Source organism: Eptesicus fuscus, chromosome 4 (genome assembly GCF_027574615.1).
Source record: "Eptesicus fuscus isolate TK198812 chromosome 4, DD_ASM_mEF_20220401, whole genome shotgun sequence".
Taxonomy (NCBI): Eukaryota; Metazoa; Chordata; class Mammalia; order Chiroptera; family Vespertilionidae; genus Eptesicus; species Eptesicus fuscus.
In genome coordinates, this window is record NC_072476.1 from 109,187,198 (window position 1) to 109,259,286 (window position 72,089).

A 72,089-nucleotide genomic window follows, 5' to 3' on the forward strand; every position below is an offset into this window, starting at 1 on the left:
GAAGATGTGGAAAACCACAGGAAAAGCACGATGCAGCCTCTGGATCATCCGTTTGATTCAAATTGGGGGAATGGAAGCATTTTTTATATAAAATACCTACTGGGGAGTAGGGAGTTCAACTTTTGTTGAGAAAAATGTTTTTTGTATTTTTTAAAAACTATCTGCGTATCTTTATTTTAAAAATCTATCTTTATTGGTGAGAGCGTTACAGATGTGATATGGAGGATAAATCTTTTAAATGAGAGAGGAAGCTCCAAGGGCATTTCTCCCACCACAGGGACCACGTCGGACCCACCCCTGGCCCTCGCCCTGTGTTAGCGGTTCTGATGCTGAAGCTGGGTCAGTGCTCTTGGAGGCCTGGGACAGGGTGACTTCTTATAATCCGGCCCTGCCCAGTCCCCCCCACACCCCCCCCGACGGCCCGCAGGCCGGCCCCCTGTGCGGGTGCTCACTGCAGTCACACACCCCTCTCCCCCCGCCCCCCCCCACAGCCCGTGGGCCCACCCCCTGTGCGGGTGCTCACTGCAGTCCCCCCCTCTCCTCTCCCCCACAGCCTGGGGGCCGGCCCCCTGTGCGGGTGCTCACTGCAGTCCCCGGGAGACTGTTTACTTGCTGACCCCCTTTTCCTGGCACAGCGAGCAGAGCACTGCTGGCCGCCGCCCTGCTTTTTCCACTCGGCCCCGACCTCCCCACCCTACAAGATCCCGCTCTGATCTACAAGCAGGATGCCAGGCCAAACAGCTGCGCTCTCCCGCCTGAACCCCGAGCAGGCAACTGCTGAGTGCTGGTCACCCCGTGATTCTGAGGCTGGAGTGGGCAGCCCGTCCCAGGCTGCAGCGGCCTGGTCTGTACTCTGGTCAGAGGCAGGGGCCAGGGTGCTCCCCCAGAGGAGATGCTCCCCCAGAGGAGAGGCACTGCCACGTTCCAGTTACTATTGCTGCGCCCCCAATGCCCCCCAGGCTTCGCTGTGCTCATCGGTTCTGTGGGTCAAGGGTTCAGACAGGACGCAGGGGGCTGGCCTTTCCCTGCTCCCTGACCCAGAACTGCGAGAACTTGGCGTGAAGGACTCTGTCCAAACCCCGGAGCTAAGTGATCAGTCCCCGGGGGGGACGCAGCCCACCCGAGTTCCTGTTTCCCCGGCTCCCTGGCCTCCCTTTTTTCAGAGCATTTATTAAAAATTCACAATTGTCCATCCTGCCTCTCCCTTTTGAGAGGCGTGTGTCTCCCACGACCCAGGGCTGTCATTCTCAGCGACCTGCAGGTCATTCCTTCCATGCGATCCTCAGGGAGGAGAGGCCCCTGCCGCCCGCCTCTGACTTCCGTGACTGCCCGTCCGCACACACCAGGACCTACTCACACGGACGGTCACCAACCTTCCCTCCCGATTTTATTCGTCGTTTTTCACTTTCTGGCTCTGCTCCAGCCCCCCTCCCTCCTCCTCACTCCCCTCTCTCATTCTCCCTTTAACGTGTCCAGCCACCTCTGCACCAGTTGGTGTTGAACTCACAGCACTGGAGTCTTCCCTCTCAACGGGACAAGTGCCCGACCACTGGGGCTATGATTAAAGACCACCCCATGGCCCAGCCAGCGTGGCTCAGGGGTTGAGCATCGACCTATGAACCAGGAGGTCATAGTTCGATTCTGGTCAGGGCACATGCCCAGGTTGTGGACTTGATCCCCAGTGTGGGGCGTGCAGGAGGCAGCCAATTGATGATTCTCTCTCATCATTGACTTCTCTCTCCCTCCCCCTTCCTCTCTGAAATCAATAATAAAAAATAAAAATAAAAAACCACCACATGCACCAAGTCCCAAGTGCCCATAAAACTTCATTTCTCACAAGTCCTTACTTGCAAATGTGCCTGTTTGTTAAAGTATGTACATCTCCAACGTCAGCACCCGCAGTGGCCTCCCGCAGCCCCTGCAGAGCTGTGTCATCCTGCAGGCAGGTACCCTGGGGGTCAAAGGGCAACGGTCTGCTTCTCAGCTCTCTCACCCTAAACAGCGGCCTTCTCACGCCGTTTTCTGCATGGTCACTGCTTCGTGTTGGTGATTTTATGTCGGGGATTTGGCTGCTTAAGGTGGCCTCCAGGTGCAGTGAGGAAGTGCCTGCCGGTGTGTCTGACACAGAAGGCTGTGCTGCGCTCCCTGACGTTGGCCAGAACATCGGGGAGCATGATCTCTGTGGAACAGGCTATTATGCAACCACACGGCTGGGGCTCCAGCACTCACGTTGCATTTTATTATCATTAGCCTGCAGGACTGGCCACAAGCTCATACAAGAATGCTCACGCAGCTTTATTCAGAATGAAGAAACAAACTGATCTATTTATACAATAAATACAAGGAAATGAGCTATTGTTACATAACAATTCGCAAGAACCTCAAGACATTATGCTGAGTGCAAGAACTTTTACCCCAATGAATACATACCACGCAATCCTTTATCCTATCTAATAAAGAGGGAATATGCTAATTGACTCATCACTCCATCACAAAGATGGCTTCACCCACAGCTGAGGCCAAGTTCCCATAAGGAGCCTTAAAGAGCAATCAGCAGGGACCTGAGGCTACGCCCTCCCCCGCCCTCATAGTGCTTGACAGGGGACCTCAGGCTGTGTCCCCCACCCAGCAGGGCTTGGGGACCTCAGGCCGAACCCCCTGCCCCAGGGCCAGGCCAGGGGACCCGAGGCCATGCCCCCCGCCCCGCAGGGCTTAACGGGGGACCTCCTTATTTCTGGAGGACTTGCTTTTCCTCCGGGTGGCCAGGCCCCTGCTGGCCCAGGGTCACCCTGTCTAGTGGAGTATTACTCAGGGTTGTAACTGTTCCTTGGGCAATGCACCCAAGTGAGTGAAGTGAGAGTAGAAAGGAACTCTGGGAAAGAGGAAGGCAGGGAGTTCTGGAAACTTCCTCCAGGCGTGGTCTTGGTCTTGTTTAAGCAGAGGTCGTGAATAGTTCCGGATGACCTGTAGTCAGGATGAAAATTAGCTGCTCTGAGTGCAGAGAAAGAAGAGTGAAGGGCAAGTTCCCACTTCACTGAAACAGGCTTGCCCACAGGGCCCCTCTGCCCGCTTCCTTCGCTCCTGTCCCTCTGTGCGCCACGTTCTGACCGGCGCCAGGGCCGGCGGCAGGACAGGAAGGGAGGGCCCGGGGCTGGCTGAGACCCCCTTGCTCGGGCCTGCTGATCTGTGTGGCCGGTCACAGCTGCAACGTCGCCTGCCTCCTAGGTGGCCTGGCAGCCTGGGCTGCGGACGGGAGTGACTCCGCAGCTGCCACCCTTGTCCAGGCACCATTTTGCACTTACTCGGCTACGCTGGGTCCGAGAGAACCCTGGGTCCTACTCAGCTGCAGTTCCCCTTCCCCAGAGGCTCTGCCCCCAGCTGTTCGGTTCCGGAGCCGCACGGAGTGGGCGCTTCGGCCCCTCCTGGGCCACAGAGGCCCTGCCCCAGGCCTGCCTGCCAGGGCCAGCGCGTCCCAGACACGGAATCACACACTTCTTCTCTTGGTGGCCTCGGGGAGAATTTCATTTTTAGTAAGTTTTGGAACCAATTGAACGAATAAGAACGTTTGGAAAGGGACACCGTGTGTGTGCTTTCTCTATTCTGACACCAAATACGTTGTTCCAACATCTTGGACGCCAACGGGACGCCCTACAATTGAATGCCATCTGACCCTCCGGAGTGAGCGCAGGCCCGCAGGCCAAGGGCTCGGCTGCACAGGACGGCTCACTGCCGGCGCCTTCGGCACCTTCGCAGTGGGGCCTGGGGCTCCCTGTCAAACTCGTTCCCACCGTCTAGCAAACTGAACTTGCTGGTAATCGCCCAGGAACAGCCGGTGGAAGAGGTGGGCAGGGCTTCCTCCTGGGGCTGAGGCGGCTTTGCGGGGAGAAGCCCTCCATCGCCCGCCCTGCGCTGGTTCTACGTCAACATCAGTGGGGACTGTGGCAGGAGGACCAGCAAGGCTTTGGGGGGCTGAGCCGTCCACGCCATGTGCAAAGGGGGGGTCCTCCCCAGCGTCCCTGGGGTCATGGCCCAGCGTGCAGACCCACTCCATCCCGGTCTGCTGAGTCACAGGCCTTGCGGAAGCCAGAGACCCTCTAGATCTTTCCGATGCACACTAAGTTTGGGAAACTCTGGTTTCCAACGCTTAATTAGCAGGAAAAGTGCCGCCTTTTTCCTAGAAGAAGGATGGCTTGCATTTCACAAGACCAGCTGATTAGATGCGAAGCCCAGATGGAGGGGAGGCAGGCGCTGCTTCCAGTTCTGCCACCAAAGACATGCTTTCCGGCTGGGGTGAGAGCTCGCCCTGCCCGGGCCCAGGGGCTTGGGAAACGGGGACCAGTGGCTGCCGGGAAATGTTAGACAACTGAAGCCAGATGTGCTGATAGAAGCAAAGCACGTTTCCTTCCGAATTTTTGGAGGACACCCGGGTAGCAGACAGGACTCCGAATGGAGGCCAGCACAGGTGACTCAGTGTCAGCGCGGCCTGCTGTGTTTGTAAATGCACTCATCAACGTGACATGTATTCATATTCCTTCAAGGCATCCATGTTTCCACACAAAGCAGTCCTCAAGCTTTGGTGTACATAGTCACTCAAGGAGCTCTTTAAGTGTATATTCCAGGCTTTTCCTCTAGAGAGCCATTTGTGGGGTCAGGGATTAGCCCGGGATTTTAACCCCAGGTGACTGTGAAAGGTGCTAGAAGGGCTAACATTGAAAACACAAACTCTTAGATCTGGCCGGTTTGGCTCAGTGGACAGAGTGTCAGCCTGTGGACTGAAGGGTCCCGGGTTTGATTCCGGTCAAGGTCACAGGCCCAGATTCTAAGCTCCATCCCCAGTAGGGGGCGTGCAGGAGGCAGCCAACCCATGATTCTCTCTCCTCATTGATGTTTCTCTCTCTCCCTCTCCCTTCCTCTCTGAAATCAATAAAGATATATTAAAAAATAAAAGGAAACCTGTGTTAGCTAGATTTTGGGACCCAGGTCCCTAGCCTTCAGCCTCAGTGGCCAGCCCTCCCTGCCCAGGACCAGTGGTCGTCATGAGGAGCAGCTGAGCTGGCAGGGCAAGGTGCTGATTCAAGATGTAAATATAACAAAATAATGCGGTTTGATTCCACACCCTCCCCAGGGAGCGCACACGCGGGAAGATGGTCCCCCTGAGTCTGCTTTGGCATCTTTGGGTGTCTCACTCGAACATTTTAAAGGCGGCTTTCCTGCGACCGTGGACACAAATGTGGGTGGAAACAAGCAGGGAGCAGAAAAAGCTCCCCTGGAAGTTCAAGCGGCACTAAGGTTATTTTAACTGATTTCACCTCCGCCTTGTCTGATTCATCAACATGCATAAGGCAAGACCGCCCTCTGCTGCCCGGAATTAGAATAACCTCCAATTTTTCAATGAGCACATAGGCACACCCCCCCTTCACATAGAGTTCTCAATGCTTCCCTCTTACACATAATCTCTGGCAGTCAGGCCTGCTTACAATACAGAGACCAAAACATAAAGAAGGGGACTTGAAAGTAAAGATAATACGGGGTGCTAAAGAAGACTCCAATGTCATTTAAAGACGTACCTGAGGTAAGAGAAATTGAATCCAAGGGACAAGAATAGAATGTTTTAATATAGGGAATAATTAGAGGCCCAGTGCATGAAATTCGTGCAAGGGGTGGTGTGTCCCTCAGCCCAGCCTGCACCCTCTCCAATCTGGGACCCCTCGAGGAATGTCTGACTGCCCGTAGGATCGGGCCTAAATGGGCAGTTGGACATCCCTCTCACAATCCAGGACTGCTGGCTCCCAACTGCTCACCTGCCTGTCTTCCTGATTGCCCCTAACCGCTTCTGCCTGCCAGCCTGATCACCCCCTAACCACTCCCCTGCCAGCCTGGTCTCCCCTAACTACCCTCCCCTGCTGGCCTGGTCTCCCCCAACTGCCCTCCCCTGCAGGCCTGGTCTCCCCCAACTGCCCTCCCCTGCAGGCCTGGTCACCCCCAACTGCCCTGTCCTGCAGGCCTGGTCCCCCCAAGCTGCCCTCCCCTGCAGGCCTGGACTCCCCAACTTCTCTCCCCTGCAGACCTAGGTCTCCCCCAACTGCCCTCCTCTGCTGGCCTGATCACCCACAACTGCCCTCCCTTGCAAGCCTGGTCCCTCCCAACTGCTCTCCCCTGCTGTCTATCTTGTGGCGGCCATCTTGTGTCCACATGGTGGCAGCCATCTTTGACCACATGGGGGCAGCCATCTTGTGTTGGAGTGACAGTCAATTTGCATATTACTCTTTTATTAGATAGGATATAAGAAAAAGACAACTTGAAGGCTAAGAAATAAAAAGCTTAAATAAACACACACATGAATGTTTGAGAAGAAAACATTTGAAATATCTCCTCTAAGTGGAATACCAAAAACAACACAGAAAACATTTCTCAGAACCGAGGACCTGAATGTCCGGAATGAAAAGGCTGCTCCCCATAATGGAGACAAAAGACCTACGGTCATCAGGAAATTTCAGAATAAGGCTGCAGAAAAGAGATCTAAACCTTTGGGAGGAAGAAAAAATGACAGGTGAGACACCAAGGACTGGGGATAAGAATGGGTTCCTGCCCTGGCCAGTTTGGGGCAGTGGATAGAGCATCGGGCCTGCAGACTGAAGGGCCCCAGGTTCGCTTCCAGTCAAGGGCACATGCCTCGTTTGCAGGCTTGGTCCTGGCCCTGGTTGGGCACATGCAGGAGACAACCAACCAATCAATGTTTCTCTCTGTGTCTCTTGCCCTCCTCTCCACTCTCTCCAAAACCAATGGGAAAATATCCTCAGGGTGAGGATTAACAAAAAAAAAAACACAAAAAATGAACAGATTCCTCATGGAAACACTAAAAGGCAGAGGAAAATGGGAGCAATGTCTTCCAAATTCTGAGAAAAAAAAATGTTTCAACCAACAATTCGATACCTTGCAAAACTGTGTTTGAAAGGCAACTGGAAGTAGTTCACCAACATGAAACAGTGAACGAAGAAAAAGGAAGAAGTGGGGTCCAGGACAGAGAAGGAAGCAGGGAGGGAGGTGGAGGTTAATGGGGAGCACTGCCTTGGGGCAGGAGATAGACCGTTCCAGAAGGGATTTGTCTTAGAAGGTACTAGTAATTGCAACTAGAGAACTGTCTGCCAGAGAACTGTGACTTCCGGATGGTAATTATGTGAGGGATGGAGGTGCTCACAAACCTTCAAACCACCACCCTTAAACTTACAGAGACTGCCTGTCTATAGGATCCAAATAAAGCCGGGGAGGGGAAGATTTGACTTTTGGAAGAACTGTAATGCAAGGTATAAAAGAGTCTTCAAATCAGATATTCAAACAAGTTATTTTTTATTGTGATGAAAAACATATAACATACAATTTCCCACTTTTTTTCATAGTTCACATTCGATATTATTCTGCATTAGTTCCAGGTGCACACCATAGACATACACTTCACAGAGTGGTCCCCTGACATTTCCAGTACCCTCCTTCCCCCTGGCCGGTGCATAGCCATTACAATGTTTGTTAAAAGGGATCATTTTTAGGTCTAAAAAGTACTAGGAGAAATCATAGGGTACTACTTACCAGTAACTGAGAGCCTGTTCACGGACATAGTGACAAGGACACTGGGATGGATCTAACAGAAAGCGGAGAGACCAGAAACATGGAGGGGCAATGAGGGTGTGACTGACACCCTCCTCTGCTGGGTCAATGCAGCAGCTCCGACAGTGAGGAGTCAAGAACCAGAGCAGAGGCACATATCAGCATGGCATGAGGCACACGCCAGCATGGCTCCAGGCACACGCCAGCATGGCTCCAGGCACACGCCGGCATGGCATGAGGCACGCACCAGCATGGCCTGGGGATGGTACCCAGAGGGTCACCAGGACAAGAGCTGCTCTTCTTGTGAGCCTTTTATTACTATTTGATTTTTTTTAAGGCAGGAGAGGAGAGAGAAGGCAAGGCAGAGTGGGAAATGAGCCTTCTCCCCACGGTGTGCTCCTCAGCATCTCCTCAGCTTGTTGGGTGCAGAATCTTGAGACCCAGCCCAGACCTGCAGAACGAGGGTCTGCGTTTCCCACCTCTACGCCCAGTGCACTTGGAAGCGCTGGCCCAGCAGTCCCGGTGCCCGGGCCGGTGCCCATCGCCGTAGTAAACGTGAGGAAGGGAAGCAAGGGGTCACTGGGCACATGGTGACCGGGGTTTCAGGTGTGACCTCAGGTCACTGTTCCAGGTCCCTCACCCTGTCACTCGCCTGTACTGCTTAACCTACTGCTCCATCCTCCTGACCTGTTCCGTACATTTTGGTAACTACTTTGTGTGGGGCACCTATTTCTGACTTCACAAATCTGTCTTTACAGAATTTATCACACGGTGGTTGCAACTTCTTGTCATTGTTCTCCAATCGTTCCTGTATATCTGATTACCAAGCTGACTCTCAACAGACTAGACGCTCCTAGAGGCTGAGCAGTTGGTCTTTCCGTTGTTATGTCGTTTACCTGAACAGAACAGGTGAGTAAGTCAGTAACTAGGACAGCCTCTGCCTCCAGAAAGGGGACGAAAAAGCAAGCCCAACAGCCCAGAGAAGAGAGCTTTGATGGGACAAGCCCGCCTGCAGGTTGTAAGAGCCCTGACGGGCGGTGCCCTGAGGTTCCCGGGAAGAAGGACTAGGCTAAGGGAGGATTCTTCTGCTCGCGGTTCTGCCGACCTATGTCTTCAATAACTTTTGTATCTTTAAAGTTCTGAAAGATCTATAAAGCTTCTGCAATGGTCGCATGTACACCGTTAATACACTGTGTAAGCCATTCATTGCTCTTAGTATAAAATAGGTAAGAAAAATCTATGTTACACATTTGTTATACCAAAAGTTAAAACCATAGTTGGTCTTTGGACTACAAATTAAATATGTAATATGATCTTGACGTTAGTATTGTGACTTGGTTTAAATACAGTTTCCCTCAAGACATACATAAAAAGTAATTACAAACCCATGGAAGGCTAAGTCTTAAGACAGAAGCAAGGCTTTATTACAGGATTTCCCCAAATCCCTGATTAAGATCCTATCTCCCGTGTGAAAGTGAGGAGTAACCTATGCAAATTGGCTTTGCTTTCTAACACCCTATTGGGATATTAGAAACTGCCAAGACGTTGCCTTTTAAAAGTGATTAGAGATTCCTATCTATCTACATAAGAAATTCCTTATTTTGTGGTGTTCTAGCACTCATCATTCACTGATTGAGAAATTCAAAAATTATCCTGAGAGAGAATTGGGAATTTGTATTAACAAGGGACTGAATGGCCCAAAACAGTGTGCCATAAACATAGATTCCTTTAGCGAATGTGTCTTAAAAACCTGTGCAAATCCTCTCCATTAGACCCATGGCTGGCTTTAACTGATTAAAAGGTCTATGTCCAGAGAAGCTGAGTCAGAGCGGTGCTCCTCAAGATGCCATCCTGTCACCGGGACGCAGGCTCTCGCTCACGGCCCAGCTCCAGACCACACACACTGGCGACCCGCTCCCCTCACCCACCTAACACGTTTGCTATCCAACATGAAAGATGAATCTTGAATCATGCAATCTGTTCCGGGTAGGAGGTATGTGACGGTCAGAAGTCTTGAAATTTACATGAGTTAAAGTTTTTATTTTTATGCCATAATCCAGTTATCATCTTTTTTACCCGAATCAAATTTGAAAACTTCTATCTTTCAACTGCATTAAATTTACAAAAAATGTTCTCCCTCATCACACTAAAGCATTCCTTGTGGTTTATTTCCAGTGCTCAGGTAATTAATGAATAAAATCATTTAAAAGAGTCTCTTTTAATTATCTCCAGCAGATACACATCATCTAAAACCTGTCGAGGTCAAAACAGGTTCCTCCCCTGTAGTTGCCTCCGTAGACTCTGCCACACGGTTCCAAGTTCAGGACAAACCAACGCCTTCCGGAGCACAGAGGGAGTGGGCACACGGACACACCGCGCCCCCCCGCTGGGCCCACCGGGCCGTCCTCAGAACTCCTCCTCGGCCTGCCTGCTGCGGGCCTGCTGCAGCTGCTGCAGCCGCGCCACCGTTTCGGAGACAGTGCGTTCTCCGTGAACCTTGTTATCTCTCGTGCGGATGTTAACGGTGCCGCTGGCTTTCTCCTTTTCACCGACAACTAAACAAAAGACAGAAGAATCCTTAGATGGAAGCATTCTTATCGGGCATCTGAACAGAAAGGACCCCAGGACCCAAAAGCCACCCTGCTATTTCTTCTGATTAAAATGTACAGGTGAGCCCAGCCGGCGTGGCTCAGTGGTTGAGCATCAACCTATGAACCAGGAGGTCAGGGTTCCATTCCCAGTCAGGGCACATGCCCGGGTTGCGGGCTTGATCCCCAGTAGGGGGTGTGCAGGAGGCAGCTGATCAATGATTCTCTCTCATCAATGTTTCTATCTCTTTCTCCCTCTCCCTTCCTCTCTCTAAAAAAGTCAATAAATCTATATATTTTTTTAAATGTACAGGTGACCATGCACAGTTGGGCAACTGATTTAAAATTTATTCATTAAAAACAAACCCATTCTGCAATGCCAACACTGCTGTGCTCATTGAGTCACTTAGTCCGGCTGGCTAAATAAAAACTGACCGTAGGAAGAAATAAAAGGTGAAGGGGAGAAAGTTTTTAGACAGAACTGTACAAATTATTCGTTTTCACACTCCAGTTTTCCTTTCTTATGTCAACTGAACAAATTTCATAGTTTAAGAATCAGGATTAAAAGGAACTAAACTGATGACCATAATGCTCTCAAGCGAAGTCTCAAGATTTCAGAATTTTCCCAGGTTGTGGCAGCTTTTCTATGGTTCAGTTTCCTTTCTTACCCAGGATGAAGTTATATTGTGCTAACTGTGCGTTTCTGATCTTCTTATTTAATGTACAGCCCGGATCCAGGTCGATGTCCACCATGATTTTAGCATCATGGAATTGTTGCCGCACCTATTTAAACAGAGACACAGAATTCTTCAGATCCAAAATTAGAATTATATTTTGATCTGAAATGATTTTATGTAACCTATAATTTGGAAAATCATGTAACATTAAAAATTAGTTCTTCAATAATTTTGTGTAAACAATGACCTAATTAAATAGAAGTCTATAAGAATCTATATACACTGAGTGGCCAGATTATTATGATCTCTGAACACATAATAATCTGGCCACTCAGTGTGTGTGTGTGTGTGTGTGTGTGTGTGTGTGTGTGTGTGTGTGTGCGCGCACGCAGGAGCTGCCCCCGGTGGTGAGTGCGCTCCCACGGCCAACCTCCCACGACCAGCCAACCTCCTGCAGTCCCTCCCCCGCCCCACCCCAACCCCGGCTAGCCAGCCCCGATTGGGACTGGGCGAGATGGCCTTGATCGGCCCTGATCCACCCCAATCACTGGCCAAGCTGAGGGACCCCAACTGTGCATGAATTTGTGCACCGGGCCTCTAGCAACTTAATAAAAAGAAAGTATCAGGCTCGAGAAATATTGAAAAGTTATTTTTTTTTTTCCTCAACAGTGATTTCCTTTTTGTTTAAAAGAAAGCTTAGCCCTGGGCAGTGTCCCATACACCAATCAATGTTTTTCTCTAACATCAATGTTTCTCTCCCTCTCCCTTCCTCTCTCTCTAAAATCAGTCAATATTATGGAAAAAAATCACACCACAAAATAAAAGCCTACCCCTACCTAATTCCAAATGCCACTCTACCCACAGAGTGGAGGAGGTCAGTACTGTTTCCAGCTGAGAAATGAATATGAACATTTTCCTGCTGAGTGAGCTTTCATAATGCACATAAGATAAAAAACAATGACTTAGCCATGGAACATAGGTGATTTTCATCATTTATAACTAAAACTACTGTGGTGCAGTAACAGGAATACAGTTTGTCTGAATGGTTTGCTTATTAGCTGGTTTAATGTTCATTTATTTATTAAAGACAGCTGAGACCTGAGTGAAATTTATTTTGATGGTCTTGAAACACGATTTCGGTGTTATAAGACTATTCAATGATATTTAGAATTTTGTCTCTTTAACTATTTTATTACTTTTAATTTGCAATTCTGAAACAATGCTCTTTAATAACACAACTTTTGATTATTTAATATTCCTTAATAAAGAATTGTTGCTGTAACAAAACAGACTGTCATAGTTTTAAGTTGTGAAGAATGAATGGATATTTCTATATCTGTTAGTGAGGTAGCTGTTTGGCCAGTAGGGCAAAACATTGGTCTGGCATGCCATTAACCTGGAAAAAGGTTTCAAATAACTGAAGAAATCTGCATTGAACATGAAGCAAAACTACACTCTGAGTCAAAAAGTAACCTCAACTGTATTATGCATTTGAATTTGCATATCATACTGAGGCATTCCCTATTTGCTAACAGGAAACACTAAACAAGAGTGCATCAAACAACTACCCAATCCGTCTTCTGACCACAGAACCACAGAGGAAAGCATTAGAGGCAATGTGCTCTATTTAAGCTTACCACAGATGGAAAATAGTAAGTTCTTTATATCACAGGCAGCTTGATTTACTAAGAATATAGCTTATGGGATTTGAAAGCCGAACAACAGACGTTAAATTTAAAGAAAAGTCATACTTAATGATTACCTTTTGGGCATATTCATCACACGTTGGTCCCACTGGAACTACCATTACCTGGCGAGGAGACAGCCAGAAGGGCCTTAGGAAGAAATGAAAATTATTTAATGTGGATTTTCCTAAACAAGGACGGCACATTCATTTATCAGTCCACCCTTTGTATCTTTTCCTGAAACGTGTGGACCGTTTAAAATCATGGCTTTTATTTTAATCTCCAATAAAGACTAAAGGGAGATGAAGGAGCAAGAAACCAACCCTAAGAGAGAAAAACCTGTAACTAAGCTTTGTCTTGCTAAGCAGATGGCAAAGCAGACTGGGGGCAGAGACTACGCCCCACGCTTCAATACCGCAGGTAACAGAACACCATACACCACGCAGAGGGGTTAGCACGATGCTAAGAACCACACTTACTGTTATTTTATTCAAAAGTCATTTGCTCAAGCATTATCTATTACTGATTCCTCATAAGGGGACACAGACTGTGTCTTCAGTTTATTCAAGCTCCGTGTTGCAGGATTCAGCAAGTTGTAACTGATGGTGACTGCGGAGGGCATTTGGTGAAGATGAGTGTGTTCCGCTACTTATTAAAGATGACGCATCTGCAACTCTCTATGGGGTATTTCAGTGTCCAACTTCCCGATGCTGCAGACACCAGTGTTTTCCTTGGTCACTCTGTATTTTACGTCGTCTGGCTAGTCAGGGAAAGGCTGGAGGGGGCACTAAATTCTGCCCAAACTGTGCGTTTTCCCACCAAACACAGGTTTGGCAGAGCAGTTAGCAGAGGATCTCCTATTCTCTAGATCAGTGGTCGGCAAACTCATTAGTCCACAGAGCCAAATATCAACAGGACAACGATTGAAATTTCTTTTGAGAGCCACATTTTTTAAACTTAAACTTCTTCTAACGCCACTTCTTCAAAATAGACTCGCCTAGGCTGTGGTATTTTGTGGAAGAGCCACACTCAAGGGGCCAAAGAGCTGCATGTGGCTCGCGAGCCGCAGTTTGCCGACCACTGCTCTAGATTCACGTAGAGAATGTTTCCCATATTTGATTTGATTTTGTGAAATGTAACAGAGACTGTTATTTCACTGAAAAGTCTGACACACTTCCCTTCAAGTCTGAACTAACCAAATTACAAATACAACTGAAATAACTACAGTGTATAAGACAGAACAGATTTACAACAGTTTAACGGAGGTTTTGTATCAACAGAATTAATGCAGCAGGCTCTACAGATCGGGTGTTTTATATATAACCAACTGCCTTAACAAATTGCGGGCCCAGACAAAACGGCTTAGAAAGTAAAACGAAAGTCATGTGCTCAGATGTTTCCAGCAAAAACATAACCTTATAAAAGCAAGACACGAAATGCTGATTGTTGTGGAGTCTGTACTCTCAATGGAAAATGCATGGCTTCCAAAGGGTGTCCAACTACCTGCTGATCACGGTCAGCGACACTCAGCAAGGTGAGCCAACGCCTGCTCTCTTTACTCAGACAGACACATCAAACTCCTTGAAAAGCCATCAAAAGAGCCAATATGCTTCTTCCTGAATAATAATTCCTAATTAGAAAGTGTAACATTCAACACATCCAATTCTGAAATACAAATAAATCCTCATAAATACTCTTAAAGCGAAAACATCTGGGTTTTAATTGTACTGCCTTCCTATTTAGTGAACATTTATCAATAATTACAAGCGACTAACTGCAATCACTCTCCCTTTCCATCACATGCTCAATTGGACAGCAGACATTTCTTATAGCCAATTTCTATCGCCCAGAAGGAAACAATATGAAAATTACCATTTGCCCCCATAGTTTTCAGTGAGGATGGCAATCATTCTTTCCACGGATCCCAAGATGGCTCTATGGATAATCACTGGCCTTTTCTTATCATCTCCATCATGACTAGAAAAAAAGAATAATAATTTGTTTTCCTTTATTTTATATATACTAGTATACATATATATACAGACACACACACACACACACACACACACACACACACGGTTAAACGTCCTTAAAGAATGTTCAGAACCGACACTAGGAACTCACCTCACAAAGGTCAGATTGAATCGGATGGGCAACTGGAAATCCAGCTGGATGGTTGCACACTGGTGGTACCGCCCAATGGCGTCCTTAATCTGTATGTCAATCTGAGGAGCGAAGACCTACTGTGAGGTGTTGTCCAGGGTGAAGCTGACTCAGTACTTACATTAGGGCTGATGTCCCCCGCCCTGTTTTTTAACCTACAGTAATCTCTTCACCCCAAAATGAATGTCACTTTACTCAGATCGACTTTGGCACTGACCTTTGGACCATAGAAAGCTCCGTCTCCAGGGTTTAACTCCCACTTTTCACCAAATTCATTCAGGCTGTTTTCAAGTTGCTAAAGATAAAGCAACACTGACTTTAATCTTTGTTCCGCTGCAACCGGTCTAATTTGAGCCTAAAGATTCCATAATGACCGTCACGGGTCACTACTCTCTGCTTCGTCACTTTGTCCACTTGAACATCCTCACACCCAAACCCCTTCCGAGGTTACAGCTCGATGACTAAAGCACATCCAAGCATTTCTACATCCAAAAGCCAACAGGCAAAAAGGAGCGTACTCTGAGCGAGGAGCCATTGCCCATTCCCTTTTGCTTTCACCCATTGGGAGCTGGCTTTCTTACCCCGCGGGGGAAGCCACTTTCAGCCACGGAATTCAAGCGCGCTGAAAAGCACCACTTACCTTCTCAGCTTGATTCCAGACTTCAATATCTCCAAGGAATTTCTCCGGCCGAGTAGAGAGGTTCAGTTTAAAAGAAAACCCAAATATGCTGTACACTGTACGCAGAAAATCCAAACAGCCTTTTATTTCTTCCTCGATCTTTAAATAAAAGAAAATGAGATGAACAAGAATAGATCCAGACACAAATGGCAGGGGAGGGGGGTTTAGAGAGCAACCAAAGGACTTGTCTGCATGCACATTAGCATAACCCATGGACACAGACACTGGGGCGGTGGGGGCTTGCCCGGGTGGGAATGGCTGAGAGTGGGGGGGGGGGGGGGAATCAATTGGGGAAAAAGGAGACATATGTAAAACTTTAGACAACAAAAAATAAATTATAAAGAATAAAAGAAAACGACACGGCGGTAATTTTCCGTGACCTCCTTGACCTTTCCTTCAGCGCACTTGACCCCGGAGCCCCACCTGCTCCATGGCGCAGAATATGTGCGCGTCGTCCTGCTGGAACCTCCGCACCCGCGTGAGGCCCGTGAGCGCCCCCGACAGCTCGTTCCTGTGCAGCACCCCGAAGTCGGCGAGCCGCAGAGGCAGCTCTCGCCAGGACCTCGGGCGGTGGTCGAACATGAGGCAGTGGCCCGGGCAGTTCATGGGCTTCAGCGCGAACTGCTCCTTCTCCACCTCGAAGGAGAACATGTTGTCGCTGTAGTGCTGCCAGTGGCCCGAGGTCACCCACAGCCGGCTGTTGAAGATGTTTGGGGTGACCACCTCCTGGAATCCTCGTTTCCTATACTCACTCTGTTAGAGAACGAACACAACGCGTGGCTAGAAATCAGCGCTCATACTTCTGGTGGGAGAAAGAGTTCAAATTCCTACCCTCTAGTGAAGCGTAAGATGCACATACGCTATGATCTAGAAATTCCACTTGGAGGTACACACCGAAGAGGAAACTCTTACACCCCCACATAAGGAGGCTTGCAGCACAACAATAACACGGGAAAATCAGAAATGACGTCAGTGCCCGCCGATAAAGGGACGGACATACGAGTGACAATAAGCGGGATCTGTGTGCATCTTAAAAAAATCAATCTGACTGATACACAATGACCTTCCTGTATGCAAATCTGAAATACGCAAACCGCGGAGAATACGTGTGTGGGGGGTAGGAGGACAACATGGAAAGAATGGGTCCATGCTACCTCCGAGAGCAGCTTCTAGGAAAGGCGGGGCTGCATCACGAAGTGGCCCACGGGGCAGCTCGTGGCCCCTCCCTGAGTGAGGGTTCCTTCACTTCAAACGTAACCTATGCAAATGTGTGTTACACTAGGCGGTGAGGATACCGATGTTGGTGGTATTACCCTTTATAAACGTATGCTTTCAACACTTCATAATGTACGAAGACAAAAAGCAAGTAAAGGCTAACCTGCTTTTTCAAGGAAAATATAAACGGTCAAAGGGCACACAGAGCCCCGTGCAAAGGCTGTAAGCCCAGTTCAGGTGCACTCACTGGCTTCTCTCGTGGGCACAGCCATGCACATGGACATTACGCATTAGGAAAAACAGTGTTTAAAAGTTGTATGAAATCTCAGACTACCATTATTTAATCTATTGAATTTTTCTTTCATAATACAAGATTATCTTTCCTCTTAGCAGACCTTGTTTAATAAAATCGATGCATGTCCCAAATCTACGGAAGAAAAGAACGAGCACGGTTTACCCTGAGGAACTCGATAAGCGTGTTATAAATGTGCGCTCCCTTCGGCAGGAAAAAGCAACTCCCCGGGCTGAGCTCATGGAAGAAGTACAGCTCCTGGTCCTGGAAAAAAGCAAAGAACAATGCTCACTGCTCGCACCTGTACAGCATCAACACAGCATCAACACAGCATCAACACAGCATCAACACAGCATCAACACAGCGTCCGTGTTCTGGAGAGCATGGCCCCGAGGTCTCCTGCTCTCATCCGGGCCACTCCCAGCGCAGAGAAAACAGGCCCACAGCTCGGTGTGCGGTTCAATGGTATAGATTCGAGGCTAATTTACAACTTAGTTCCCTGCCTGCTCCATTCCTAAATCCAGTCAAATGTACCCAAGATGACATGGAACAAGGGTCTAGTTCTCTTCTATCTAGAGAGAGCTCACATGGTTTTAATTCCCTAAAGCTCTAAGATCTGGCTGTTTTAAATTTTTCTTTATTATTTTTTAAGTAGGAGTGGCAGTTAGGAGTCTGGGAAAAAGACACTGACAATGAAACAGAAAAGCTGGCTGATTCTGGGTCGTGGTGAATGGCACCCCCTCCACCCCACCAAGGCCCAAACTTTTCCGGGAGGCGCCGCACCAATCCCTGCGGCTTCCTTACAGCTGGACGCTGCCTCCTGCTCAAGCTTCCTGCCCCACCAAGCAAGGGCGCCTGGCACAGAGTGAACAGTTTCAGAAAGAAATGTTTTCACCTGACACCTAACTTCCAGTCTGAAAAACACTCAGGGCAGCGGGATAAAGGCAACGCACCATGGGACCCAGCGGTGACTCGCTGCATGGCCTTGGGCAACAAGTGTGTGATTCTCTCTAGAACTGTTTCCACATCTTCAAAAGAAGTCACTGGTGCTCTGGCCGGTGTGGCTCAGTGAACAGAGCATCAGCCTGTGGACTGAAGGGTCCCAGGTTCGATTAGGTCAAGGGCACATGCCCAGGTGACAGGGCGATCCCCAGTAGGGGGCATGCGGGAGGCAGCCGATCAATGATTCTCTCATCATTGATGTTTCTCTCTCTCCCTCCCGCTCCCTTCCTCTCTGAAGTCAATAAAATATTTTTTAAATAAATAAGTCAGTGAGACCAGGCGAATTTCCTAAGTATCTCTCAGCTCATGAGGCACTGCTATACTTCTTTTTCTGAAAACTGTGGGTCATCAGCATTTGTCCTCAATAAGAGGAACAGTGAAAATGAATTTTTGTGCAGAACTGAGCACACTCTAGAAAGAGAATGTGGACAATCAGGAAGTAACTTATGGCTTATCTAGGACACAGCACAGTAATACTTGAAAGCGACAGCATGTCTTCAAAGGGGAGTTGTTAATACAGCTAAATACCTAACACAGCTGAATTTCAAAGGGAAATAAACGCAGTCTAGTCACATTACTGTTCTTCTTTAACATACCCTCCCAATTTTCCTATGATCTCGGTTTTTAGCCTCCTCTTGGAACTTCTCCCACTCTTTCAGCAGCTTAGGATCTGGGAATGAAATGCCATAAATCCTCTGGAGAGTCTCCATATCGGCTTTTCCCTCCCAGTATGTGGAGGAATTCTGAAAACAAGGATCAACGGTGAAACAATATTCAAATCTGTCAATATCTCACTTATTTTAAGAGTTAGATGTTATTTCTCATAGGCACCTTAGGAATCAAATTCATAGTCGTCCTGATACAAGGAAAGTCACAAAAAGTTCCCAGCTAGTGAGACGCCCCACAGTGGCCCTGGGGCGGAGCTGAACAGCTGGGTTCACTCGGCAGCACAGAGCTGGCTGTTCGGCTCCCTCAGAAAACCCACCCTCCCGCCCCCTCGAACCACACCTCCACGAACATGACTGACGGCAGAGCATCTTTCAGAGTGAGCAAGCAAACATGGGAAATAAAGCAACAAAAGAAATCTTGAAGTGACTCAATTATGCTTACGACGTGGAGTGCATTTTAGTCATCGCCCATAAAGTCTTTCTGAGCCAGCAGACTGGCAGGACTAGCTTGGTTAGCAGGAACCACTTGGGTAATGACCACCTCAGACACACAAAGAGCAGAAGCACATGCTGCTGCAGCGAGTCTAGAAGCTTCTGGAGCCGTGATGGCCCGTAACTGCGTGATTCTGTGAACCCCCCACTCCACCCTCATGTGCTCTGGTGGTAAGTGGCCGGTCAGCCACTGCTTGAGAGAATTTCTGCTAAAAATGCCTCATGACATATATATAGCAGCACAGGCAGGAGAGAGCACGAGGAAAACCCACCCAGAAGCAAACGGGGAGAAAGGGAAATCAATGGCAGTTTAGCTATCGAGCCACCCGACACAAATACATTGACGTGGAGAGAGCCTTTGGGTTGCACTGCTTACTTTGTGTATCTTCAAAGTCTTAATTTTGCCAGTGTGTCTGACATGAGGACCCCGGCAGAGATCTATCAAGGGGCCACACCTAAAGGGTAAGTGAAAGGAATTTTAATAAAGACTAAAAATGACATGTACACCAATTGTACTTTGTGACATTTGATCGTCTCACCTGTAGACTGTGGTAGTTGGAGTATTCACCTTTTCATTCAATATCCGACATTTGAACTTGTTGTACTGAAAATAGGAAAAATTACATTTTTAAAACTACCCTTTTTACCTCTACATACTATTGCTAACATACAACTCAAAATACATCTGATCAAAGCACTGTATGCTTATAAATATGTTAATGTTTCACATTTTGAAAACATTGTTAAATTTTCTAAGGAACAGAGTAGGTTTCAGCTTAGTACACTAAACCCAAGAGTAATGACTTCAAATAACACTAATGAACGATAGCAGAGTAGATGTCACATGTTACAGTTCAATGTACCTTAAACATTTCCAATAAAGTTTCCTTCTTAACTTCCAATCTTTCAAAAGCTTGTTTTTCCTTAATGATTTTCTTACATAAAGTCTCTAAAGAGGAGAAATCATTGCTGGACACACCCCTGGAAGAGAAGAAAGCATAAAATTATTTCCATTGCATTCTACTCATACCACGGGGGGTTGGAGGGAGGATGTTTCTTTTGATTACTTCAAGGGATTTAATATAAAAAATTAAGACTCTTGCATCATATATCAGAATTGTAAACATTTTGCATACATTATTTTAATAATGGATATTTCCATGGGCTCCTGCCTTGGCCATCATGGAGATTGTTCCCACTAGTGACTCCCCCTCCACTCTCTGGCAGCTTAAAGGAGGGAGGACCAGTTTCATTTATTTCCCAGGGCACCTCAGGCCCTGCCTCCATCGACTAGAAGAGAGCTCTCACGGAAGTCTCCGCACCCCTGTAAGTCACTACACACTCAGGTTTACCAGCGGGAATGCTTGGTGACCATGAAGCAGTAAGCGTTATATTACTCCTCCTTTACTGAGAACAATTTAAACATAATGTATGGGCTCAGGGTAACTCAGGTTTTATTTCTCTTTATCCAGTGACATAACTTACCCTTCCTCAAGGTACATGTCATAATAGAATCCATTTTCTATTGGTGGACCATAACATAAACATCCTCCATAGACTCTTTCCATGGCTTCACCCATAATATGGGCACTCGAGTGCCAATATACCTGAAAATTCAAAGAAAAATGAGAAGGTTTGAGACCGGGCATATGTAGTGTAAGTTAATATGGTTGCCTGAAAGAGATATATAGAATTTATTATAAATAAACCCAGACAGAAATATCTAAATGTACAAATCTATAAACTGCAGTGTGATTCTATACAGAGCCAAAATAATTTAAAAGGATGCTAACTGCTAAAGTGTATTTCTACCTTAGAAATTACCTAGTTTGTTTTCAAACTAATTAAATTCAAATTAGCATCATTAATTAAATGGGATGGACTTTGTTCCCTGGAAACAATCGCCACTCACCATGTGACTGCCTTCTGGACTGCAAGGGCCCAGGCCTCCTGAGGCAGTGTGCCCACGCAGCCACGTGCGTGTTCCGCCTTTACCTGGCCGTGGAGCATCACTTAGCTTTATATCTGCCTTTTTCTTATTGGCCCCAAACTACTAGGGTGGTACAACGGGGTCCCACAATACCACTAGAAAGTGCCAGGACAATGAACACTAAAAGCAAATGGCAGAACTTGGCTTTACGGTGGTCATTCAGATAAGTCACAATATATCCAAATCAACGTTTTTAAGACTTAACAGTAAGGTACCAAAATGGTTTTAAAATTCTCTTTAAAAACTTAAGGAATCCAGAATACTTTTGAAAACTATTGATTCACATACATAAGTAAACCATCATCAATGAAACAAACTAAAACAGCACATTTTATTTCCCTTTATATGTATACCATCATGAAGAAATAAGGAGAAAACCTTGCCATCAGATGCAAGTTGGTTTTATCCTCCTGTATGATAAAAGGCTAATATGTACAAATGTACAAATCTTTTCAGCAGATTTGCATTTAAAGATGAGAAAAAAATGGAAATCAACTTCCCAATGTAAGAAGTACTTCAGGTAATGTTCAAATTTATTTGTTAAATATATACATACATCTTGCTTAAGTGCTGATTGACAGTGTAGAAAGCAAGTTTTACTTGTTTAATCAATTTCTAATAAAATTTTAATAGAATTTCCATAAATATGCCCTCCTTTTATTATCTAGTAGTGAAAATAAATTTATTCAATTTCACCTGATTTCATAAAGCAAGCATTTTTATTATATTCCCTCAGTGGAAGATAAAAATGAAGATTTCGAATATGATGAGACTTCAATAAATTTTCATCACCTCCTGGCAGTGGTAATGAGCTGGAAAACCATGCAAATGAGAATCACCATCATGAAATTTAATGAATATGGAGTAAAAACTTACTGCCTGAGCTTCTTCATCTTCAAACTTGAGAAGCTCCAGGGTACAATCTTCCTCCAGAGGACGGTCTAGGTCCCAGACAGCTTTATTCACTTTCGCAATAACAGTGTTGTCCGCCAGGCCTTGACTTAGTAAGAACAGGAAAATAAACACTACATAATATACATACATACATATATATATAAAAGCCTAAGTGACTGAACGACCATTCGACTGGTAGCAATGACGCGCACTGACCACCAAGGGGCAGACGCTCAATGTATAGGCATGGAAACATGGAACAGACTGTGAATCTCCTGCGGGGATAGGACCGAAACTGGCAGTCCAACATCCCCAGAGGGGTCCTGGATTGCGAGAGAGCGCAGGCCTAGCAGAGGGACCCCATTGGTGCACAAATCCGTGCACCAAGCCTCTAGTATACTAAAATACTACTAGAGGCCTGGTCCATGAAATTTGAGCAGGCCTAAGCCAGCAGTTGGACATCCTTAGAGCTGCCACGAAGCTGGGAGAGGCTCCTGCCACCACCACTGCGCTTGCCAGCCATGAGCCCGGCTTTTGGCTGAGCGGTGCTCCCCCTGTGGGAGCGCACTGACCACCAGAGGGCAGCTCCTGCATTGAGCATCTGCCCCCTGGTGATCAGTGTGCATCATAGCGACCAGTTATTCCGCCATTTGGTCGATTTGCATATTAGCCTTTTATTATATAGGAGGATATGTACTATATTATAGTATTCTATACTATACCACTATACAAAAAATATATTTCTTTTTCTGGAAAAAGCAACAAACTCCCAAAATGTGCCAATGTACCTAAAAATATAACTACAAGATCTTGAAAATTCAGAACTACTATTTAATGACATTTAATACTTATTTAAACAGACATAGCAACTCTAATAAACAAACAATGAGACTTTTCAGTAGTCTGGTTTATTCTTTACTTTCTCCACAGAAGTTCTCCACAAAGCCAAGCTACTTAGATTCCAATGGCAAAAGGGGCCGGGGGCGGGGGGAGTCCTAAACAACTTCTCTGCTCTGCCTCCTTTTTGAAATCTTTAACAGAATTTTTTTGAGTCAATGCTAAATAATCTCACATGGATCATACTGGATTATTTCAATTTTCCAAAGAAGGGACAAAATAATCCATACTTTAAGACTTAGAACAAAACAAAACTTCAAAGAAAACCCCTCTGAGGCAAATGGAACATGCCTTCTTTTTGCTTCCCTTTCATATTCATTCCTAATCATCTGAACCTTTAAACAGCCTGTTATTAGTGCTGTAATTTCTCACAGAACAATAAGTTATTCTGGACTTTTGTAAAAATGTCTTCAAGCACCCTCACTTGCAGATCATGATTGAACCCCAGCTCTAAAGCTCATCAATGTCTCATGTGATTCAATTTAAAATTTGGCAATTCTCAAAAAACTATTTTCAATTGGCCACTTGCCAAGTTACAATGGAGGAGGATATTGTAGAACGTAGAGAAAAAATTTCTGGACTGATAGGAGCCTGAATTTTAATACCGATTGCTACAATATCAATGTGCAACAATGGAGAAATCGAATCACCAAATGACCTTTAAAATCGCCTTTAAAAAGACAGGTTTAACTGATATTTAAAGGTCTATCCAATTATTTATAATCTCACATGGAAACTGACCCAACTGTTGAGTCCCAAATCATATCGGATTAAGAAAGCATTATCTATTACATAGTACGCATCTGATTCTGTTACTTCTTCCCAACCCAATAAAAGTGTTCTGTTTTAAGACTGGGCATGGCCCTCCCTTTAGATTTATAAAATTAGTACATTTTCTCATGTTGAAAATTAATTTCCTAACTTTCCCCTGTGAGATGATCAACCTTCATTTAACTTTAAAATGGAGACATTTAAATCAAAATAGTTTGTGAAACATTATCTACTTGATTTTTGTGACATGTTTGATCAAGGTAGAAGAACTAATCATATCAAATCCTTCATAAGATAAAACCAAACTAGAGCCTCTAAGAAACTAACTTTGAATCTTGACTATAAAGCTCTACATACTCTTGATTTTGAAAAAATCCAAAATAATGTAAATTAAACATTAAAAATATTGAACAGTAACATTAAAATGTTTTGAGGATAAAACCTGGCAAAATATGTTTAACTACAAACAGCAGACGACGAGGAAGGTGCGGCCTGTACCTGATGCCACAAGCGATCTGATAGGGCGTCGTTCTCCAGGACTCCCCGGCCACCTGTTTACCATCCGGCAGAGTGACTGTAATGGGCTTGCTCGCCTTTTCTGCTTTTTCTGCCAGAATGGCATCGTGTTCTGCTTTTAGTTTAGTATACATCTCAAGACGCGAGTTAATATATTCAGGCCAAGGATTCAACTGCAAGACAACAAATGAAGAAAGGAATAGTCAGTAAGTACTTGCTTTCCTTTTCAGAAAAGGGAAATACTAAAAACAGACAATACAAAAAACATGGTTACTAATTCATTTGGCAAATGGATTGCCAAAATCAACAAGCATTACCTAAATGTTGTCCTAAATAAAAGAAAGGAATTTAATGCTCTCTTCTTATAATTTTAAGAAATTTTTAAAAATAGGAAAATATAAATAACAATAAATATCTGGCTGCCAACATTCTAAATGAACAATTATTACCATTTTGCTATTATTTGCATAAGGTAATATTTTTCTTTTAGGGTATTCTCTTAAGGACTTTTCTAATTAAACAATCCCACAAGTACAACTATAAACAATACTGGGAATAAAAACTGGCTGGCTTTTCCATTTTGTTTCAGTGTTGTTCAAGGGATGATCTGTGAAGCTGTCAGACTGTATGTCCACTCACAATTTTTAATTAACCAACTATAAATGTACTTGACTTAAGGGCTCCCATTCAAGGAAAGTATTTACTAAATCCAAAGAAGCCATGAGCTTTGAGTATATCTTTCTTGGGAATATTTAATTAGCAAATATAAGAAAATAGCATAACACTACTATCTAAATACATTAAATTAACCAAAATATTTTCTATAAAACACCTACTCAGGCCCTAACCGGTTTGGCTCAGTGGATAGAGATTCAGCCTACGAACTGAAGGGTCCCAGGTTCGATTCCGGTCAAGGGCATGTACCTTGGTTGCAGGCACATCCCCAGTAGGGGGTTGTGCAGGAGGCAGCTGATCGATGTTTCTCTCTCATCGATGTTTCTAACTCACTATCCCTCTCCCTTCCTCTCTGTAAAAAATCAATAAGGACAAACAAACAAACAAAAACACGTACTCAGGTTCCCAAAAGTCTGACAAAGAAAAAAGAAAAAGACAATAATCAGAGATTTGACTTCCTCTACTGTTAGAGACTCCAGTCTTCAAAACATTTCAAAAACCAGGTGGTGAACCTATGGTCACAAAATAGTCAAACACTAACATTTACATAATTTATGATCTTCAAATGAAAATAACACGGATAGGCCCTGGCCAGATCGCTCAGCTGGAGCACCATCCTGATATGCCAAGGTGTGGGTTCAATCCCCAGTCAGGGCACATACAAGAATCAACCAATGAATGCATAAATAAGGGGAACAACAAATCAATGTTTCTCTCTCTTTTCTTTCCTCTCTCTCTAAAATCAACTTTAAGAAAGTAACATGGATATTAAGAGCTACATACAAAAGCAAAGAGGAGATGGTTTAATTTTACCATGAGTTTCTATCTTCACATAAGACTTAAATCAATCAGCTGTAATAGTTTCTTCAAATATATGCTTTAAAACTTACTCAGTTTTGATAATGCTACTCAAAATTCTACGTATAATATATATCAACATAACACACTTAATCTGAAATGAGTACATTTCCTTGAGAAAATGACTTGTGATAATCTATATATATAAAAGCCTAAGCGACTGTTTGACCATTTGTTATGACACACACTGGCCATCAGGGGGCAGATGCTCAACTCAGGAGCTGCTGAGCTGCAGTGACTTGGCAGCTGTGATTCTCAGGTGATGCACCTGGAACCAGAGAGAAGGGAGTCCGATTCCGGGGTGCGTCACCAGAGAACCGCCCTCTCGCACTCTGGGACCCCTTGGGGGATGTTGGAGAGCCGGTTTCGGCCCCATCCCCACAGTCGGGCCGAGGAACCCCACCTGCTGGAGGGACCCAACTCACTCTGCAGACGAACTTGGAGCCATGGCGCCGCCCCAGGTGTGGCTGACCAGGGAGGGACCACGGGAGGTTGGCTCCAAGGTGTATCCGGCCTGTCTTGCCCAGTCCCGCCCCCGCTGGCCACCTTCTAATTAATTTCCTGATGACAGTCCAGGAACACCGACCTCCGTGCGCCCTCCATCTCCAGACCCTTCTTTGCTCTTCTTCTTGCCGTCTTCCTTGTGCCTCTCCTGGCGGGCACCCACCTAGATGAGCAAAAAGAACAGACGGTTTCATCTTTCAATCTAATGCGACACCCCTTCATGCTGCCCCCAGAAAAGTTTAGAGGATGCCATTTTAGCATCTACTTTTTGAAGAGTGAAAATCTGATTGTGCAAGACTAGAAAACCTGAGCATTGTTGACCATTGTAAAGGGCAAGTTAGCAACTTACAATAAAGACAAGTCCCAAAAGGCAGAGAGGGGTCTCTTGACAATGTTCAAGTCCTCACATTTCATGTATTTTGCCTGTTCCCATGACTCTCGCTGCAGGTGTGCCTGGACACATACTAAACATGTAGCCACAAACAAGCATGAGAGTTATCCAGTAACATGTTCATGGGGGAAATCAGTGCAACACGTATCCATTCATTCCACACGTACTAAGAGCCTCTGTGCTCATGGTAGCTTGTTAAATCCTGCAGAAGAAGCAAAACTAAGACCCATCCCTGCCATGTGCACATGTAATCTCTCCGGGGAAATGAAGGCATGCATGTGTGAAAACCCCGCGAGGCGGGAGAGAACACGGCGGCAACACTGTGATTCGATGTAGAATAAGCTAGGAACTCTGGCTGGATCCCGAGAACAGAGGACATCTGTTCTAGGTGTACATAGACTCACTGTCGGAAATACTAAAAAGAGAGACAGTGACAGAGCGAGAGAGAGGGACAGACAGACCAGGGCTGACCAAGGCAGGATTGTTTTAGGGAATAATATGTTAAGACAAACCAGGGCTCAGACAGAGCAAACCCTCCAAGTTACCATAAGGAATGTGGACTTCAATTGGAAGTACACGGAGCCACAGAAAGTTCTATAGGAAGGCCGGTGCAAAAAGGCAACCTACACCACTGGCTCTCACCCCGACGCTATGTGCCCCCAGCGGACATCTGACAATGTCTGGAGACATTTTTGGTTGTCACGACTTGGGGGCACAATTGTCATCTGGTAGGTAGAGGCCAGGGGTGCTGCCAAGCATCCAGCAATGCCCAGGACAGCCCCCTGCAACAAAGGCTACCCAGTCCACACAATGTCACCAGTGTGGAGGTCCAGAAAGCCTGAACGGCAGGATGGGACAGCGTGAAGAGGATTTCCTCAGAAATGCATCCCTTACTACACCGTCACCTCAGAAACACCCTGAGGCAAACTGCACCACCAAAAGTTCCACAGGGTCCCAAGTTCTTCCACAATCACAGCTGATTTTCATGGCCACCCTGCGAGATGGCTATTATTATCACTATTCCCATTTTACAGGTAAATTAATTGGAAAAGTTAGACAATTTTTCTAGGTTCACACAACCTATGAATGGCAGGAAAGATATCTATCCAGGTGTTGATAGCGGCCAACTCTAAGGAGTTGCGATCATCAGTATTGAGGAAGCTTTGAGGGTAGAACGAGGGATGTGAAGGGGGCTTTATTATAGTTTTGTATGTTTATGACCTTTCATTTCAGGGGTTAACAGTGTGTTTTTTGAGATATTTTCCTATAATTCACCAACATAAAGTACACAATTCAATGGTTTTTAGTGTGTTCACAGTTGTGCAACTGTCACCACCATCAATTTAGAACATTCTCATCACCCCAAAAGAAACCCTCACCCCTTAGCAGTTACTCTCTGTCCCTATGGCATCCCCCTTCCCCAGCACCTGACAACCACGGATCTGCTCTGTCTCTATAGTTGTCCATATTCTAAACATTTCGTAATATGTGGTCTTTTGTGACTGGTTTGTTTCACTTGGCATAATGGTTTCAAGACCATCCAAGTTTCGTTTCCTATTTCAATATGACTCCTTCCTTTTGATTGTCAAGTAACATTCCATTAACGGAGAACTTATCTGGAGAAAACAAACGTTTCAGTACTTCCTTTCACTTTTACTTACCCATTTAACAGCTGGACATTTCGGTTGCTCTTTCTAATCTTATTTTGAGGATTGAATGAGTTAATGCATGTAGTCAGTGCCAGACCCCACAGTTAGTACTCAATCAATATTAGCAATTATTATCACAGAAGGGAGAAATCATATATTTATTAGCCGTACCTCCAATTAAGAATGGCACAGCAGAATATTTATGGACATGGAACACTGTGACTACAGACTATTAATTAAAAAGGAAAGATACCATTTTTAAGTGAAAAAATATATATATAGATGGGAAAAAGTCTATGAACAGACACCATTTACTACTTTTAATTTAATTTATATAGTTTAGAATGTGTGCACAGGCATTTCCCCCAACCAAACCCTGAGTTAGGGACGTCCTCATGTTACTGATGAGAAAACTGTGGCTTCTAAGTGGCCTGCCCAGTCCGAGCTGGGCTGAGTCTCCTTTAGCTGAACGCCTCACCTCTCGCTGGGACCAGTAGTGCGGCAGCCTCCTGGGTGTGGTCTCACCGCTTCCCCATGCACCTCCCACCCCAAGGCCAGCGTGACCTTTAAAACTACAGTTCACCCCTCTGTGGCTTCCCGGCTTCGAAGCCTCCACTTGTAGAAGACAATTCCCACCATTGCTTGCCGAAGATCCCTCTCACGGCTGTGGCTCCTCCTTCAGCATCTCTCTCCCAAGCAAAGCAACCCCACAGCCCATTCATTCATTCAGCCGCCTTTCCGCTGCCTTCCCTGCCTTTACCTGGAAAGCCCTGCCCTGTCTGGTTTACCTGGGGAACTTACACTCATCCTTCAAACTCAATTCGAGAGCCTTCGCACGCAGAACTAGGCACCCGCTTCCGTAACCCCACAGCAAAACGAATGCGTCCCTGTCTCTCACACACCGGGCTGCGAGCCAGGCGGGGTCCTGTTCACCTGCCTCGGTGTATGGCCCAGCATGCAGAATGAATACTTGACATTTATTTGTTAATCATAAAAAATAAATACTAAAAAACAAACAAACCAACAAAAAAACACCTCGACCTGGTGGCATGTAAGTGACCCGGGAGAAGCTCCTAAGCAAGGGATGACACAAAGGTCAAGTTCAAAGGTGAAACGACCAGCAGGTGTGACTGGAGATGGGGCGGGCCTGCGGCGCGGGCAGGGGAAGCCTGAAACTTGTCCAGGTGGTCAGGTCATCGGCCCCCACCACTGACCGCCCACCCTAACGTGGGCAGGGCGGCCAGGCCTCGGGAACTCGGTTTCCTCTTCCTTAAACTAGAGCCTTTCACCCTGAATGGGGTCTTCGGGTTCAAGGAGGCTCTGCCATGCTCTTCTCGCCCAAGGTGAAGTGAAACCACTAGGCTGAGGGTCCCCAAAGGTCCCGATTTCTAATCGGACGCGTGGTTCTGAGCAGCTCCCTCCAGGTCTCAGCTCCCTCGTCTGCAAAGAGGATGGAGCCGGAGGCCTGCAGTCCCGCCTGCTTTATGAATGGACGCTTCCTCCCCAGGGGGCCCTGACTTGTCCGCCGCCCGCCTCGGGGTCCTCCGTCCCCCACGCCCCGGCCGCTGCCTCCTCCGCCCCCACTCCCCGGGGGGCCGCTGGGCACCAAGAAGGGCCCCCTCCCGGGCTCCCGACCCCACTCACCGGCTTCTCCTCGCCTCCCATCTTCCCTGAAGGGCTGCTGGCCTTCTCCTCGGACATCGGCGAGCCGACAAGAGAAGACGGAACTCCACAGCGACGGCCGGGGGCAGAGGAGCGGCAGGCGGCCTGGAGGGCGCTCCGGCTCCCGGGATCACGGCGCCACCGCCACTAGCCTGGAAAGCACCCGCTGATGCAATCCACCAGCGCCCAAGCCCCGCCTCCTCGCGGGCAGCCAATCAGCAAAGGGGGGAGGCGGGCTCTCCCATCTCTAAACCAATGGCAAAGCTTGTCGGGGCGGGTCTAGGAAATCCGTGCGGCGTGGGAAGAGGAGAGGGACCCGTTCTCCCCCAGCCCGGGGCTGCCCCCTTTCCGGCGCCGAGGCCGCAGTGCGCGTGCGCCTCCTTCCAGCGTGCCGCGGCGCTTGGATCCAGGGCCTTCCCGGCCACCGTAGCGAAGCAGAGGGTCCGGGTTGGAGCTTCCGGGAAGGAGTCCAGAATGCCTGGCCTGGACCAGGACAGTAAGGCAAGCGTCCTCCTCGCAGCCATGCAGGCTTCCCGGGACCCAGGCCTTGGGGCCCGGGACGAGCGCCTCCCCTCCGACGTTCCTCAGCACAGGCCCCGCCAGCTGCACTGCAGCGGGAGCCTGTCCCCGGAATGCAATGCACGTGCGCTTACGGAAATGACGCCATGGCTCCGCGGGTTCGCAGGCAAACGTCTCCCTTTTGAAGCCGTTTCTAACGTGAAGTAAAGTGCAATGAGCTCGTTTGCAGTTTATGCGCTTTATCACCGAGTTTTATGGATTTTACTTTCCAAACATCAGTCCCACCTCCAGGGTCATCCTTCCACAAAGAACAGCAGCCTCCCTCCTGCCGGCTGGAGGTCTTCATTCTTCACGTGGCACTGAAGATGGCCTTGTCAATGCAGATGTGATCTCGGAACCTCTGGCTTCAAACTCTCCCGGGACTCTTAGTTGCCCTTAGAATAACAATAGTCATGGCTTTGGAGGCCCCAGCTTTCTCCACCCCCCCACCCCCCCACCCCGCAGTATAGGAACTCTAGCCCTAGGGACCTTCCATTTCCCCAGGTCTCCCCCACAAATGTTTGGGTACGCGCTGAGATTGGCCCCCCCACCCTCGCCTCTGCCTGCCCCCGGTGCACACTTTTTGCCTGTTTAGCATCCTTTTATTGGTCAGGTCTCAGGAATAGTTTTCTTCGGAGAACCATTTCCTGACCACCCGTTCAGCATGGAGCAAGTCTCCCTGTTGTATCTGCTGGTAGCTTCCTGAAATGCTCATGGTAGCACCTATCAGTTCAATTTTATAATTAAAAAGAAGTCATTTTATTGTGTCCTAGATGGAAAACGTCACAAAAGCACACTTTGCATATTTTAACCCGCATCTAGCAAATGTAAGCATGGCACACAGTTGATGTTCAACAAACGTTAAGGGAATTCATGAAGGAGTGTTATGCTAAGACTTAGCAGCTAAGTGAAATAAGCCAGTCAGAGAAAGACAAGTGCCATATGATTTCACTTATATGTGGAATCTAATGAACACAATAAACTAACAAAGTAGAAGCAGACTCATAGATACAGAGAAGAGAATGACAGCTGTCAGAGGGGAGGGAGTTAGGAGGCAGGATGAAAAAGAGGGGAAGGGATTAAGCAAAAAACAAACAAAAACAACAGCAGCCATGGCAGGTGTGGCTCAGATGGTTGAGCATATCCCGTACCTGAAAGGTTGCCAGTTGGACTCCCAGTCAGGGCACATGTCTATGGGCTGGGTTCAGTCCCCTGTTGGGGTGCCAATGAGAGGCAACCAATTCTCTCACACCAATGTTTCTCTCCCTCTTCCCTTCTCTCTAAAATACAAACAAACAAACAACAAAACAAAAAGCAAAAATTCATAGTTACAGAGAGGTAGAAGAGGGTAAAGGGAGGATAATGGAGATAGAAGACTTGACCAGGAATGGTAAACAAACAATACAATATACAGCTGATGTATTATAGATTTACACCTGAAATCTATATGTTCACCCCAATAAATTCGAATAAAAATTTTTAAAAAGAAAAATTACCTCTTAATTTGTATTTGTGAAAAAGAACCCCAAACCCCTATACTAATTAGATTTAGAAGAAGGTTAATGTTAAGAGTAGATTATTGGTGGTACTTGGTGGGTATTCGCCTTAAAATTTCTAGGAGATACATACAATTTTAGTCGAGTTAAGTTGACGATTCTAACTAGAATTGCCAGAATCATTAGAACGATAATCAACGGGATCTCATCTTACCTTCTAATAGAAAACAATTTAATTGTGCTCTTTAGACCTGTCTGCCTGAATTGTGTATTAATTTTCAATGGGGATAATGAAGACAAGAAAGAATGAGATTACTGAATTTGCTAGAGGCTGAACAGTGCAGGCTAGCAATTACGAATTGTTCTTACTGCTGTGCATCTTGGTCTCTAGCATCTTCTCTTAACTTCGTGTTCTCTTTCAACCTAGGAACCAATGCTGGCCCAAGAACTGCCAAAAGAAAAAGCAGACGGCTTTTCTGAAAGGTTGAATGTGATGCAAACATGTAGGAGCTGTGAAAAAGCAGTTGCTGGTATCCCAGTGGCACAGCGCCCTCTGGTGTTCGGAAGGGGTCTTCCATCACATGCACATTTAGGCCTAAGCAAATAAAGGGAGCATCCTACAGATCTCAGGTCCAGAGAACAACAGGTAATTAAGCAATTTTTATATATTTACTACCACCACCACCCACAGGTTGTGCACCCATGAAGCCGGTTTTGGTGCTATGATGACGAACCTAGCCCTCGTGACCAGAAAGAAGTGTGGACTGTAGCAGCTGTTTCATTTCACTTCTTCCCTTTCTTTTACCTTCTCCCAACTTTTCCTTCTATCACATATGAAGGACACCCAGAGTGGCTAACTTTGGGTTTCACAAGGGAACATGTTTGAATCAACATGAATCCATGATGACACACACTCTTAAGGGACTTCATGTGTCCCTTGTGCTGGGGATATAAATTTTTCTTGTGGATGGAAGACTAGAGAGGATGTTGAGGGGGAAAGGTATAGCCTGTATCAGCGGACTCCTGTGCCTTTGGCTTCCAGTTCCTTCCAGCCAGTGGGACTGCCGGAAGCCAATTCCAGCATGTCAGCAGGGCTGAATCATCTGGAAGTGGCTGAGGGCATTTCCCCAAACCTGAAAGGGATGCATAAATGATTCTTGCTGCCAGATTGCTGAGGACATTTCAATCTACATGTTATTGCCTCCTCCTGGCCAAACAGCTGAACAGCCGGAGGTAGTTCCTCCAATCTGACAATGGATTCTGTATATTAAACCCTGGCCTTTGATGTGTATATCTACGTTGCCTTAGGACAATTTGTGTTAATAAAAAGCAAGGGGTCCAGAGGGAGAACTTGGTTTCTTTAGCCAAGCTCCTGTGGCCCCCCAAATGCCTTCCAAAATTATGTTTCGTCTCTGGACTCTTGATTAATTTACACACAGTGCCTTCTCCAGATTCCTGAACCCTTCTAGATGCTGGATTAAGACCACCGGCATTATGGGACCTTTAACACGAGATGGGAGGGCAGAGAACAAAACCAGGGTATTCATTCCCTTGGCTCTTCCCTGGGAGGAGGCTGCCGTGGACTGTTGAAGTTTTACTACCAAAGGTCACTGCTCATCTCACCGCAATCCTCTTCACACAACTCTTTCCTCCTAAGTTCCAGTAAACTCACCCTCCTCACCCCTCCTGGCCTGGGAGTGGTTCCCACTATTACTGGCCCCAGGTTTCTGACACTCTACACTTCCCCATCTTTTTATAACCCCTTGTAAATAAACTCTCTTTAACCTTTTGCACTCAGATGTCGAGTGTGACTTGACACGGTTAGCATCGGTAGCAGCTCCAGAAAAAAGCAAGCGAGTGCAAAGGGTTAAATGACTCTAATTTGAGTTTGCCCTCTGTTTCCTGTTGGGCCCTTGTGTGATATATTCGTGCTTCTCAGCTATAAAATGGGGATAAGACTAACCCATGATTCTGGAACTTGTTGAGAGAATAAAATGAAAATAGATGTAGGAAAAGTACTTAAAAAACTCTAAGGGCTGTAAATGATAATTATGTTTGAGGAATGAATGTTCTGGCTAATTACCCTCTCAGGTTCATTAGAAATTATCCTGAAGAGTTTTCAGGAATTAACTTCACTATTGTCATATCTATTCATTAATTTACTAGAGGCCCGGTGCATGAAATTCGTGCACGGGGTGGGGGGGTGTCCCTCAGCCCAGCCTGCACCCTCTCCAATCTGGGACCCCTCGAGGGATGTCCGACTGCCCGTTTAGACCCGATCCTGGTGGGATCGGGTCTAAACGGGCAGTCGGACATCCCTCTCACAATCCAGGACTGCTGGCTCCCAACTGCTCACCTGCCTGCCTTCCTGATTGCCCCTAACCTGCTTCTGCCTGCCAGCCTGATCACCCCCTAACCACTCCCATGCCAGCCTGATTGATGTCTAACTGCTCCCCTGCCAGCCTGTTTGCCCCCAACTTCCCTCCTCTGCCGGCCTGGTCACCCCTAACTGCCCTCCCCTGCAGGGTTGATCACCCCCAACTGCCCTCACTTGCAGGCCTGGTCCCTCTCAACTGCCCTACCCTGTTGGCCATCTTGTGGTGGCCATCTTGTGTCCACATGAGGGCAGGATCTTTGACCACATGGAGGAAGCCATCTTGTGTGTTGGACTGATGGTCAATCTGCATATTACTCTTTTATTAGATAGGATAGAGGCCTGGTGCATGGATGGGGGCCAGCTAGTTTGCCCTGAAGGGTGTCCCAGATCAGGGTGGGGGTTCCCTTGGGGTGTGGGGCGGCCTGGGCGAGGGGCCTGTGGTGGTTTGCAGGCCAGCCATGCCCTCCCGGCGACCCAAGTGGAGGCCCTGGTATCTGGAATTTATTTATCTTCTACAATTGAAACTTTGTAGCCTGGAGCGGAGCCAAGCCTCCTGCTTGCTCCATGGCCGCAGCCATTTCTGTTGGAATTTATGTATCTTCTATAATTAAAACTTTGTAGCCTTAAGTGAAGGCCTGGGCCGGCCAGGGCTGCAGAAGCTTGGCTTCCTCCATCCTGGGGCAACCCTAGCCTCCTGCTCTCTCCAGCTCCGTGGCTGCTGCCATTTTTGTTGGGATTTATTTATCTTCTATAATTGAAACTTTGTACCCTTGAGTGGAGGCCTGGGCCCGCCAGGATGTGTAGAAAGCTTGGCTTCCTCTATTGCCAGGGAAACCCAAGCCTCCATCCTGCTCTCTGTGGCCGCAGCCATCTTGGTTGGGGTTAATTTGCATACTCGCTCTGATGGGCTGATGGGCGTGGCTTGTGGGTCTTGAGAGGAAAGGCCTTGTGAACGGAGACCTCAGAGAGCTCGTCTTACCCCTTCTGCTGTGTGAGGACGCAGCATAAAGAGCCATCTATGAAGGGGGCTCTCACCTGCCATTGAATCCCCTGGCGCCTTGATCAAGGACTTCCCGCTTCCAGATCTGTGAGAAATAAATTGTTGTTCTTTATAAGCCACTCAGATTGTGCATTCTATATGTATTTAAAGAAAGAGATAATTCATATTTCCTATCTATAATAATAAAAGGGTAATATGCTAATTAGACCAGAGGGAGAGAGAGATAGAAACATCGATGATGATATAGAATCATTGATCGGCTGGCTCCTGCATGCCCCTTACTGGGGATCGAGCCTGAAACCCTTCAGTCCCCAGACTGACGCTCTATCCACTGAGCCAAACCAGCTAGGGCTGTTATCAATTCTTGATTGATAGGAAAGTAGGTAGATATATAGATAGATTTGAGCATCAGTGATAAGCTCAACCTAACTCTTGGTACTTAGGCCGCATAAATGAGTGAGACCTGGGGTTCCTAGCCCCATGAAACTTACAGCTAATGGGGAAAGTTAAACAAGTAAACAAACATTACAAAACTGTAACAGGTACGATGACAGATAATGACCTTACACAAAGGAATGAAATAACTCTCGGTCTTCTATGGCATTATTTCTTGCCTTTTTTTTTTTTTTTTTGGCTTTTGTGGGGAACATCCCATCTAATAAAAGAGTAATATGCAAACTGACCATCACTCCAACACACAAGATGGCTGCCCCCATGTGGACACAAGATGGCTGCCACAAGATGGCCAGCAGGGAAGGGCAGTTGGGAGGGACCAGGCCTGCAAGGGAGGGTAGTTGGGGATGATCAAGCCTGCAGGGGAGGGCAGTTGGGCGGGACCAGGCCTGCAAGGGAGGGCAATTGGAGGCGATCAAGCCTGCAGAGGAGGGCAGTTAGGGGTGACCAGGCCGGCAGAGGAGGGAAGTTGGGGGCGACTGGGCCTGCAGGGGAGAGCAGTTGCGGGGGACCAGGCCTGCAGGGGAGGGCAGTTAGGGGCAAACAGGCTGGCAGGGGATCAGTTAGGCATCAATCAGGCTGGCATGGGAGTGGTTAGGGAGTGATCAGGCTGGCAGACAGAAGCGGTTAGGGGCAATCAGGAAGGCAGGCAGGTGAGCAGTTGGGAGCCAGCAGTCCTGGATTGTGAGAGGGATGTCAGACATCCCTCGAGGGGTCCCAGATTGGAGAGGGTGCAGGCTGGGCTGAGGGACAACCACCCCATGCATGAATTTTGTGCACCGGGCCTCTAGTAAATATATAAAAGACAAACACACTGGATTTTGAGTCAGTCGACTTGGGTAACACCTAGCAGTGTGACCTTAAGCAAGGCTATGATGACTTTGGCTCTCAGTCACCATGAGAGTAAAAATAAGGAGGTTGAGCTAGATGGCCCTCTAGATCCCTCTATGTTTAAAAATTCTAAATATTTGCATGTATGAGATTGTAGTAATCGATAGTGACTTCATGGGAATTGTTGGCTAGTTAGGATGCATATAAACTGAGAAGCCACTAGATGTCATCCATTTCACAGATTTTGCTTTTCAAACCATATTTGAAATGCCAGGATAGCTGGGAGCTGAGTGGGTCTTTAAAAGTGTTCAATCATGTCAGTTAATTAAAAACAAAAGTAGACTATTTGGACTAGATAGATCAAATGACTTAGTTAAGTTCATGTAGCTAGTTAGCATTAAAACCAGATTTACTATCTCTAGTCCAGTGAACTTTCCTCTCTTTATGGTGAATAATGTTTAGAAATGATGTTTTTGCACTAGTTATCAACTTTGATAGTGTGTTGTTGTTTTTCTTTCTTTTTCTTTTTGAACTATTATTCAAAATAACTTTGGGATCTGGGATAGATTGTCCAAATTTCTGTGATTTAAAATAATGCCAATAACACTAGACAAAAAAAAAAGTAATCTTATTATAGATGACGACTCTGCCTAGAGACCTATTTGCAGATAATTCACTGGAGGATGTAATAAGTTGGGTAGATGTGAATGTAAGTGGAAATCAAACTTCATAACACCTAGTTTGATCTAAAGTTTAGATTTTGACAAATTCATGTTTTCCTTTCTTACCATGGTCCTGAATGGAAAGTAAGATGAAAAGGTTTTCTTTGAGAAGTGAAATAGCTTTTTTAAGGGCTGCACCAAACCTGTTAACATTAATTTCTATGTCATCCCTTAACCTAATCTAACATGCAGTTCTTACTAAACATGGTTATCTAATTTTTGGTTTAGATGACTCTGAGGGATTTGAAATAGAAATGGGACTATAAGAGGCAGGCCCACTAATGTAAGAGGCAACAGCAGATAGCCCAATTAGAAGAATAAGGGGGAAAATTGCTAAACGCAAAGAAGCAAAACTACATTACATCATCATAAAATGACAGATGCTTATAGTGACAAACTTGTGTCTTCAAGAAAAGGTTAAATTACATTGACTATCCTTTATGACATATATGTTTTTTGAGATGGATTTCCTACAAAATATTTAAATGATGCTTTGGTATCCAAAAGGAATTAAGTGTTGCTTACATGAGAAAGTTATTTATGTAATACTTATACATGTGAAGGTACTATCCTTTTTTCAGGATAGAGGTGGGAATGGATCATGTATACAAATAGTGAGTCTGTTGATGGTGGCTTCATTTCCTGAGTAAATTGGGAATAATACCACGCCTGCAAAGGGGTGCTGTGGGGTATTTGAAAGAGAACGGAAAGTGGAAAGGACAACATAATTGAAAGCTCTGAAAATGAGGACAGCAAGAAGTGAGTGCACACACCCGCCCGAGGAAAGCTCTCTCTGAAGAGATGAACTGAGAAAACGAAAGAGCTCAGAATTAGACCAGAACAGAAAGGAGGGCCGGGGTTAACTTCCCTGTGGGTGGGGAAGTTGCAGAGCTGATCTACTTTCCAAAAGATAAGGAGTGATCAGAGAGATTCTGCCAGGGACAACAAAGTACTGAGATGCTCCCCATCTGTGCACACGGAGGGGTGCGTGATGGTTCTCCAGCTGGGAGGAGCTCCCGAGGCCAAGACACCCACCCTGTGCTTTCTCTCTCTCACTTAAAAAATTTTTTTTATGCTCACTTCCAACATGAAGGAACACCAGGACCTGTACAGTACCTTCCTTAAGCTATATTTAGTTTTATTTGCTATATGCCCTGACTTGGACAACTGGGATTTTCTGCTGTTTTTCCTATTTTATATGGTCAAGCTTTAGTATTTTTCTTCTTTTTTTAATCCTTTTGATGGACTTACACTTAAAAAAGGAAAGTTGCTTGTTGTAGGAAGATTCCAGTTTGTTTCAATGAGGAAGCAAAACAAGTTGGCCATCACACGTGTCCACATCTCTCAAGCACGTGCTGATTGAATTTCTATATTCTCTCGTCACCCACCATGTTGTGTAAACGTATTATGATGTCAGAATCCGTAAGTAACCAGCAACATGTGCTTAATTTCAATGTGAGGATTTTATATTTTCTTGTAGATTCCTGGAAAGTAATTTATTTCCCACATATTTTTGTGACATTTTAGTGGCATCCGTCATATTGTTGTGCTAAGATGGTGTCCACATTCCCCTTATAAACTTTGTCCGGCTTTTGTAACTTGACTGTGAAATGCTGCCTGGAGTTTGAGATGCTCCCAATCTCAGAACCATGTAGAAAATAATAAAATACATTTATCTTAAACTGAATACATGTTAGAGTCAAAATAACTAATGGTGAAAACCTCTAGTTTGTTCAAATCTGGTTGCTATTTTCATACACTCCAAACCCGAAAGCATAATTTTTGAGCTCATTCTGTATGACTTAGTATAGTTTGGAAGTTCATCTTTAGATCAGAGAAGGACATTTCATCTCTGCAAATAAACTAACAAGCATCCGGGTGAAGAAATATTTCCATTTTACAAATAGTAAACTAATGGGCCATAGTTTGCTGACGTCTGGTTTAATGCATGCATGTGTACTCATATACCAGGCAAGTGCTAACTGCTTTACCTACATCTGTACACCTAATGAGGTAGGCACTGTTATTGTCATCAGTTTATGAATAAAGAAGCCAAAGCTCAGAGAGGGTAATCCACTTACTCAAGGACACATGCTGGTAAATGGCAGAGCTGAGTATTGCCTTAGTTTCCCTAACCCTTTTCTTCTTCTTCTTTTTTTAAAAATATTTTTATTGATTTCAGAGAGGAAGGGGAAGGAAGAGAGAGATAGAAACATCAATGATGACAGAGAATCGTTGATTGGCTGCCTCCTGCATGCCCCCTACTAGGAACCACGCCCAGAACCCGGGCATGTGCCCTTGACCGAAATTGAGCCAAGGACCCTTCAGTCTGCAGGCCGACACTCTATCCACTGAGCCAAACCGGCTAGGGCTCTTCTTCTTTTTTAAAAAAATACATTTTATTTATTTCAGAGAGGAAGGGAGAAAGAGAGAGAGATAGAGAGAAACATCAATGATGAAAGAGAATCATTGATCGGCTGCCGCCTGCACGCTCCACACTGGGATTGAGCCTGCAACCCAGGCATGTGCCCTGACTGGGAATCAAACCATGACCTCCTGGTTTATAGGTCAACACTCAACCACTGAGCCACACTGGCAAGGCCACCCTTTTCTTTAGACAGACTTAACATCCTACCTAAGAGAGTTTCCGTAAGGGAATTGCTAAACCCAACTGCATAGATTAGATCCAAATGCTGATAACGCCATCTGGCGAGTACCATAGAATAGCATCTGAAGAGTGTGCTAGACAACTTATTTTCTAGATGATTTTTGGAATTTAGCTTGGTGATATGGGTCAAAATAATTTTTTTTTTCAGATATGTGACTATACTGTGTCACCCATATTTTACCTTAAAGGGGAGTTATTCTCCTTCTCCACAAGTGTATTTAAATTATTTTTCCATTTGTTTTTCTCCCTTGAAAACAAAAGAACTATTTATTTAGACCCAAGTTTCTCTTTTTTAAAAAATTTTCTCAAGTAATTTGTTATTTAGAATAATTTTACAGTATTTAAAAATATTTTTATTGAATTTATTGAGGTGTCTTTGGTTAATAAAATTATATAGGTTTCAGGTGTACAATTCTATAATACATCATCTGCATATTGTATTGTGTGTTCACTGGCCAAGGTCAAGTCTCCTTCCCAAATTTCTCTTTTTTAACTGGGAAAAAAAGAACACCAAAGCATATTTTTTCTGTTTTTCCCCTGAAAGAGGGGAAAAAATGGAAACAATAAGAAAAGTTTGGCAAGTACCATAGATATGGTGAATTATGTTTCAACATGTCATTCCCATCCTCTTGTGTGATTTGACAATCACTGAAGGGCTTGTCTTTCAGCTGTATAGCATTTGTAATGTGGAAAAGTGTATGCATTTTTACAATAAGGTTGTTGGAACGTTACTCAGGCAGAACAGCTCATTTGGCAAGACTGAGAAGTATATTGAGAATCCAACTTGGTTTATCTCCATCAGGGTGGGGAGAGCTCCCCCAATGCCTCATGTCTTCCAACTGGCTCTGTCTGGCTTCCTGGGGAGTCTGGAACTGAATACACAAACAGTATTGACGGGGAGAGTTCCCACGTTTTCAATGCGGTAGGAAGAAGGAATGGCCAAGCTTTTCTGTAGACTGGCTGTGATCTGCGATGCCCCTCAGCACTCTTCTTTCAGATTTCCCGGGAGAGCCTATCAGAGGGCCTCCGAAAGGGCACATGGACGCAAAGGAAGGTCTGGAATGCATCAGAGATTCTCAATGAACCTGACCTAGGTAAGATGACCTTCCTCACTTCCAAGGTTACCTCTTAACCAATCGGGTCTGGAAGGGCACAAACAGTCCCCAAGATGTGAACTTCCAGGACAAAGTAGACATACATACCCATGTATGTACGTTGCCATGACAGGAGCACCTGGCGCATCCTTTCTTTTTACTGGAACCATCCCGGCTTCTGAAGCGTGGTGAGCATGCCCTGGTGGACAGTAAACCTTGACAATTCTCTGAAGGCCTTGGATGAACTCTGGTGGAGGTGTGATTCACCCAAATCAGCACTCATGGTTTATTTTCTGGGATTAGTGATGCAGGTGCGTAGTGGCCTCTAACATCATCATCGAGCAATAATTTGTGACCCATTTGGGGACAACACTGTACATCAGTGCCATCACTTCTCTTTCCAGAGTCTTCTAAGACTCCACATTCTGGAGTCCCTGTGCTGATCCCTCGTTTTTATGCCGCAACCAAGCCTGGCCTTTCCAGGCTTGCTGTATATCTATATCTTCTTTATTTCCCTAACCCAGGCACAGACATGCTTGGCATAAGGTCTCCTTACACTATTTTTAGGAAAATTAATCTTCCTTTTTTATTGTAATTGGGTCTGAAGGGGCAGAAATGAGATAAAATGTCTTGTTGCTTTTTGTTCCTGATTAACAAAGGAATTTCAACTGTATAAGATAGTAGTTGAATTATAGTTCTCCAGAAGAACCAATTTGTGTATATATATAAATATACATAAAACATAAGATACACGGTTACGTTAGCGATAACATTAAACTTTTGAAATCCATATGTGTCCAGGGGAACTCCTTACGAATGAGCTAGAAAGTACACAATTATGGTAATAGGATATAGAACAGCTGCACATGTAAACCATTTCATCTCTTTATAGAAACACCAGGGCAAAGATGTGACATTTGAGCGCCTGAATTGTCTGAAGAGTTCAATTAATTATCGACTTATTGATGTAGAATTGATCTTCTAGGAAATCACAGAGCTTATTTGTATGATTGTTCCCAGAAAGAGGTATGTAATTACCTTCTTCTTTTTCATTTTGAGTAAAATCTACTTTGCTGGAAAGAGTAAAGCCTCAATAAAATTAAATATCGAATTACAAATCGGCTGCTGCGAAATTGGTCAATTCTATATTGAGAAACACATTTCACTTTACTCCATTGTCTTGGTAAGTTTATCATGAAATACCTTTCTTCCAAATATACAGTAGGATCAGAGCTTCCCGAGGTAATCATACTCTCTGAAGCAACTTAAATTACTGACAGTAATACCACCTCCTCCCTGACCAAAAATGTTTTTGTTCATAATAATAATGATAATAAAGTACCTCCACCCTAGAATATTTGGAAGGTAGGTAATATATAAACTTACATAAATTATATAAAATTACATAAAATATAATTCATAATCCTACTGCCCATAAAGAACCCTGCTACCATTTTGGTATATTTCCTTCCACCCCTTCTCCATGCATATATCTGCCAGTGTACATATACCAATGGGGTCACAGTGAGACTATTAACCAAAATTTAACTGGAATATGTCCTCATTTGCATAGTTCCAGCCCGCAACCACAGCCCTCCGGCCTCCCTTCACCCACTTATTTCTGGAAGTCTCCGGGGTGTCCCCGATGAGCTTAGGCATCGTTTCTTGTGTGCTGCTCTGTTTCTCTCATGGCTGTCGTCTGCCCTTGCTTCTTGCTCAGGGCAGTGTCCTCAGAAAATAGACTGGCTGGCACCGACAGCTGCTCGATGAACATGTATTGAGATGCTGAACAAGTAAAACATCTCTGGAGGGACATGCCCAAGAATGTCCCAAACGCTGGCTCTCTCTCCGAGGACTCTTCCTACAGGTCTCCTCATGCTCTTCCTCCAGGTCTCAGCGCGCTGGGCTGGGGGTGCTTCACACCGCGTGGGGAAGGCTGCTTCCTAGCTCCTGCCACACCTTGTCCCCCAAACACCGGGGCCTCACTGCGCCGGTCCTCACGTCTCCCGGAGGCCCCCAGCAAGCATGTCCTCTGGCTGCTTCCTGCAGTCCCCTCGCCCCTGGATTCAGACATCAGGTTGGGAACAATGTCTGGAACAGACACCATGATGTCTCCCTCAGTTCTGTGTCCTGTTTTCTCCTCTCTCCAAACGTTTTCATGCAAGTGACATTTGATTAGAAGAGAGAAAAGAAATTACACAAATGCCACTCAGCAAATACGTTTAGAGGGCTTGAGCAGTGGGAAAAATCACCTCAGTGGTGTGTTTTGCCTAAAAAATGCCCGCGCAAGTGTGAGAACAGTAATACTGTATTATTTCTTTTGGTTATCACTTGGTGGTAGTGGTAGGAGGTGCTCTATTAGAGCTGTACTTGCCTCTTCACATTTTTGTTAAACCTCAGCTAGATCCTTATTTTCTTCTACATGTTTTCCTTCCAGAATCAATGCCAGTCCTCCATCCCAGAATACTCTCCCCCCCCTCTTTTCCTCCCCCTCTCACATATATGTGTGCGCACACACATTAGAAGGGTCATCTCCATCACTAATGGACAAATGGAATAGAATATGCTCTCTCTCTCTCTCTCTCTCTTTCCAGATAGTCTTTCTGAGAAGCTAACACTATTGGCTGACGTCCCTCAGCTCTTTCCTGAAGAAATCTTATTCATGGATCTTTTTCAGATTTTGATGAAACTTTCATGTTTTAGGTTTATTTATTTATTTTTGTATTGGATTAATTAAATATTTTTGAGCCGTGAAATCAAATTCACTGTCTTATGATTTACATAATTCATTCATTGATACCAGACGACTCAGCCCTTGATACAGATGGGAAATTGAGCTTGTACAAGACAAAAGGAATCAAGTCCGTTTTAATAATCAAGATCAAGTGCTAAAGGGAAAGAAGTGATGAAAAGCTTCAATTTTTGGCACAATGACTGTTCCTGTTCCTGGCACGTTGGTGCGTGGGAACTTTGTGAATTCATCACTCGAATCCTAAGCATGGCACCTTTGGGGGCTGGGCAGCTCCAAGGGTGTCTGAGCCTTGGGGATGCCTCCACTTCTAGCAAAGCTGCTCTCAGGGGACCTCTCTGGGCCAACAGGGTGTTTTGCAATTGAGGATTGAAGAACAAAAGTGGGGACGGTACCCAGAAAAGAAGGTAATCTGGGCTTCCTCAGAATGATTTTGAAAACGATCCCAAATCTTATTCTTATTCTTTCCCATATGAACTCAGTCCCTGGCTCCTAGCAGATGGTTTCCTGGCTCTCTGTCTCCTCTCATGTTGTTCCCAACTTGTCACCAAGTCCACGGGAAAGATACCCAAATGGCCCTCCCGGTCCCTCCCTGCAACCACCTGTGATGTTCGCGGCCTGGCTGGAGTTCTTCCTTTTTTTTGTCGCCTTCTCTAACTATCGGAGTTTCCTCCCACTCTGATCGCCTCCAGCACTTGGAGTCTGTCTCACACTCTTTAGCAGTGAGCTAATATTCGGTATTGGTCTAAGCTATTGACTGGGAGTCAGGTCACTTACATTCAGCCCAAGTTCATTTACTAGGTTGATGTCCTTAGGCCATATCACCCTCCTGACTTTTTGGGGTCTCATTTTTCTCACATATAAAACAGAGGAGTAGGTAGATCATCTCTAAGATGGCTTTTAGTTTAATTATATTTTTTCTGCGGCTTATGTAGGACATTTTCATTTTTATTTTTAAATCCTTTTATGTTCTAATTACAGTTAGCGTATGATATTATATTAATTTCAGTTTCAAGTAGTGCTTAATTGCACATAATAAACATAAGAGAATTATGGAGATCAAAAATTAAAAACATAAATATTTCAAAAACATACCTATTTTTGTTGCAGAAAAATTTCATGGGTGATCCATAAAGCATAATGATATATTTCATTTCAGATACATTCTATGGGAGTATTCTCTTTGATGACAAAAAAGCAACAATATGAAGTGTACATTAAATAAGTGTTCCTTTATCTATTTTCAAGTGGATGGGTATCAGATCATTGTGGTTCTTAGATTTCATTGGACAGATGCATAAAGAGATGCAATAGCATTGTTTTTTAACGTTATTGACAGTACTGGCAATATCACCCTTAGTAATTATATTTATGGTGAACGTTTTAGAGGACAACTTAAAATGTGTGAACGGGTACTTAACTTCTGATCGTTTGGGGAGTAAGTAATCCAGAAAGTCTGACGATCGCGATTATAGGGAACCTGCCAAGTTCAGCTTGGCTGGCACAGCTTTGCCTGCAGGTGGCACAGAGCAGCCTGAGCAACGGGAAGTGGAGCAGGGGAATTGGCCAGGCATATAGTCTAGTGGGCGAACCAGAGAGGGGCCTTTGCAGCTCAGAGGGAAGGCAAGTGGCTCCTGCAACCAGCGCAGGGTCCACAACATGGTGACCCTTGTCATAAAGGTTCAGCTCCACAGAGATCCGGCCAGATAGTGACAGCAAGTTGGTTTGGGCAACAGTTGCTGTCGAGACAGGTTTCCAGGGAGATGGGACACAATTGGTTCCAGCCAAGTGCATGTGGTAAGTGGGAGCCATTGCTGAGGGAGACGGGTTGTGATGATTTCACGTGGGGGATGTTCCCGCTAGGTCGGTGGCTCAGGGGATGGGGCCACATGCCCAGGTTGCAGGCTTGATCCCCAGTGGGGGGTGTGCAGGAGGCAGCCAATCCATGACTCTCTCCCATCATTGATGTTTCTACCTCTCTCTTCTCCCTTCCTCTCTGAAATCAATAAAATATATTAAAAAATTTTTAAAAAAGGCTGTTCCCGGACCACTCATGGTTCGACTCATGCAGTCTGTGTGCCTTATGCATGGAAGTTCTCCCCCACCTCCGATTTCACGCCCCACTTAGAAAAAGGTGGGAAGTGTTCGTTGGTTGCCTTGAATGGTGGATGGGTTTGCCAACGGAAGAAGCTCAGGGTTTCTTGGCAATTACATTACGATCTGTGCCAATACACCCACTTTCCAAAGCCAGACAATATTTGGTTAATTCAACTTCTCAATTTTGTGCATAGAGTATTTATATAGTACTTCAGTGTTCTCTGGTCTGCTGGGAAAGTGGGGGCTCTTTTTCCGTGAAAGTAGTGACCGAGGAGAATTCCTGCAAGATTTCCCAGATTATGGCAGTGCCGGGGCAATTCCCCACGTTATATGACTCAGGTGTTCAGTTGCAACTTGTTTATCTTGTTTACTGACCAAATGTAAATTCAAAAACATCTGCAAGGCAAAAATGGTTTTTTAGATTTCCTATCCTTTCACACTATCCAAACCCCGATTTCTACTCTACTTTCTCCATTTCCTTTAGTAACACCAGTGATCATGATTATAAATTACAAATTATATTTCTATTTTGTAAACACTCTCCAAGTTCCCTAGAGACTACTCTTGCCTATAGAGGAACATCTAACTTTTTGGCCTGACCTCCATCATTTGCCTCAGCCCATCATTCTTATTTCATCTTCCGTCATTTCCCGTGTGGAACAGCAGCTCAGCCTGGCTGTTCCATTGCCGTCGGAATATGACTTCAGAATATATGTTGTAGTAGGTGCTAGATTAAGACAGAGACAAACGGGGGCTGATAGGAGATCACTTTTGCTGGGACAATCAGGGAAGCTTTCATAGAAGAGATGGCCTTCGAACTGATCCTTGACATGTTGGATTTTCTCCTCATGGGCTTAGAGTGGAATGCGGAGCTGTGGGTAAGGAAGTGGGCGGGGCCTAGCTTTCTAGGACATTGACTCCAATAAAGGACACCAGGATGTCAGGCACTGTCGGCCTTGGTCTTTCCTCCTCGTCTACTGCATCGATGGGAAAAATGCCTCCTTGAGAGGGGTGCTTAGGCCTCTTTCCAAAATGGATCTGTGGAGTAGGAGGTAAGTCCTGAAATTTGATCCACTCGTAGGCAGACTTTGGTAGAGAACAGTTATGTTCAGTATCCTGTTTGTGGTGGTCTATTATTATTATAATCACAGAACAACTTCATTCTTGTATTGCACCCACAACACTTGAATATAGGCACCATGTAGAAGAATCTCTGGGCAAAATGGTGATCCAAGTTTTTATTGAGATTAAAAAAAAAAAAAAAAAAGACCTTGCCTGAAGAACCTGAGAGAGTGTAGATTCTAGATCTGGCAGTGCCACTGAGGAGTTAGATAAAAACAAAATAATAACTTTCCTCAGCCTTAGTTTCCCCTCTGTGAATATACGTAGAATAACTTCCTATTTGTAAGAGTGTAGTGAGGATTAAATCTATTAATGTATGTGAAATTTTCCAAGGAATTAAAAATCCCCAAAATGCAAAGGATGAAATCCCAGGCGCCTTGTTCTCTCTGAGGGTACAATTTGGTTGATCTGAGAAACAGCCATTCCAGTGCATTAGGTGGAACCGGTGAAGTCCAAGACAGCTGCGACGTTGTTTGCTTTTTGTTATATTTAGTGCCTAGAACAGTACTCGCCATGTCATGTGTCCTTACTGGGTGTGTATTTGTAAAATGAAGGAATGAATGAGCAGCTGGAGGCGTGCAGGGGCCTCCCTCGAGCTGGTTGAACTGGCTGCCAACGCTGTCTGTGCAGGTGCCTGGCTGAGTGAAGTCTGTGAACTGTGGGTTTGCGGAAGGACGTCCTGCTTCCACCTGCTCTCTCCCCGTTCTGATCATGGTAATAGCTCACAGTGCTTACGGATCAAATGTGTGCTACAAGCTGGGGTGCGTTACAGAAACTATTGGTTAATCCTTACAGCCCTGACAGGCTGTGCATCCTTATCCTACACATCAGAAATTCATGCTCAGAGAGGCTAGGTAACTGACCAGAAGTCAAACAGCTGCTGCATCAATGTGGATAGGTTAGATCCATGGTCAGCAAACTGCAGCTTGCGAGCCACATGCGGCTCTTTGGCCCGTTGAGTATGACTCTTCTACAAAATACCATGGCCTGGGCGAGTCTATTTTGAAGAAGTGTGGCGTTAGAAGAAGTTTAAGTTTAAAAATTTTGGCTCTCCAAAGAAATTTCAATCGTTGTACTGTTGATATTTGGCTCTGTGGACTAATGAGTTTGCCGACCACTGGGATAGATTATGCTGTGATAATGTCTCAGGGACTTAAAACACGAAGGTTTGGTTTTCACTTGTGTCAGGTGTTCATAGTGAGACAGCAGGTGGGCCCTGCTCATCGTACGTAAGGATCCAGGCCACAGAGCAGCAACCATCCCTAATGTTGCTGTGCCAGGGAAGAAGTTATCCCTAGAAAGTGTCACATCAGCAATGAAAGCTGGGCCTAGAGATGATACAACCTTTTTTCTCATAATGTACCGGCCAGGATTGGCACATGACCCCACCCAAACACAGGCAGGCTAGGACTGTATCCCTATCACGTGCCTGGAAAACAGAGGGAGAAATTTGGGGGGTGGTGCAAATGACCGCCAGATGTAGTAGGTGGGAAGACTTGGTCTCTGAATCCAAAATGTATCTGACCCCAAAGCCAGGTGTATTTCACAAAACCACATTACTTGACCCAACCCACCAGGAGTTCTGGGAGAGGGGAAGAGCCATCTCATTGGACTTGGTTGCTTTTCAGGGAGGGTTGTTGTCTTTTTGAGGCAACTGAGGCTGAATCTTCCCAGGTTGAGAATAATTCTTCCTTGTCAGTTGTCACACTGGAAAGTCTGACTCCTTTGGCCTATGGCAGGTGAGGGCTTGCAAGTCAGACCCTGATAGGACAGCATTGTCCCTGTCCATGCTATCTATTGCAGAAATAACGTCATTAGCTGCATTTCCTGCTATTCCGGTCCCAGAGCCTCTGGAGTGACTTCCAGTCCCAAGGCTGCCCGAGTGACCTAGCGATTGGCCAGGTGCCCCGGAACGACAGAAGACGGACACTGCGCCAGAGCAGCCCTCTTCCTGCAGACCCGGAAGGAGCTGATGACAAAGGCCTGCCAGCAGTGCTGTGCCTGTGACTTCGGAGCCTTCACATTTCCATCCTTGTAGGCCACCTGTGAAGTGAGTTTGGAACTTGCCCAGCGAAGAGCCCGGAATTGGAAGTCAAGAGCTTTGGAATCGGTTCTGGCTCTATCATCACGAGCTGTGTGACCTTGGGCAAGTAATTTAATCTCTCAGAAGTCTGAGTGTTCTCATCTGGAAAAAGAATTCTAGTTTCAACATTCAGAGTTTTAAGGTGAAAACTGCCAATCTGCGCATAATGGGAGTGGCTAACATCTGAATCGCACTTAATATTTTACAAGGCTTTTCTTCAGCTGCCCTGCTATGCAGACATGATTATCATGATTTCCCCAGGGAAGAAACTCAGCCTTGTAGGACCAGGCAAATTGCCCAAGGTTTCACACTTAATAAATAGCAGAAGTAGGACGTGAAAGTAAGTCTTCTGTCTCCACATACGGCATTCTTTTCCCTGCTCTGAGTGAGTGACGAGGGCAGTCCATAGGAAGTGAAAAGGAACACACAAGAAGTGGGTGGCAGAGAGAAAACATTAGAGGATTTGGATCCTTGAAGACTAACTCTGAGTTCAAGTTCTGCCATTTACTGGTTTATAGTCCTAGAAAAAAACACTTCTACTTTTTTTTTATTTTCCTGTTTGGCAAGTATAGGCAGGGCTGATCGGCATCCGGTACACACTGGGTCAGCCATACCGTTGATTAAAATGTTGCTGTCCTTCTGTACTGTCTGTTGAAGCCACTCCAATGACACCCTCTTTTTGGATTTCCTCCCACTTCCCCACGATTCAGCAACCAAGGGCTTCATGTGGGGCTCAGCAGGGGGCATTAAAGACTTGTTCCATCTCTGGGCTATGGTTGGTCCCAAGTCATATTGGTTGTTAAATATTTTTAATATCACCAGTGATTGAGGGTAATAATGCTAATATTCTTCCCAGCTTCCACAGCTGCTATTGAAGATCAGACAATATAAAACAATGAAGGCGACCAGTCGTCTCTAACCCTTAAAGGCAGTATTTTTTGAGGTGTCATAGCAATGGCCTTTGCGAAAAAGAATTCTATTGTACAGAAAATAAGGCATAGGGTTTTACCTTAAATTGCCTATTAGCCAATTTAAGACTCTGAAATAGTAAAGGAATTTATTTTACACTTTTGACTTTGACTTTTCGAATATTTGAAAACATTCCACATAATACACCTATCACCCCACATGATTAGTCTAAGCCAGGGGTCAGCAAACTATTGCCTGCAGGCCAGCTAGTCCCAGGTCTGTTCTTTGAGCTAAGAATATTTTTTACATGTTTATAGGATTGAAAAAAGAAGACTATACTACAGAGATTGTAAGGGCTTGCAAAGCCTAAAATTATTATTATTTTACTTTTACAGAAAAATGCCAATACATGGTAGTTTCACTTTGCTTACTAGAGTTGGATTAGGCATGAGGTCCATTAAACGTTAAATAGTTATTAGTCCTAACCTACTATTTTGGGATATATCAGTAAGCAAAACAGATAAAAATTCCTGCCCTAGTGTATCTTATATTCTAGTTCTAGTTAAGGAGATATAAGTCTGTTGCTGCTTAGTAAAGGTTTCTCACACAATAGTGAAAAAGATATTTCTCTCATTAAATGTGATACTCCTAACTTTGCTCAGGAGGGAAGCCAGCTCAAGATACAGTCAACACATCAAGGGTGATGGAGAAGAAAGTTAGAAAGAAATTAACTAAGCTACTGAGTCAACCTTGAAATATGTCATACTTAAGAGTTCCCAATCCTAATATATAAAAAGCCAGAGGCCGTCAGACTGAAACAACCAGATGGACGACTGAACAGCAGGCTGTGTGAGGTGACAGGGCCATCAGGGGGGTTAGTGAGGGACAACCAAACGACTGAACAGCAGGCTGATTGGGGCAACAAGGCTGGCAGAGGGGGGGCAGTTGGGGGCAACCAGGCCGGTGGGGGGAGGGCAGTTGGGGGCGACCAGGCCGGCAGGCAGAGGCAGTTAGGGACAATCAGGCAGGCAGGCAGGTGAGCAGTTAGGAGCCAGTTGTCCCAGATTGTGAGAGGGATGTCTGACTGCCGGTTTAGGCCCGATCCCCAGAATTGGGCCTAAACTGGCAGTCAGACATCTCCTGAGGGGCCCCGGATTGGAGAGGGTGCAGGCTGGGCTGAGGGGACCCTCTCCTGTGCACAAATTTTGTGCACCAAGCCTCTAGTATATTAGATAATAAATTTTATTTGTTTAAGTCCTTTTTTCCCCCCCTCAAATACATTTTTATTGATTTCAGAGAGGAAGGAAGAGATAGAAACATCAGTGATGAGAGAGAATCATCAATCGGCTGCCTCCTGCATGAGCCCACAACCTGAGCATGTGCCCTTGACCGGAATCGAACCTGGGACCCCTCAGTCCACAGGCTGATGCTCCCTCCACTGAGCCAAACTGGCCAGGGCTGTTTAAGTCCTTTTAAATAAGTTTTCTGTTACTTGAATTAGTTAACTATATACATTACCTAATTTAATCCTACAACAACTCTATAGCCAAGTAATTATTCTCATTTCACAGAAATTAATTGATTGCATAGTCAACACAGTAAGTGAAGGAGCCAAGATGGGAACTCAGGTCTCTCTGGGTCTCTCGGGTCTCTCTAGATTCCCCCTCTTATGGAAATTCTAAGACATGAGAATTGTTAGAGGGAAAGGCAGGAAGTCAACATGGGGACAGTTTTTGCATCCGGATCCTGTGTATATAACTGCATTACTGAGTTTCATCCTCTTCCTGAGACCTAGCCCAGTGTTTCTTGACCCCTCTCTCACGAGAAGGTAGCATTTTTCCCATTTGCTAAGAAGTCATTATCTTGACAGTTGTATTAATGTGTATAAGGAACTGAGCACTGACATCTCCCAGGGAAGGGCAACTTTATCAAGTTCTTTCCCTTTCTCCCACCACCATTTAGGTCACTTCTCACCTTGTCTACTGCAATAGTAGACTCCCACCTGGTCTATGTTCAATCCTCTCTGGTCTTTTGATCCAATCTCCACTCTGTAACTAGAGGATAAAGACCAATTTTCCACATGGTCTGCAGAGCCTGTTCAGTTTCATCTTTCTTCTCAAGCACCCTCCTGCTTTCTCTGTTCCACCACACCAACCTTTATCAACCATTAGCTTCTGCCTGGAATGACCTTTCTTTTCTTCTATGCCCAATAAACGCCTATGTCTTTTTCATTTTATTTATTTTTCTTTTTAAAAAGGGAGAGAGAGAGAAAACATCAATGATGAGAGAGAATCCTAGATTGGCTGCCTCCTGCATGCTCCATACTGGGGATGGAGCCCACAATCCAAGTATATGCCTTGACTGGGAATTGAACCATGACCTCTTGGTTCATAGGTTGATGCTCAACCATTGAGCAACACCGGCCAGGCTCTTTTTTTAATATATATATATTTTATTGTTGATAATATTACAGATATCTCCCATCTATGTCTCTTTTAGATATCTATATGTCTTTTAGATATGTTTTCCTTTTTCATGCAAGCCTTTTCTGTTTTTTCCTGACTTGATTAACTCCTATCATTAGCCTCCATTGGACCATGGTACATGGCAAAATTGGTTTTCCACTAGTTTGTGTGATTATCTGCTTAATCTCTCTACCATACTATATTCTATGCTGTAGGAGAGCAGTGGCTGCATTTGTCAGCATTGTAAACCCAGTGCCTGACACACAGTAGATGCCCAATATATTTGTGGAATTAATGTATAAATGTATACATAAAAGGGCATCTTATATTTTTTCGGTGATCCAAAGTGTCAAGGAGATTTTAGACATCAAGTTGTATCAGTCCAAATCCTCGCAGGAAATACACAAGATCCTCAAATGGAGCACTGGATGAAAGTTTCATGTAGGAACTATTTACACAGGTGTAAAGAAAACCAACAAGGGATAGTGAAACACTCTGGGGCTAGCAAAACTGGAGAGAAGTTGGTACCCCTAGAACTGGCAAGTGAAGGAAAAAGTTCCACCCCAAAGAGAACAATGCTGGTTCTAGAAGAGAACCACAGGATAGGAACTGCGCCTAATATAGACAAACCCAGTCAATCTTTGGAACCCCTCCTGTGTCCAGCAGGGCCAGGATTATAAGAACAAGAACAATACTATTATCATCAGCATTATTTTTCCTCTCTTGGCCTCCATCAAGTGCCCCCCATTGGGTAAATCCAACTGCAAGCCAGAGGGCAGGCAACTAAATGATGTAGTCCATAAAGGCTGCTTTCCAGGGCACCAAATGTAGTGGAAAACGGAGAAAGTGGATCAGGCAGGACAAAGAAATATCCAGCGATTGGCCACTGAGACAATTCCATCTCCTGCTTTTCTAAAAGAATTGTTAAGACAAATAATGCTAAAGAATAGTTTGAAAAGTTTTAATTTAATAACAGAAAGGAACTACTAGAGTTTGAGAGTTATGTACATAAAGCTACAAAAGTTTTCTTATCATGAAAATGCCATGAGAAGTGTGGTTTACTGGAAAGTACATGGGATTTTTAGTTAGACATGAGATAAAATCATAGCTCTGTCTCTGTGAACTTTGATAGCCTTGGTTTGTAAAGTGAGGATTTTAATTATCTATCTATCTATATAAAAGCCTAAGTGACCATTCGACCAGTAGCTATGATGCACATTGACCACCAGGAGGCAGATGTTCTGGCCAGTGGGTTAGCTTGCTGCTGGGGTCTGGACAATTAGGATTGGATGAGACAGGCTGGACATGCCCTGGAGCCCTCTTACGGTCACTCCCCAGCCCCGATCGTGCGTGCACTGGTGGGATCCCTCAACCTGGCCTGTGCCCTCTCGAAATCCAGGACCCCTTGAGGGATGTTGGAGAGCTGGTTTCAGCCTGATCCCCACAGGCCAGGCCAAGGGGCCCCACTGGTGTATGAATCTGTGCACCGGGCCTCTAGTTCTTATATAATCTCATAGGGTTGCTGTAAGAATCCAATGTCTAGCACAGGGTAGGTGCTCATGAAATAATAACTGCTCTGAGAAAGGTATGCAGTTATTACCTGCTAGGGTCTAGCACTATGATAGTCTCTCCCGGGGAGTTCTGTCGCTATTGGGCAAGCAACAAGGGCTGAAACAATTAGAGACTAAGTAGGCCAGAGAATAATCAAATATCAATTATCTATTAAGATCCACAAGAAAGATGCAGGTCACAAGCTCTGGCAGATCTGCTGCATAACTGGATCACTGATCGCCCTTGCCCAATAGCACGAAAAGCGAGTGCATTGTAGGTGAATTGCATAGATCAGTGAACTACTGAGTCACTTAGCTACGTGCAGCTAAACGGCCGTTGAAGCCAATAAAACAGGAGCAGTTTAGATCTCCCTACTGGGTGGCTCTACCTCAAGACAGTGCTGACAGCACGCCACCCAGCTCAGACCCATTGTGTGAAATGACAACTTTCCTCCACTTACTAAAACCCCTGTTTGCTTACTTGGTGCCAAACTGCTCACACAAACACTGACTGATAGCTTAAAGACCACATTGTGCTTTTCTTTGCCATTGCGTGAAGGGCATTATTTTCGATGTTGATAAGATCTGGAGGGAAGAATAAGACACAATGGACTTTTATTTTAATCATTAAACACTCATGGTATCCCAAAGAATGCCCGGGGCTTTGTTCTATTTCTTTTGGTCTCAAGGCTTCTGCCATTAGGAAAGTAAAGACACTTGGCTCAGCATTTACCCCTAGGGGATTGAACAGTGTTCTGGGAGCTCATTGGAAAGGAATTGAGAGGAGAGATGAAGAAGCAGAATTGGAGGGACCAGAGGGCAAGCTGAAGAAACAGTATTTATGCCTGGAGTTCCCTGCATGCAGTAAGATTCTTGCTGTCAACTAGCCTGAAGCATACTGAACAGAGAGGGGCAGATGCTACCAGAGTAGATGAATCAGGCCGACCATCAGGACAGACTCAAATAAGTCCCCCTTCACCATGCAACCTTCCCCAGTGCGTCTTCCTCTGTGTTGATCTCTAGCTTCATATTTTCTCTAAACAAGTCTAGTAATTCTCTTATCCCCCCTCCCTTCCCACTCATATTAATACCTTGTGTTGTCTCAATTTACTCTTGAATTTGAAGTTACATTGGACCAGGAATCAAGAGGCCTACTTCTAGCTTTAGCTTTTCTGTATATCTTAACACATGGCCTTTTAGAACTTCCAATTTTCTCAGCTCTCAAGATATATATATATTTGCTGTAGTTAACTGGTGAGAAGCCAGGGAAATACACGTAGATTTCTAGCATCCCAGAAAGTTCTCTCATGTCCCTTACCTAAGTTCTCTCTTATTGTTAGAACCATTTAGAAAACTGAAAGTTACTATACAAAACCTAGTATTATTATTGTTTTTCTACTGGGTGGTATATTATTAAGAAAAAAGCTCTAGTCTTTTACTTAGTAATAAGCAGAGAACATAGATTTAATTTATTCACTTTAATATAGATTCAATATTGAATTAAAGCATAAGTGCAGGTGAAAGGACTTTGGCCTGGATCCTAGAAAAGCTGAATTCTAATCTGCTCGGCCTTTATCCAACTTTGTGTCCTCAGACAGCTTTTAAAATAAAAAAACCCACAACTTTTTGACCTTAAAATTTGCTTTTATTAAACAAAAGAATTAGTCTCTAGATGATGTCTGGAGCACCTTTCTGCTTTTAGAAGTTATTCTTAACTGACAGTGATAATAACTAAGATTTAATGAGTGCTTTCTATAAATCAGGCACTATTCTAAATACACTTATTAATGTACCTTCAGAACAGTCCAGTAAGTTAAGTGCTATTATCTCCATTTTACAGATCGGGAGATTTAGAAATTAACTCACTCCCATAAGATCACAGTTTTCATAAGTGGACAATGCTAGGTTTTGGGCTCAGACATTGTAGCTCTAGAGCCTGCAACGTAACCATTAAACTCTGCGGCCAGTCGCTGCGGTGATAAATCAATGGAAGGGGAAATATGAAATGTGAAATGTGTGTGGTTAGGTCTAGTAATCGGTTATATTTCAAAAGTTTCAAATTAAACTTTTTTTGTGTGGAAATTTCTAAACATGCACAAAAGTCAGAAGTTCACTGAACCTCCATGAAGTCATCACCTATTTTCAAAATCATCAACACTTTACCATATTCCTTTTTACTTCTCTCCCTTAAAACTATGGTAAAAAATTTCAAACATGCTCTCATAAGTACACATCATGACATTTCACCCTTAAATACTCCAAGATGCATCTAAAAAAAAAGGAACAGATTTTTATCTAACTACAATGCCATGTCTCACCTTATAAAAATTAACAATAATTCTTGACTACTTATTGTTTACTACTAGGTCCATATTCAGATTCTTCTGTCTTAAGATTTCTTAATTGTCTTAAAACTTATATTTTTGTTCCTTTTCCAATTAGAGCCCCCCCCCCCCAAAAAAAAAAAAGCTCTACTCATTTTGTTGGATTGTTCTGTCTGATAAGTCTCTTTTAATCTAAAATCCTCCCATCCCTGAAGAAGAGAGCTTTAGAAGGGGAGCCTATGGGAGCATCTTTCTATTTTGTTTCTTATGCACAAGAATGGGGTCATGGAGTTGCAGGGAAATAAAGTAAAATCACCCCAGCTTCTTCCCTGCCCCTCCCTCTTACCTTATATATGGCCATCTCCCTTCTTATGTAAGTAGCAAAGGGATGCCAGGGAGAGGCTGGTGGGTTTCCTTGCTCTAATGGGAAATAGAGAGCATCTCATTACTGAAGGAAATTACTTGCATGGGCCTACCATACAGATGTATAGTTAGGTTCAACTATTATTAGATCCTGCCTTTTAGTTCTCTGCTGGAAGCTAATTCCAGCAGGTCATAAATGCAAGAAGTTCATCAAAAGGTTGATGGAACTTGGGGCTTATTCAGCAGGACCGAATATCTACATATTACTGCCTACTGGAATAGCTGAAAGCATTTCCCCAAACCTGAAAATCTGCATATATTATTGCCTGCTACTGGAACAGCCAAAGGCAGTTCCCCCAACCTGACAATGCCTACTGTATACCAAACCTTACCTTTGATATGTATTTCTGCTTTGCTTTAGGGCAATTTGTGTTAATAAAAAGCTTGGGGTCCAGAGATTCAAGGAGAACTTTGTTACTGAAGCTAGGTCTCCTGTGGCTCCCCAAAATGCCTTCCAAATTTATATTTCATGTCTGGCCTCTTTATTAATTTACTCGCAGCCCTTCTCCAGATTCCTGAACCCTTCTAGATGCTGAGTAAGACCCCGAAGTTCTCTGGTTCTTCTATGCCACTAGGAACTGTGGTAGAAGCTGATGACCTTAAAAAAAAGTAAGAAAGTAAAAAGTGATCCTTGTCTAGGAGCTATGTACTAGTAAATAGTTAAATGCAATAAAATGGTTTGAGTTCTGTTATATGGGGTTACTGGGAGGACATGAAGAGAAGAGTAATACTAGTAAGATATAATAGCTACAATTTATTAAATGTTTACTCCAAGTTAGGCACTACGCTAAGTGCTTTTTGCACTTTATCTTATTTCATCATCCCCACAAACCTTTTCGGGATGTGCTATATTATCCCATTTTTACAAATAAGGGCATTGCAGTTCTTTGATGTTAAATGTCTTGTGTAAAATCATGTATCTACTCAACAATAGAACTGGAATTAGACTTTGGCTCTGCCTAACTCCAAAGTCCCCGTTTTTAACCACTGCTTGGGGGGTGAGAATAGGGGTAAGAAAATTTTATAGAAAAGTTTTATTAGTTCATCTATCCATCCACCATTCATTCATCCTTCCTTTCGTATATCTCAGAAAGGATTTAAGGTGGCTTTTGGAAAAGTAACATTTGAGTTGAGTCTTGAAAGACATGCAATTGTCAATCACTTAGGCAGGGCCAGAAAGGACTTTCTTGGTAGAGGCGACAAGATGAAAAGCAGTGTGAAAGGACCTATCAACAAGTAGCCTTGTGGGGCCCTGGACGAGGGTGAAAACAGGCTGGAGAGGTAGATTGGGCTGATCCCGGGTACGCAATATGACAACACTGAGAACTTACTCTGTAGGCAGTCGGAGTGAGGAAGGACAATGAGTGCCAAGGCAATTAGTTTCTTAACACAGAACACCTCATGTTTTGGCCCCAATGGAGTCTCCTTGCTTGATCGTTCTCATTCATCAGACCTTATGAATAGTGTTTGTCCGAGTTTTCAGAACTTTACTCCAGTCTCTGAGGCTGAAGCTTTAACTCCACAGAGGCTGGCGGGGGAAACATTCCTCGTCTTGTAAAGGCCATTCCCAAGGAAGAGCTTAAAACAATCATTTGGATGTTGGAGTGTGTCTGGAATATGTTTTCATCTTGAGGGTTAGGGTTGCCAGATTTAGCAAATAAAAATGCAGGATGCTCAGTTCCATTTGAATTTCAGATAAATAACAAGTACTTTTTCAAAAGTATGCAGTACTTTATTTTTTTAAATATATTTTTATTTACTTCAGAGAGGAAGAGAGAGATAGAAACATCAATGATGAGAGGGAATCATTGATTGGCTGCCTCCTGCACACTGGACCGAGCCCACAACCCAGACTTGTGCCCTTGACCAGAATCGAACCTAGGACCCTTGGGTCCACAGGCTGATGCTCTCTCCACTGAGCCAAACCAGCTAGGGCAGTATGCAGTACTTGAAATAAAAAATCCTTTGTTGCTTATCTGAAATTCAAATGTATCTGAAATTTGTTGTTTATCTGAAATTTCAAAACACGTTTTGTGTTTTTCATCTGGTGACCCTACTGAGTTGGCTATTTTGTTGATGAATGGAAAACTCCAGGTTTGCTCATTTGTAGTCAGTCCCCCTAGAACCCCTTTTTCCCAAGCGCGGACATCCTGCGGGACTCGCGGCCAGGAGAAACGTGTGCTGTGTCCAGTGCACGGCCACTTCCCACGTGTGAACCTGAAAGGGGTCGACCCCGGGGCAGCGAGAAACAAAGGAGGAAACCCAGGCAGGGCCCGGGAGGGCTTTTCCTCGGGGCCAGCCTCGGATAGTCTGCAGCCTCCCGGTGGCCTGGCTGCCTGGCCTGAGCGGTTTCATGTTGAAATTCTTTTAAGTGATTGTGTTGGTTTCCTTCTCATAAACCTTATCTCTTCCTGGGAGTGTGTTTTAGTTTGCCTGCATGCAGTGGAGTGTTCTGTTGGCCGCCCGAGTCCTCACGTCCAACTCTCTTTCTGTGGGATTTCTTTCTTTGCTTATTTGCTTTAGGAAGAGGCTCACTGATAAAGGGGAGCAGCCGTCTGGGCCCGAGGATCCCCCGGTACAGCGGCCCACGGGGACCCTGCCTCCTCCTCAGGTTGCGGGGAGTTTACTTACAATCACAGAACGGCGAAGCTGAAACGCACCTTAACATGATATGTGATAATGGGACATGGGAAGGGGTACCCCTGACCACCGCCCCCACCCCCTAGAGTAGTTTTACTTTCTGTCCATTACACGTTCTCTTTTGATGAAAGGATTCTGCAGCTAGAAATAAGTGATAAAATCCTTTATTATAGCCCAGCTCATTGCAAATAAGGAATCCGAAGCTCAGAGAGATGAAATGGTTTGCCAAAGATAGCAGAGCAGGTTCATAGCAGAAGCCGGGCAGTCTGAGCCGGGGTCCTCCAGCTCCCTTCAAGTGTGCCATCCCTCACCCCACACCACGAGGCTGTGCACATTCCGGGGGCCAGGGGAGTGCCGTGGCTCTCCAGTTCACATGCCTTCCCCGCTTGAAGGAACGATGGAGATTGTTTTGATTGCTGCTGGGTTGGTGGGAATGTGTTATAGCTTAAAAGGTAAATATCGAGGGAGGCTAGACAGCTATCCAGTTTCATCTTAATAGGGGAGTCTATTCAAGTGTACCGTCCTAGCTAGGAGTTTGTTGCCTGAGAACAGTGGTTCATGGAGGAGAGCATAGAAAACTCTGGGAAACCTAGAATAGATGGGTTGCCTCTAGGGTAGAAATGGATCCCAAGGGGAGGGTGTGACCTGGCATGCGTACTTCTGTTTTCCTTTGCTAGTCCTTTCGGTGTGTCCTCCCCTCTGGGTGTGACGGCCCTTTTCTCTTTCCTCCCTGAGATGGGCATTTGGCTGAGGTGCGGCACTTCTGTTCTTGCATCACGTACGTGTTTGCCACACTTTCCTGGAGGGATTCTCCAAGTTCTTTATGGGATCATTCCTCAAACACTCCAGGAAACAACAGGGAATCACTAATGCCAGGACTCACAGCCCCACGTTTCTCTGGTTCTTATATGGAGAGAAAGTTACAATGTCATAAGGGAATAAAGTCACAGGGAGTTTCAGGACTTGTGATTTGGATGTAAAAAGGCCTGCACGGGAGTCCCATCTCTAACTTTTACCAGCGAGTAACTGCGGGCAGCTGTGAACCTCTCTGGGCTCAGTTTCTTCCCGTGTGGAAGGGGTGAGAGTTGGGTGCTAATAGTCCACACTTCATGGATTGCTGAGAGGCTTCACTGAGAACGTGTAGAAAGTGCTCTGCAGAGTGGCTGGTAAGCGGTAAGCACTCAGTTGCTGCTAGTTTTTGCATCACCATCATCATCATGATTAATATTGATACATTTATTATTATTTTTCCATAAAAATTAATTTCGGTCTCCAACACCATAATCTGGGAGTCGGTGTTATTCCTATCTTCATTAAAGAAAATCTCTCTGGATCATCAATTTGGATTTATAGAGAGACTTTTATTTATTTACTTTTTGTAATAGAGATAGCTCTATTACAGCAAAGAAAAATCCAAGTTTATAAAAAATAAAATAAAATCTCTCTCTTAATCAAAACACTACTTATCTTATTTTTAAAATATGATTTCTCAAGTTCTGCTTGCAGTTTGACCTCCTCAGTGAAATCTTCCTCCATTTCACACTGCTGGTCTCTCTTTTCTTTAAGCTCCTGATTCACACATTCTCTGTGCCAAATGATCAGGGAGCAGTTTCTAACATTTTCCACATAGAGTCTCTATTTTATTATTTCCCCATGAATGCTATGGTTAAAAGCACATTTTAAAGCTAATTTTCTTATTAGGGAAATTTCACACATCCATAAAAGTAGTGAAAATAGTGTAATGGGTTCCATGTATCTATTACTGAACTTCAACAGTTTTATCAACATCGTGTCAATCTCGCTTCACCCATCTCCCCTGCTCCCCTTTTATTTTGGCAAGAGTATTTTAAAGCAAATTCTCAAACATCATACACTTGCATCTGTAAATAGTTCATTATGTGTGTCCAATTGATAAGGATTTTTAAAATAATTACAGTGCCATCAATCTAATAAAATTAATGATGACTTCTTTTATCATGTAACACCTGGTCTATATATTGATCTTTTTCATTGCCTTAAACCCTGTTTTTTAAAAAATATATATATTTTTATTGGTTTTAGAGAGGAAGGGAGAGAGAGATAGAAACATCAATGATGAGAGAGAATCATTGATAGGTTGCCTCCTGCATGCCCCACACTGGGGGTCAAGCCGCAACCCCGGGCATGTGCCCTGCCCGGGAATCGAACTGTGACCTTCTGGTTCATAGGTCAACGCTCAACCACTGAGCCACGCCAGCCAGGCTAAAAATATTTTTTAATAACTGGTATGTTTGAATCAAGATGCAAACAAAGCTTACACATGGCATTTGGCTGCTGTGTCTCTTAAGTCCCTTTTAATAGATTACAATTGCTCTTCTCTCACTTTTTAAAACATTTTCTAAAATCTCAAAACCTACACAGAAAACAAACCAGACTGCATTTATTATAAACAAGCCTTTTCCCTATCTAATAAATAACACCTACCTGTCAGTCAAGAGGGTGTGTTCCATAAGCGATAACTAGAATTAACATGCTAAATTAAGCAAAGGCATTTGCTATGTTTAACTTGTGCATCTTTACCTTGGGGCATATTTCCATTTGGCTTTATAATAATACAGTGGCTTGGAGAGTTTAGTCCTAAAATCTAAAGTTGGGACCATCTGATACTTATTATAAAAAGGCACTTCTTATTTTACCTAATATTCAGTATCTTCGTCAACCAGGCCAATTCCCTTTATTTCTGGAGGTCCCCGCTCTGTTCTCACTGATGCTGGCTGAGGATGCTTTCCTGTTCTCTGGATTTCAGCCTCTGCCCTTGGCTAGTTCATTGGTTACCTGCCAGCCCCACGGACTTGGCCTTCCCCACGAGCCTGGACAATGGAGGGGGTGAGGGGAGCATCTTACCTCTCCTGGGGTTAGAAGGATGGGAGAACACGAAGCCGGTGGAGAGAGAAGCACAGAAAAAGTCAGAGACAGAACCCCTGAGAGAGACGGGAGCCTGCAGAGCTAAGTTAAGAGAAAGGCTGAGAAAGGGGGACATGTAGCTTTGGTGGCTGTAGATACTGTGCTGTACTCAGGCTGAAATGAGAGAGGGTCTTCGGTCCATTTATACACCCCCAAATGACCTTAATTTCGAGTAAGAGGTGATGTGTGATAATTGCTTGGTCAAAACAAATAAACAAACCAACAAACCTGAAAGCAAGTTATTTTTCAGGAAAACTAGACCAAAGTTTTAAGACGAGCAGCATCATTTGCTGAAGTCCTTGAAGACACCTAGAAGTCCCACTTAGACGTGCCACAGCCCTTGCCCTTCCCTGTAGCTGTGTTCTCAACCGTGGCTGCCATTTAGATTTACTCGGCAGCTTTGTAAACTATTGATGCTGGCCCTACTCTCACCCCCAGGTTCTGATTTTGTCTGGGGTGGGATGCAGGAGTCTGTACTTCTAAAAGCTAACCAGGTGACTCCAACTGCGCCAGCATTCATGATGCATTTTTATAGTTCTTATTTCACTTTTCCCAGCCCCCCCCCCCCCCCCGTATAAATATTGTAATTTATTGGCAAATCCTATGTTGTTCCTTTTTCAATATTCTTCTATGGATTCTGTAATATATTATTTACCTACTTATTTTAGTGTTTAGCATTTTCTAAGCTAAACACTGTGCTATTGCTTTTTTGTGGACTATGGTGAAACTCTAAGCATCATTTTATTAAATTGATCCTATGGAAAGTACATCCCCTCTCAAGCTAAAAACTTTTATTCAACTAGAACCTAGCTGGGTTTTTTGTTTGTTTGTTTTAAATTAGATATTTATTGTTGAAGTATTACATATGTTCCCTTTTTTTCTCCCATTGACCCCTTCTAGCCCACCCCTGCCCCAGGCCTTCACCACTCTATTGTCTGTGCCCATGGGTTATGCATATGTGCATACAAGTTCTTTGGGTGATCTCTTCCCACGCACCCACCTTCCCACGCCTTCCCTCTGGGATTTTAAGGGAAGATGTGGAGGAATGGTTCCGGGAATTTCTTCGTGTGACAGGGGATAGAAAGGAGCCCATAAATAGTAAAGGGAAGAGGACTTCAACTCAGTATTGGGAACTTAGTAGTACTTAGAACTGCCCAGCAGTAGCACAGACTCTCGCGGATGCAGTGCTTGTCTCTGTGAGAGATTTCCATGGAGCAGTATTTGTTACAGGACAGAATCCCGTCACCTCGGATTGAATTTTATTCCTGTGTAACTGCCTGCTCTTCTGCTTCATGCAGTTAGGAGGCCATTTGAATCGTATTAGGAATTTTTTTAGACTGTATGGTCTTTAAAAATGTTTTATATACATATTTTTTTCTTTTACTTGTTATATATAACATAAAATTTTGAAACTTCCTCTCAGGGATCATAAAATGACATGTTAGAATCAGACTGACCTGTGTTCATATCTTAGCTCCTCCCAGACAAGCCTTGTGACCTTGGCAATGGAGGTACTTAATCTCTCTGAGCCTAAATACACTGAGTGGCCAGGTTATTATGATCTCTGAACGCATAATAATTTGGCCACTCAGTGTATATCCTATATAATAAAAGGCTAATATGCAAATTGTCCCCTCAGCCAGGAGTTTGACCAGCAGGCAGGCTGGCCAACCGCCCATGTCCCCTCCCCCTGGCCAGGCTGGCTGGACCCCACCCATGCACGAATTCATGCACCGGGCCTCTAACACACACACACACACACACACACACACACACACACACTGAGTGGCCAGATTATTATGCATTCAGAGATCATAATAATCTGGCCATTCAGTGTATGTGCCTCTGTAAAATGGAGTTACGAATGCTGCTGAGAATTAAATTAAATGAGCGAACGCACGCAGAGAACTTCTCACTATGCCTGGCACGGACATGCACCCAGGCCACGAGGCTGCCATTGTTCTAAACCCTTCCTCTGGCTTTTGCTTCACTAAGGCTAATGTGGTGCTTAGTAAAGGCTTTTCAATTCTTCCTACCGGCTTCTTTTCGGTATTTCTTTTGAGTTACTTCAGGTTTCAGGGTCAAGTAAAACAAGAAAAGAAATCATTGATTTTAATACCCCCTCCATTCATTTACTTTCCTCAGATTCAAACGTTCTAGAGTCAGCTTTCCCAAGACCTCGGCAGCTGTGGGTACTTGCTTTCCACACAGCAACCCTTCCTGCTGCAGCAGCCAACCGCCCCACTGGCCTTTGGACAACCGCTCCCCTGGGCCCATGCGCACTTCACATTGGGGGCCTTCGGCCTACTCAGGTGTACACGCCCCTTCTCAACCGAGGCTCTTCCTCACATTGGGAGGCTTTTTAGATTTTCATTCACAATCATGTAGAATGAGGCTCAGATAATCCTGTCAATTTGACCTATCTGCTAAGCTACAGAAAACGCAAAGAAATCTCACCTAAACCTCTTTTGGAGAAAACAAGCTTTAGAAACAATGACCTTTGCCAACGTTAAAATTTCTACTTTTATTGGCTTGTGTTAACCTAGCATTGATCAAAAGAATTGTTATGCTGCCAAGCCTATTGGAAGCAGTTGACTTTAAAAGCCTTGCACTCGATTAAATGGTCGACTAATCATATTGTACGTTTTGCTATGCTTTCTTGCAAAAATCAATTTATAAAGGCTTCTTCTGAGCCCTGACCGGTTTGGCTCAGTGGATAGAGCATTGGCCTGCGGACTGAAGGGTCCCAGGTTCGATTCCAGTCAAGGGCATGTACCTTGGTTGCGGGCACATCCCAGTAGAGGGTGTGCAAGAGGCAGCTGATGGATATTTCTCTCCCATGAATGTTTCTGACTCTCTATCCCTCTCGCTTCCTCTCTGAAAAAAAAAAATCAATAAAATATATTTAAAAATAAATAAATAAAGGCTTCTTCTGCTCATGCACGGCAGGCTTGCAGCCAGCTCTTCCTCACCTGTTCTGCTTAAGCGCCAACTTGTCTTTATTTCTCATCGGCTCCAAGCTGCTGCCTGGATTTCTAAGGTTTATCAGCAATGAACTCTCTGTATCCCCGCAGGGACCCGTGACCCTAACTGCATTGTGCTGTGGAGAAGCATGAGGTCTTTGGAAGCTATGAATCACAGCAGTGACACGTGGAAAGCGCCGTGTCGGCCTTCGCCTGGAAAGGTATTATTGAGACTTCAGTTCGTGATTATTGCTCTTCCCTAGCGCCAGCTTGATCGTAAGTCAGTTAAAAAAAACCAGAAACTGCTCACACAGCCATTGTGTGAAGAGAGCTCTGCTGGCTCACACTCTGGGGCTAGGCATTTGTTCGCAAACTGAGCAGACATTTCCAGGAACGTCCAGGTTTCCCTCCACCCCCAATCAAAACAGTCCTGAAGGGCATGCTGCACACAGCCTCTCCCATCCTGTGTTCGTCAGCACTCCCTGGCTGATGGGTGTTCATATGACGATGTGGGCTTGTTTTCAGTTTCTTTAGGAGGGATTCATATTTTTTGCGGATTTTTTTTTAAGTTAATCTTAACTTTCCTTAGAAAACGTGAGGTTATGTGCTCATTTTCATACCTGGATTATCCTAATTTTTTTTGAATGGAGGAAAATATTAAGATATTTGGATTTCTCACTCTGTATAGGCACTCTCATATGCAGGGTGAATTACTAGAGAGAAAAATTCAGGTAACTTAATATTAGTAATTTTCATGTGCAAGTTATTTAAAGCATCAGGCCTCTACTTCTTCATTTATAAAATGAGACAGATAAAGGTACTACCTTATAGAGTTGTGAATTTCCAAGGAGATTGTGCACCGAGCATTTAACCCAGTGCTTATGGCACTGCAAGTGGGCATGTGTATTTGATCCTCCTAAGCTTGCGAAATGGGAGGTGTATTGTTTCCTGCACTTTAAGTGAAAAAACTAAAGTTCCGGAGAATTGACAGGGACTTGGTCAAGATTATATGGCTAATGTGTGGCCCAGAGTGGGATTTCAGTCTGAGATTCTTAACTCCTAGTCCAGTGCTCTTGCTTTAGAGGAAGATGGGTCATTCAACAGTGGTAAGCAGTGTTTCTTATCCTTTCTGTCCACTAGATTCACCTGTAAAACTCTAGAACCATGCAGGTGCTTCAGTTCCAGCAACGGGGGGGCTCCTCATGCAGGAGATCTAGTGTGCAGCCCGGCACTCGTCAACTCTTGATGCTGTGTTCTGCTGCCTCTCCTTCATTCTCTGTTTTTTGTTTTTCTGCCTCTCCTCCATTAACTAGGTTTTCTATTTCTGGAACTCCTTTTGGATGTCTGTTAGAGCTTTTCCTTCTATTCTTTATATCTATTCACTTTCATCTTTTTTCTTCTTCAAATCTGTGCTACATTCTGGGAAAGTTCTTTATATTATATTATTTTATTTTTTAAAATAGGTTCCAGAGAGGAATGAAGAGGGAGAGGTAGAAACATCAATAATGAGAGATAATCATTGATGGCTGCCTCCTGCATACCCCACACTGGGGATTGAGGCCACAAGCTGGGCATGTGCTCTGACCGGAATCAAAGCATGAACTCCTTCCTGGTTCATAGGTGAACGCTCAACCACTGAGCCACAGAGGCATGCTCAACCACTGAGCCACACAGGCAAGGCTATTTTATTTTTTCAATACTTTAAATTTCCCTTCAGTTGTACTTAGTCTACTAATTAGCTCATATATTGACTCTTTTTATTTTGATGACAATACTTTTTATATTCTATTTGTGCCTAATTCTCATTCTTATTTTATGGGTACTAATCTTGCCTTTGTTTTTATATTTTTAAAATTAACTTATATCAAACCCATTATGAAATTATGGATCAAATGAATCATTTTAAGAGTGAAATAATTCTCTAATCACTATGATGAATACCTGAAACTAATATAAAATAATATTTAATGTCAATTATAATTAAAAACTGAAATTTAAAAACTACAGGTGAAACAATTTGATAAGGTTTATAATTAACATCAGTAGTCCTGTGGGGTGAGGGCATGTGCTGGGGGGTAGGGGAGGCTGGGGGAAGGTCAATGGGAAAAAAGGAGACATATGTACTACTATTTGTAATACTTTAAATAATAAAATAAAATTAAAAAAATAAAATAAGTAGTCCTCTGCTACACCCCTCTTCACCTCTGGCTCCTCCTTCCTAGTGACAACTGTTTTCCAATCTTCTAGATGTTTCTATTATTTACTTCCATATTTCTAAATGACACGCTTATATTGCTTTTCTTAATTAGACATATATATTCTGTGCAACCTTTCAGGGAACAGCAAGAGGTGAGGATTCTGTTTTCTTACTCCTTCCATCTTTTCAATAGCACAATACTTAGTGCTTACTATGTGCATGTAAAGAATATTCAGTCCTGAGTCAAGTAGTGTGTCTGTTGCCTATTTTACAACTTTTTATTTTTCCTGGAGTCAATAAATCTCCACTTATTGCTTGGTTATTTTTCTACCTTCTTATTTCAGTTTATTCTTGTATTTATTATCACCCAAGCTCATCCCTGAACTCTTAGTAATTCAATGAAAATGGATAAATGTCTGTGTTTCTTGGAGGTGTTCCTCCTAGGTCCTGTAGCTCCTTCTGGCCTTGGTTGCCCGCTAGCACTGCCACACACTGTCCTCCCGGGACTTCTCTACTGGGTTTACTCTCCTGGTTTCTAGATCCACGTGGTCCTTTCTCTTGACTTACTTTTTGTTGTGCTGGATCACATCCTCCAGTAGCCTTCTGAGAAGGTGCATACAAAGTAAAATTTAAAAAAATATATATGTCTGGAAATGTATTCTAGGTTTACATCCAGCTATAGAATTCTAGATTTGAGACAATGTCCCTCATAATTTGAAGGCAATAACCTATGTTCAGGAAAAATTCGGAAAGCTAGGACACTTTTGTATTCCTCAGGAGTCCAGAGTAGGAAGAAACCGGTCAAAAGTTACAAGTGATGGCTACAAAAGTAAAAGACGGCAGGGCAGGTTGATCCTAGGATTTCATGGGCAAAACATACTCTGCTCATAAGACTTACTCTTTTTTCCTTTATCTTTTCAAATTCTTCCTTTTCTCAAATGCTACATATTAAAGCTATTCAGAAAGGAGATTGTAGGGCCAGTCTGTCTTTTGTGGAATGCTGGCTTAGATGCTTTTTGGTGTATAAACTTGAATAAAGTTATAAAAATTTTAACAGTTTGATACCAGTGTAAGCATGGACACATAGCAGATGAATAGAACTGGAGAGACTCCAAAGCAGACTCACTTCAGTGATTATGACAGAAGGAATACTGCCATGCACTACTTAACCCCCATGCATCTCCGTTTCTTCAGATGCCAAACAGGAATGACTGTATCCTGTGCTGTGCTGTGCTGTGCTGTGAGGATTAAGTGAACTAATACCAATGTGCTCATCTAATAAATGCTTAGTAAGATACAGCTATGATTTTTGTCATTATTATTTGAACAAAATATTTCCTTGTCCCAGGCCCTAATCAGCTCCCTCTGAAATTCCACACTCTTTTTTCTGTACTACTCCTTTCAGGACTTAATTATTCACTATCTTTAAAAAAAATTATTCACTACCTTACTTTGCTACCAAATTGTTTTTCATGCACTACTGGTGTATTTCCAGCTGTTACACGTTATTTGAGGGCAGAGACCACATAGAATGCATGCAGTTGCGTCTCTGGGTCTCATGGCGCCCAGCACAGCACTGGGCTCAAGGTGGCCTTCGGTCTGTGCTCACCAGTGGATTGGGCGACAGATACCTGTAGGGGTGAGGTGATGCTTGTCAGGTGACCTGCTTTTGGCTCTCCAAGACATCAGGTGAGAGCAGTTCGGTATTTTGCAGCCCTAATTGGTATAAAAAAACATTTGTCATTTTTACCTTTTAGGGAACAGCCCTGGATTTTACGAATTCTTAGGGAATATACCTGACAGAATCCACCCAGAAGTAAATGCACTTCAAGGAAATGTAAAAACCTTGTGGTCCTTGACCTCCCTCTCACCTCCAGGTGCTCTAAAGAAGATAGGAGTTTATATTGTTCTCATTCATGAATAAGCAAAATTTTCTCATCCATCTGTTCTGTTGGGTTTATTTATTTCATGTATTTTATGTGACAACCTAAAACTATAAGGTTTTAAAGTTCCTCCTGCTTTCCTAAGAAAGGACTTTATTTCTGGCAGTGACCTGAAGGTGACATTTTGTCCTTCTTGCTGGTTCAGACTAGTGTCTTTTCCAGGTGTGGCTTACACCTGCTGAGCTGGCATGGTCATTTGTGAATACAGTAATTCTCAGGAGGCATCAATTCCTACCCTGTTCTCACTGTGCACGTGATGAACTGGTGGATTTATTCCACTGCCAGGCCCTGGCTAGAACACGACTTGGTGCCCGGTGCTAACAACTGTCTTTAAAGGCTTATGAATAGGGTCGTAAACACTATTGACTTTAGTGGAAACACGTCCTTTTCCTCCTGCTTGCTGTCACGCGCACCGGCAGTTCAACATGAGGGCATGCATAGCTACTCTGCACTTGGCCCGCTGTTTTATTTACATGTAGATAAATTCATTTGTTTAAACCTGTTTTCATAATCACGTCAGTCTTATATCCTGGCCTCTAGTCTTCAAATAATGTGAACCTTCCCCGATTATATGTTTTAAGGGATTTTTTTACCTTCTTTTTAACTAGACCCCTCGCCCCCCCCCCCAAAATAAATAATCCTGGGTTATGGTGTAAGCAACCAGAAATTTAAACTGTTGCTTAATGTGCATGAGCAAAAGTTTAATTGCAGCAGGGCCTGGTCACAGGCATAATGAAACCATAGAGCACTCCGTAGTTCGACGGCAAACTTGAGATTCACGTCCCAGGTGGCTAAGGATATTCAGTCTCCACTCTGCATCAGAGAAACGTGACAATGAAAGTGAGAGAGGTAACTCCTCTTTGCTTTTCTCTGATTTTACTTAAGAGGGAGTCTGGATAGTTGAAATATATTATTTTTGCTGTTTCAAGGTGCAAACCTATCCTGTTATCATATACTAGAGGCCCGGTGCATGGATTCGTGCACCGGTGGGGTCCCTCAGCCTGGACTGCACCCTCTCACAATCCAGAACCCCTCGGGGGATGTCGGACTGCTGGGGATCAGGCTGAAACCGGCAGTCTGACATCCCCCAGGGGTGTAGTAGTGCACAAAGCGGCAGGTGGCCAGGGAGGAGCCTGAGCCCAGGCCAGGTGCCAAGACACTCCCGCTCATCCCGGCCCCACTGCACCTGTCGCCACTGCTTGGTAAGCTCGCTGAGCGGCACTCCCGCGGTGGGAACTCAGTGATCACCAGGGGCAGCTCCTCCATTGAGTGTCTGCTCCCTGGAGGTCAGTGCACATCATAGTGACCAGGTCGACCAGTCATTGGGTCATTCAGTTGTTGGGTTGCTTAGGCTTTTATATATATAGACTGGAGGCCCAATACATGAAATTCGTGCAAGAGTAGGCCTTCCTTCCCTCAGCTGCTGGCACTGGCATCCCTCTGGCACCCAGGATCTGGGCTTCCCTTCAGCCGCAGGCAGACACCCGGGACCTGGGCTTCCCTCACAGACCCGGCTTCGTCCAGAAGGTCATCCGGAAGGACGTCCGGTCTAATTAGCATATTACACTTTTATTATTATATATATTTGGTGAGAAATATGGGAAAGAAGCAATATGGTGCAAGGGTAGATCTGATGATGATTGGCTTGCCACTGAAACTATGGAAATATGTGATGGCTATCATTCAGAACGTTTCCACGTATCTGTAGGTCAGGGCTTGTCTTCAGCTCAACCAGATGGATGAATATTCACTCATTCAGCATGCCAGGCACTGTGTTGGGTGGTGAAGTCAGAATAATGATGGCAAGTGTTACAAATGAGTCTGTCAATAAAAAAATACACAGCAAAGAAGTAGAAAAAAAAACTCCTGTTTTCTTGACCTTCATGTAGGGATGAGGGAAGAGTGTTAATTATGGACTTCATTTTTTGCTCATTGTCTCATTTTACACATTCAGTTCAGCCATGCATTTTGTGTTCTGTACCCTTCATACTGAGCATAGTATTGAATTGGACCTGAGAATGATGTTCAAGCTCCTGTGATACTGCCACAAAGAAGCACCAACAAGCCACCTGGAAGCAGTTTTGAGCAATGTTGAAATGCACAGGTTTTGGAAGTAGACAGAGCTATGCTAGTTCTTTGCAATAGATCTTGAGCAAGTTCTCTATAAATCTTAATGTCTTTACCTGTAAAATTTGAATAGTGGTACCTGTGTGATAGTATTAATGTGAGGATTAAGTGAAACTTTTAAAAAATATATGTATATTTTATTGATTTCAGAGAGGAAAGGAGAGGAAGAGAGAGATAGAAACATCAGTGACAAGAGAGAAACATTGATTGGCTGCCTCCTGCACGCCCCACACTGGGGATTGAGCTCGCAACCAGGGCATGTGCCCTTGAGTGGAATCGAACCTGGGTCCCTTCAGTCTACAGGCCGACGCTCTATCCACTGAGCCAAACCAGCTAGGACTAATGCAGCTCTTAATAAATATTAACTATTATGATCCATTATATTTGTTTTCTTACAAATCTTTTAGCAAGGGAATAGCATGCTAGTCTCCCTTATTCATCTCTTCCAACTTCTCTGAATATTTTATTGCTCCAAAAAAGAATTT

At 44.5% G+C, this 72,089-nt stretch overlaps 1 protein-coding gene across 4 annotated transcripts; it reads right to left on the reverse strand.

The window, feature by feature from the left end:
* Window positions 1-7,330: 7,330 nt before the first annotated feature.
* On the reverse strand, window positions 7,331-30,031 carry TARS1 (threonyl-tRNA synthetase 1). 4 transcript variants are annotated; one of them, XM_008154810.3, is made up of 18 exons: window positions 29,853-30,031; window positions 26,251-26,331; window positions 24,114-24,304; window positions 21,930-22,053; window positions 20,549-20,670; window positions 19,927-20,044; window positions 19,603-19,667; window positions 19,440-19,518; window positions 18,500-18,646; window positions 17,067-17,165; window positions 15,818-16,147; window positions 15,356-15,493; window positions 14,933-15,010; window positions 14,677-14,777; window positions 14,425-14,529; window positions 12,630-12,702; window positions 10,859-10,973; window positions 7,331-10,157 (listed from the first exon to the last, which is right to left on the reverse strand). In XM_008154810.3, the coding sequence occupies exons 1-18, from the start codon at window positions 29,907-29,909 to the stop codon at window positions 10,009-10,011; spliced, it is 2,172 nt and encodes a 723-aa protein (XP_008153032.1). In that variant the 5' UTR covers window positions 29,910-30,031; the 3' UTR covers window positions 7,331-10,008. The 4 variants fall into 4 exon arrangements, with proteins under 4 accessions (XP_008153032.1, XP_054571311.1, XP_054571312.1 ...); XM_054715336.1 differs by lacking the exon at window positions 18,500-18,646; XM_054715337.1 differs by lacking the exon at window positions 15,818-16,147.
* Window positions 30,032-72,089: the final 42,058 nt, after the last annotated feature.

Bases quoted from the DNA above. Each gene is read 5' to 3' on its own strand.
- TARS1 (XM_008154810.3), bottom strand. From the start codon at position 29,909: ATGTCCGAGGAGAAGGCCAGCAGCCCTTCAGGGAAGATGGGAGGCGAG. The intron at 20,045-20,548 runs GTAAGTTATGTC...CTTCTCTTCCAG, and splicing joins GACATGTACCTTGAGGAAGG to GGGTGTGTCCAGCAATGATT. The intron at 14,530-14,676 runs GTGAGTTCCTAG...CTTTTTTTCTAG, and splicing joins TTCAATCTGACCTTTGTGAG to TCATGATGGAGATGATAAGA.